This window comes from Bufo gargarizans, chromosome 6, assembly GCF_014858855.1.
Source record: "Bufo gargarizans isolate SCDJY-AF-19 chromosome 6, ASM1485885v1, whole genome shotgun sequence".
Classification (NCBI taxonomy): Eukaryota; Metazoa; Chordata; class Amphibia; order Anura; family Bufonidae; genus Bufo; species Bufo gargarizans.
The window spans coordinates 86,821,636-86,893,724 of NC_058085.1; the positions used below are offsets into that span (position 1 = coordinate 86,821,636).

Here is a 72,089-nt window from a genome sequence, read left to right on the forward strand (position 1 = left end):
ATTCCTTTACCCTGTATCCACGGGCACCCAGCCCCGCCATTCTGTCAGCCTGTACCCCTCCCCTTTACATCAGCCTCTCCTCGCCCCCTCCTCTCCTCTGTCATTCTACCAGTCACTGCCATTTCTCCCTCCTACATCCAGTACTTGTCGCACACGCCGCCGGCCCCTCCATACACGGGCGCCCGCATTGGGGTCCCCATGTCTCGCACCCTGTCTGGCTTGTTACTAGGTTACTGCATTTGCGATCTGTCCAAAAAGCCGGAAGGAAACCATGGCGACCATCAATCAAGCCCGTCTGCTGCCTCCGCGCATGCTCACTTTCGCAGACGTGCTCTTGGCGAGCCCAAAACAAAAATGGCGGCGCCCGTGGGACCGGTGCGCTTCTGGAAGCCGGGTAAGAGGGGTGATCGTGAAATAGGGCGCTAAAGGCTACCGCAGTGATGTGTCCTGGTGCTGGTATCTAACGGAGACGTGTTCTCTTCGGAACACCGTTGTTTTTAACCAACAGAGCAGATAACGGTGGCCTGGCAGGCTCAAAACGAAACAGGCGCGTAGTATATGGTGTATTACGTGGGCTGTTAGGTATCACTAGCGCACTGGACCTGTTGCCTAAAGCGACCAATCAGTATCCAGCTTTCATTTCTCCAGTGCAGGTTGCATAAAAAAAGAAACGTTGCGATTGGCCGCTGCTGCATTACCGTAGGGGGCCTGGGGAAAATGGGGTTAGTGTCTTGTACCCCAAGTCACAGGCTGTACTGTACTCTAGAGCTGCATTCACGGTTCAGCAGGCTTCAGAGTGAGCTAAGACATGGCATGCCTCCATAGAGCTTGCTCCATGGACTTCAGTTGAAAGGATTCTCCATTGCAATGTCCGGGAGTTTGTGACCAGGGGTAAGTTCAGCCATGTTCTGTCACTAGGTGAAGGCCCCAGAGGCAAGACCCTTAGGACCAAGCTCTGGGACCCCCTCAGAATAAAGGGGCACCTCTCTTCTCATGATAGATAAGTGTCTGACTGCGGGGGTCCCATGTGCCTTGTTTGGAGTGATGTGCACCAAGGCCTCATTTACACGGGCCTTGTTTGTGTCTGCATCGGCTCGGATGCGGACCCATTCACTTCAATGGGGCGGCAAAAGATGCGGACAGCACTCTGTGTGATCTCCGCATCCGTTGTTCCGTTCCGCGGCCCCGCAAAAAAAACAAAAAAAAAACAGGTCCTATACTTGTTCACGCTTTGCGGACAAGAATAGGTATTTATATTGAAGGCTGTCCGTGCCGTTCCGCAAATTGCGAAACACGCACAGACACAGATCCGCGATTTGCGGACCGCAAAACACACCACAGTCGTGTGCATGCGGCCTAACATACACATTCAATAAGTACTGACAATCATCTCTCCCCCATACACACCCATAATTGAGCGTATGTGTTGTCACCAGGGAGAGAATGGAAAGCTGAGAGCACGAAAGGATCCGATGAAAATAGTCCCTTTGCCCGATCTTTCTCTCCCCCCTATGTCATCTGCCGGGGTAGAATTAGGAGCTCCCCATACACAGACGGTTGGCTGATCTTGGGGGGGGATTATGCAGTGCAAAGATATTGATGACCTATCCTCAGCGTAGGTCATCAATATCAGATTGGTGGGGGTCCGACTCCAGGTGACAATCAGCGGTGTAGTGACACTTTGTATTTTTAGTTTTTTGTAAATGAGAATGTTTTGCCAGTAATAAAATAAGTTTCACGGAGTAGATTTCAGTTCTGGCGCACAAACAGTGGAGCATGAGACACATTTATTAAGAGGTGTGCATGAGCCCCCATGCATTCCAATAGGAAATCCAAAAATAGCCAAGTGGCACTCTTAGCTATTTTCAGAAGTCCCGTTGCAATGAATCAGAGGTGCACTGCACTTGCGCTCCATTCACTTCTATGGGGCTGACGGAAATAGCTGAGCCAGCGCTCGGCTATTTACGGCGCTCCCATAGGAATGAGTGGAGGGCGGCCGCGCATGCGCAGTGTACCCTCCGGGACTTTGCTGGCTTCATTCTAAGTATAGGTGCAGGTCCCAGAGGTGAGACATATCCTACTGATATACCCCGAATGTCTGAGATGGTACAACCCCTTTAATGTTGATTGATGGGAGTCCGCACCTCTGCTGATCAGCTGTTTGAAGAGGTTGCGGTTCTCCGTTGACCGCTGCGGCCTCTTCCTGGGCCTGCAGTACCAAGCACCGCCACTAGACAATGTACAGCGCTGTGCTTGGGATACTTTAAGGAGGCTGCAGCTCTTACCAGAGTGCCATGGCCTCTTTAAACAGCTGTCTAGCAGTTGGACCCCTACCTATCAGATATTGGTGACCCATCCTGAGGATAGAACACCCCCTTTAATTGTCTAAAGGGTTATTCCTATGTTATAAAGTAAGGGCATATGCAGGGGCTTACCAATCCTGAGAATGAAGGGTCTGCAGCCTCGGTGCACCTTTCCATCCCCTGCTCAGCAGAGCTCCTGACCATCTTGATGTGCTGAGGACTTCAGCCCACCACTTTCACATCAGTAGGCCGGGTGGCCAGGAGCAGTTCTTTTACAAAGACGTCTGTAATGATCTGTGCTTTGTGTGTTGTAGGTACTGAAGGCCCAGGAGCAAGCCTTGCGGAGGAGAGGCAGAGCAATGCCGAGGTGTCATCCGTCATCTATAACCCACATGCTTCGCTTTCCATTGAACAGCAGAGGCAGAAATTGCCTGTATTTAAGGTACCTTAGGGTCATGGGATGCTTCCTGGACCATTCATATGGTCCTAAGACGTCTCACACATGTCTTGTTGTCTTTACCTTCACAGCTCCGAAATCACATCCTTTACCTGGTGGAAAATTACCAAACTGTGGTGATTATTGGAGAAACTGGATGCGGGAAAAGCACACAAATACCACAGGTAATTCAGCATCTGGGGCACAAGGGTGAGACAGAATATTGACCCTGGATGGGATCCTTAAAGGGGAACCACCAAAAGCTTTATACGAAAGTTCCTTTACTGCATTTTAAAGGGGTTGTCCTTAAAATATAGATTATTTTACTCCCCACAAAATAGAACTATTTTTCGAGTGCAATAGTTGCATGCTGTTCTTTTGATTCCCTTTCAGAACTTCCACCAGACATGTAAGAGCTTGTGGTCACGCACATATGACTGCCAACAGTCCTAGATCCAGTGGAACAGTCCCAGATTTTAGACGCTGTTCTGGGAAGCCTGCCTCCCAATTTCAACTGTGTCTGCATTGTAAGGATGCAGATACAGGTGAATACAATGGTGACGCAGGGTGCTCTCTGCTCCCTGCTTCACTATTCGCCCTATAAACCCTTCGTTGGTGGCTTGGCACAAGCAGGCCCAGTGCACTGAAGTTATCACATCTGGCGCACCGAACCACCGTCGGCACAGACTGTAATAAGTGATGTGTTTTGTTCGAGAATGGGGCTAGGGGACTATTCATTAGAGGCACTAATGGGGCATCTGGGGAGACACTAAGGGGACATTGTACTGCATGGGTACACTACCAGGGCATCACTAGGCTACTAATTCTGTGTGGAGGATTTCTAAGGGGGCTTACTGGGTGGGGTGCACTGTCATTGTTTGTTTATTTTTAAGTGTAGGGACAGGGATGTTAAACATTTTTGTCATATACTTTATTAAGGAATTGTGTTTCTTTCTACTAGAAAATAGGATGTAAAAAGACTTCTTAGCATATCTCTGAGCACTGCTAAGGAGAGGCTGTCTTCAGTCTTCTGTGAAGACACCTGTGTGGGACATACAGAGGCTTCCAGCCTGACTCTTGTGACTATGTACATGAGCGCTAACAATCGCTGTCCATCACCCTGTCTATCTGACTTGTTACACAAACGCGTCTTCAGCGCTCAGTAGAACTGAAGACAGATTCTCCCTGGCAATGCTCAGGCAGTTTCTCTAAGAAGACTCTTTACACCCTGTTTCCTAGTGCAAAGAAACATCTTTCCCTGATAAAGTATATTAAAAAAATGTTTAAAGTGCACCTAAATCTTTCTATGTACTTTATTAAAACTTATTGTAAATGCGATAAAATAATTTTTCTAATACAATATATATATATATATATATATATATATATATATATATATATATATATATATATGAAACGAAAAAAGGACAGCACTCCAAGTAAAAGTGATGATGATTTAATCACCCATGTGCAGGCAACATTTCAGCTCATACAAGAGCCTTTGTCGAGGCTTGACAAAGGCTCTTGTATGAGCTGAAATGTTGCCTGCACATGGGTGATTAAATCATCATCACTTTTACTTGGAGTGCTGTCCTTTTTTCGTTTCCTATTGATGGGGTAAGCTGCTACATCCCTGGACATAGCACCCCTTTTTGCATTCCGGTGCCGCCATTGCTTTCCTTTATTTATATATATATATATTTTTTTTATGTTCTTCCAGCAAAATAGGCATAGGAGGTTCAGATGGCTGTAGCTCGTTGCAGTCGTACTGCCATACACTGCTGACATGTCAGTGGTATATGGAAGTACAGATTCCACTGTGGGGCGGGCACAGACAGGAGCAGCGATGTACCATGAGAGCTTCTGCCTGCGCTCGCTTCCCCTGCTAAAAACCTTACATACCACATGGGTACAGGCTTTTAGCAGTGTGGAGTGAGCACAAGCATAAGCTCGCATAGCACATGACTTAACACGCGGCACTCATTGTAAATCTGCAGCGTGTCAATATATGCTGCAAAATTTCCACCGCAAATGTAATCCTTTGCAATGCAGAGGGTCAAATTGGCAGCAGGACCACAGCCAAATATGTGGCAAAAGCCGCAGCTAAATAAGCCACGTGTGTCTTACAAATCTCTCCCATAAGTTTATAACAGGTAAATCCTCTTGTCGTTTCATGAATGTTTCTCCTGTGATGCAGTACCTGACAGAAGCTGGATGGACGGCAGAAGGGAGAGTCGTTGGCGTGACCCAGCCTCGCAGGGTGGCAGCAGTTTCGGTAAGCTCCACGACAATCATTGTGCAGATACAAATCATGCTTTGGTCACTGTGCTTAGTGCAGGAGACCGTCATATAGGTGAATACTGGATAGTAGTTTGCTCCAAAAACGGTATTATTTCTACAAACTGGCAACTTCTGACTCCGTGATGACTACTGCATGAGTGTGGTTATACTGCTGGAACAATTGTGAAGTGAATAGGAGCAGCTCCCTCCACTACACAGGGGACGGAGATGTGTAGTCCTCGCTCTGGAGAAACTCTAAAACAGCTGATCGATAAGCCATCGATATCTGAATGGCGGGGGTCCGACAGTCCGCACCCCGTCGATCAGCTGTTCTGTACTGGAAGTTGGCTCAGGACCTACACAGCTCTATCTGTAGTGAATCCCACTGATGGGAATGACAGCAGCAGTGCAGTAACCAGCCCCCTCCGTTTGCAGAAATGGGTGGAGCCATGTACCGTAGTTCCAGCGCCCGAGCTACTCTGAAATAGCTGATCGGTGTGGGTGCGGGATGCCGATCAGATATTGATAGCATTTTCTGAGCATAGGGCAGGCATGGCCAACCTGTGGCTCTCCAGCTGTTGTAAAACTACAATTCCCACCATGCCCTGCTGTAGGCTGATAGCTGTTGGCAGACCAGGCATGCTGGGAGTTGTAGTTTTGCAACATCTGGAGAGCCTCAGGTTGGCCATCCCTGGCATAGGGCATCAATGGTAAAACCCTGGACAGCCCACTTAACGGTGCAGCAATTTTTTTTATAGAAATATTTTTATACATTTTTATATATAAATATTTTAATACTTTTGCACTATAAAAAACATGTTTTAAACAAAATCTTTTATTATTTTGCTATATTTTATTTCTGGATTATATTTTATTTGGTACCATGTTGGGGTACACTACTATTTTGGGAGGTGTACTGTAGCTACAGTGTCACATCTGCTGCAGATGTTGAGAAGGAGATAACATGGGGCTGGTTTTGATTTCTGCAATTCAGAAGTACAGGAATGTGGAGAATAAATACAGCTGAGCGAAGCCACTGACTGCTTCCAGCTCCATCTCTCTCTCTGCAGAGGTGATCGCCGAGACAAGAGAGCTCTTAGTAGCTCCTGCTGCATCAGTCTCTTAGCCAGGCCAGTGCAGAAAGTCACATACAACAGCCAGCAGTATACATGGTCCTGAATTTCTAGGCAGTGATGCACTTTCGCTTGATGTGAATTGTTTGCGGCAAAGTAGGACCAAAGATCTTTTTGTGCAAATTTTAAAGTGGCACTGTGCTTTCTTTAAACTTTTGATATGTTATAGGGACATCTGTGGGGGTCTGAGCGCTGAGTACGTTCTGTCCCCTCACTGCAGGACTAGGATGTGAGACCGACTCGATAGAAAGTATACGGGCCCGTCTTGTGCAGCGAGGAGAGAGAGCGCACTCGGCACACACTTCTCTCCCCTTGTTCTAGAGATCGGTGGGGGTCTCAGAGCGCAGATCCACACCTAATCTAAAGATTTGAAATGTCCCTATAACATATGAAAAGTTTAATAAAAGTACAATGCCACTTCAAAGCAAAATGTGACTCTGATATCGGTCTAGGTGGCAGGGAGAGTGGCAGAAGAACGTGGAGCCCTGCTGGGACATGAAGTTGGCTACTGTATAAGATTTGACGATTGTACTGACCCTCAAACCACACGTATCAAGGTAAGATCACAAGAGCTCCTGCTTCCTTCTTATAACTAGGGGTCTGACTTCTAGAGCCCCTAGTAATCGTGTTTTATCTGCTAGCACAGCCACAGTAAGGCCCCTTTCAGACGAACTTGTCCGAGTCAGCAACGAGGCACTCGCCGGAACTCCCAGCACTGCCGGGGTCGCATAGCATTATATTGATTTATGATGCTATGTAACCCTTCCAGTTCTGGCATGTATTGGATAACACTGACAGCGTTAGGTCAGTGTTATCCAATACATGCCAGAACTGTAAGGGTTACATAGCATCATAAATCAATATAATGCTATGCGACCCCGGCAGCACTGAAAGTTCAGGACGAGTGATGAGCTGCGAGTCCACAGCGAGACACTCGCTTGTCTGAAAGGGGCCTAAATTTGACACTGAACCCTAAAACTAAGTAATCATGGAATACATAGTCCCGCTGATCCTCCAGCTAAAGACCCTCTCTGGCTAGTAGAGGGATGTATCCCAACCTCTCTCCGTGGCATTCATGAGACCTCTTAGGGCACACGGACAGCCCATAAATTTAGTGTTACTGTCACTTGCTGCTTTCTTATGACTTGCTTATGTCTCCTGATCAGCCTTCTGTATAACTGTGTCTGTTGTGTGCTTGGTCCAACAGTTTCTGACAGATGGCATGCTTGTCCGAGAAATGATGTCGGATCCACTTCTCACCAGATACAGGTAGGTTCTGCTGATGATATAAGGACAGCTTATCTATAATATTAAGTTCTGTTCACCGCGCTCTGGCAAGGGCAGAAATACACTGCATCTTACATAAAAGTATAAAACCTGTTTTATCTGTACTGGTTCCAGTTAGACTTTAGGCTTTCTTGTCTCAGCAGGAGCAGCATAACCCTGTCTTCTCTTGCAGTGTACTGATGTTGGATGAGGCCCATGAACGGACACTGTACACTGACATCGCTATTGGCCTTCTGAAAAAGGTGGGCAAACATCATAGTGTGATTTCTCCTGTATTTTACCTTGGCTTCTGATTTGTACACATCCGTAGTTGAATGACGGCAGCCCTCTATAGGACAGTATTAAAGGGGTTTCCCATCGCTAGGATATGCCCCATTGTCTAATAGGTGCGGGTCACCTACGCTGAGAACGTACCAGGGAGAATGGTGGCCGGCCACCGCCAAGTGCTCTCCCCATACAAGTGAATGGGAGCGCACTGCACTTGCACGGCCGCCGCTCCCATTCCTTTCTACGGGGCTGACGGCAGCCCCATAAAAATGAATAGAGGGCGGCTGCGCCCTCTGCCACTTTCCGTTCCTTCCGTTCTCAGTCCCAGAGGTGGGACCCGCACATATCAGACAATGGGGCCATATCCTATTGATATGCCCCCATTGTCTGTGATGGGAATACCCCTTTAAATGCCATTATTTTGGACCTCCATAGTTTTTTTGGTGCGAGGCAAAGTAGATTCCCATTTAGCATTAGAGTGCGATGCTTTTGTTGGGGTAACCCCATAAAACGTCTTCTGACATGTCATTGCGTCCTACCATATGGAGCATTGGTGGTGTTCTATGAGCCAAGACCTTCTTCGATCCGTGTCTGAGATCTCTCCCCCCCCCCCCCTAACCACCACTGAGTTATGTTGATAGCTCTGAAATAAATATGACTGTAATGCCCATTATCCTATAGTGATTGGTGGGAGTCTCAGTTTATAACTCCCATCATTGACATTAGGACTGTTTCCTATAGTATGTTCTAAATGTTGGTGTTCTTTCCCGGATTTGCAGATTCAAAAGAAACGAGGAGACCTGAGACTGATTGTGGCCTCGGCAACACTGGATGCAGAGGTAAATCATGAGACCAACTTGTCAAGAATATGTGATATATCTCCTATCTTGTTGGTTTCCACGTATATCACCGCTGGGTTTATCCACACAGAAATTCAAGGCTTTCTTCAACCAGAATGACACTAGTGACCCCAGCAGAGACACATGCGCTATCTTAACTGTGGAGGGAAGGACGTTCCCAGTTGACATTTTCTATACACAGAGGTGAGAGTCTCTACCCTTTTTCATAAAGACTGATCTATTTCCTTATTCTGTGTCATATTGTAACCTCTTCAGGCCAGCAGGCATAACTGTGTGCCTCAGGTGTGTATGGAGTGGGCTCTCGGGCTCACTCCATGCATGGCAAGTATCACTTGTATTATACAGATCCCTGCCTGCAGTGACTGGGGTAGGAAACAGATTCCATCAATTGTAACCCCTCAGATGCTACCTTCAATAGTGAAATCATCTGAGAGGTTGGCTAGAGGGACGGGGCTCCCTGAGTCCTTCATTCAGACGACAGTAGTGATCCGCAAAACACGGATGCCAGCTCGTGTGTGTTCTGCAGTTTGCGGACTGCACATTACCTGCACTATCATAGAAAATGCCTATTCTTGTTCGCAATTGTGGACAAGAATAGGACACGGTCTATCTTTTTTTTGCAGAGCCACAGATCGGATCGTTTTGGAGATAATAGCTGGTCCCAGACGTGGCACCTGCACCTATCTGACATTGGTGGCATATCCTAGCAATATGCCATCAAAGTCTGAGGTGAGACAATCTCTTTAACCGTCTCCTCTTCTATGTTTTTGGGTTATACTCTTTCTTCCAGCCCTGTTCCGGATTACATGAAGTCTACAGTGCAGACAGTCATGAAGATCCACCAGAGTGACTTGGAGGGTGACGTTCTTGCTTTCCTTACAGGCCAGGTACTGAGAAATACATAACAAAAAAAAAAAAAAGAATAATATCACTGTACAATAGGATATTTTTTTTTCTTTAGTTTCTCTTCGTTTTAGGTGCAGATGGTTTGTTTTATGTATTTAGAATCCTAAATGGAGCAATTGAACGGAAGATAGCAATATACTGTAGGCAGGACCTCGGAGGCCCGACATGCTTAAGAATATGTGCACCAGTTGGAGTACATTTCATTTACTGATGGCCTCCCAAGGATGTGCCAATATTATGAAGAGGTGTCTCTGAGTAATTTTGGCACATTGTATGCCAACGAGGTTGCTTTTTAAGACTGCTGTCAGAAACTCCAGTCTTAATAATTTCCCCTATGTTGCAAATATTGAGAGAGGTTTTCCCATCTTAGACATTTGTAGCATGACCATGGGACATCATCTGTGGGATCCCCACATTTCAGGAGAACGGATGTCCCCTAAATCCTTCCACCCAGGAGAGACAGTCTAAGGCGGCTGCATTCAGCCGGAGAATGGTTGAATACGTGGTAACGTATGTGCAACTCTTTCCATTTGTGACTTTGGAAGTTACAGAATGAGCTAACCACACAACATAAGCATGAATAGAGAGATCCGCACCTCTCGCTTCATTCAGTGCTTGATTGTGTTTGCAGTCTTCCCTGGTCGAAAGTGGGTCAGAGGGGAGACCCTATTTAGTATACATTTATTTGAGGTTATACCAAACTTCTACTTCTACTATAACTAAATGGGGGCATATGGTTATGGGGTCATCGGAAGCTGGTAACCCTTTTAAATGGGTTTTTGGGACTTTGAGTGAATGGGAGCAGTGCTGCAGTAACCAGGTTCAGCTACCACATCGTGTATGGAGCTTTCTACATGGTAATTGCCTTCCTGCGGTTGTAAAGCAGACACTGCAGACTGCCTCACCCCATAAAAAAAAAAAATGAAAGATACGAGGCAAGGTACAATTACATAATGGCCCCTCAAAAGCAATAAAATACATCGGCTGCACTGGGCAAATTCTCAGCACCTAAAACCAGAATGTGTAGCAGATCTTCATCTAATGCTCTTCATGTCCCATTACCAGGAAGAAGTGGAAAGTGTGGTGTCCATGTTGGTGGAGCAGGCCCGTAGTCTTGCTCGCTCAGGCATGAAGAAGCACCTACGCGTTCTCCCCATGTACGCTGGACTCCCTTCTTCAGAACAGATGAAGGTGTTTGAGAGAGCCCCCCATAGTGTTCGAAAGGTATGGCAGGTGGTGCTTGGTTTGAGGAAGGCTTGGCTTAGGTCTTCAAAAACCTACTTTATTTGACATATTATAATCTTTTCTCTTAGGTAGTTGTTGCCACGAACATTGCAGAGACCTCCATCACTATAAACAGGATCACCTTTGTTGTAGACTGCGGTTTTGTTAAGCTGCGAGCATATGACCCCAAGCGTGCGGTGGAATCGCTGGTTTTAGTTCCTGTTTCACAAGCATCAGCCAATCAAAGAGCTGGACGCAGCGGGAGGAACCGGTCTGGACAATGCTATAGGTTATATACAGGTAAAGATAATTTGTATCTGTCCATAGATAAGATCACCTGTGGTGCCTTTGCCGTCCATATCTTACTCATGTTTTTCCACTATTTGACATAATAGTGAAAGTTATGGCTGGGCGCCTCTGAATGTGGGTGATACACCCATAACAGAATTATTGATATGCTTAATCAGCCTGTATCGTTAAAAGGCGCTCTACCATGGACAATCCCTACTTGATGAAAGCAACTACTGAGCAATTTTCAAGTCCCCTACCGCTGGGAACCCCAGAAATCAACCAAGGGTTGTATTGCCTTGGAGCTAGCGGTCCCATTAGTTGTAACATATGCCCAATAATTTTTTTTTTAAAAACTCGCCTATATACAGCCCTGCTGTTCCTGGTCGCTTCCGGTCCCTGCCAGACCAGAAGTGACTTGGTCCTGTAATTGCCAATTAATGGCTGCAGAAGTAATGGGACCAAGTCACTCCCGGACAGGTGAGAGTTTTTTTTTTTTCAATTGGCCATAAGTTATGACCATTGGAATTGCCAACTCTGAACAACCCCTTCAAAGAGCTTATCCGAGTTATAAAAATGTATGCTAAGAGCTATTATATTATTACTATATTAAACTCTTTTCTGAATCACTTACTTTATTGATTTGGCGCTGTTTCGCCACTGCCGACGTCATCAACCCTGCTCAGGCGCTGACGTCTCGTTTCCAGGCTTCTCCCTGCTTGAGGGAGTGGCCCAGCTCTGTAAACGAGACGTCAGAGCCTTTGGTGCCCACCCCTCTCTCGCTCGCCTCACACAGCCTCGGCGATTGTAAGCGATCGTGCATGCGCGATCCTTACCAGAGCCGTGGTGATAGATTCATTCGGCAGCAGGGTATGTGTCTGGCTCCTTCCCTCACTTTCATGGGCCAGTTTACCCGTTTCCCTTCCGCGTCTGGGGATTGTTATTAGAGCCCTGGCCCCCTCAACAAGTCCATCCAAATTACAAAAATATTCATGAGGGAGCTCTCAGGCATTGTTGTTATACCCCCCCCCCCCCCCCATAACTCGGATAACCCCTTTAAGTGTTCGGTTTCCTTTCACTGCAAAATTTACCCCACATCAGCATTGATCACCTATCCACATGGCAGATGATAAATTAATGCTTACTGGGGGCGTGACCGCTAGGACCCCTGATCACAAGAATGGAGGTCACAATTTTCTTTGATCCGAGTAGAAGTGCACATGCGATCACCTTTCCATTCACTACTGCATGACTGCTAGTGACAGCCAAGCAGTGGTTAGTTCCAGGTAGTGAGTGAGGCGGTGGTCACATATGCACGCTACCCTTCCATTCCTATAGGGGGCTTGGTCCAACTCCTGTGAGCATTACCCAATGACCTGTCTGTGTAATGTAAAGGACAGAGATAGGTCGTCCATGGTCCTTTGTTGCTTCCAGTGCATCTAAATGTCACTGGAAAGGGCGATTCATAATGAATAATCTGTGCAACAATATGCCTCAGGTTCATACAGAGCTAATCTGATTCATACCGCCCTATCACAAATGCATTTCACATGTGCCATAGCTAGGCGACATTCAAGCCACGTACTGTACATTATAAGAATATTACATACAGTGTATTATTTCTCACAATACTTCAGCTGCTGCAGAACATCATTTTGAAGTGTAAGGGTACTTTCACACTTGCGTTAGAGGAATCCGGCAGTTCTGGACCCGGAAAAACGTGTTCAAACGGAAACCATTTGTTTCTGGATGCGGATCCGTTTGACAAATGCATTGAAATACCAGATCCTCTCTCCGGTGTCATCTGGAAAAACGGATCTAGTATTTATTTTTTTCCCATTTTTTTAATGCCGGATCCAGCACTAATACATTTCAATGGAAATTAATGCCGGAGTAAGTGTTCCGGAATTTTTGCCAGAGAAAATACTGCAGCATGCTGCGGTATTTTTTCCGTCCAAATACCGTAAGAGTGACTGAACTGAAGACATCCTGATACATACTGAACGGATTGCTTTCTATTCAGAATGCATTAGGATAAAACTGATCATTTTTTTTCGGATATTGAGCCCCTAGGACGGAACTCAATGCCGGAAAACTTTAACGCAAGTGTGAAAGTACTCTAAGGCAGAGATTGATTTGATATCAAATCCTTTTTTTTAGGGCTGCAACGATTAATCGATGTAATCGATTATATTCGATAACTGGATTCGTTGTCGACGAATCCAGTTATCGAATAATCGCCGATTCGTTGCTATTCGGGCGGGCGGGCGGGCGGTCGCTGCATCTTTATTTTACCTTTTTACAATGACGCTCCCGCTCCTGTAACAGCCAGGCAGAGCGGACGGCGGCGTAACGTCACTCGCTCACGTGACACGCCTGCTCCGCCTCCTTCATTCATGAAGTGGGCGGAGCAGGCGCGTCACGTGATTGAGTGACGTAACGCCGCCGTCCGCTCTGCCTGGCTGTTACAGGAGCGGGAGCGTCATTGTAAAAAGGTAAAATAAAGATATGCAAGCGCCGGGGCTGTTAGGGGGAAGGGGGGTCTGTCTATAGCACTGCTATGGGGAGGAGGGGGGGGTCTGTGTATGGCACCGCTATGGGAAGGGGGGTCTGTGCACTGTTATGAGGAAAGGGATCTGTGCACTGTTATGCCCATAACAGTGCACATATCCCCCTCTCCATAACTACGCCGTCCACAGATCCCCCATAATAGTGTCGTCCACAGATCCCCCATAAACGTCGTCCACAGATCCCCCATAAACGTCGTCCACAGATCCCCCATAAACGTCGTCCACAGATCCCCCATAAACGTCGTCCACAGATCCCCCATAAACGTCGTCCACAGATCCCCCATAAACGTCGTCCACAGATCCCCCATAAACGTCGTCCACAGATCCCCCATAAACGTCGTCCACAGATCCCCCATAAACGTCGTCCACAGATCCCCCATAAACGTCGTCCACAGATCCCCCATAAACGTCGTCCACAGATCCCCCATAAACGTCGTCCACAGATCCCCCATAAACGTCGTCCACAGATCCCCCATAAACGTCGTCCACAGATCCCCCATAAACGTCGTCCACAGATCCCCCATAAGCGTCGTCCACAGATCCCCCATAAGCGTCGTCCACAGATCCCCCATAAGCGTCGTCCACAGATCCCCCATAAGCGTCGTCCACAGATCCCCCATAAGCGTCGTCCACAGATCCCCCATAAGCGTCGTCCACAGATCCCCCATAAGCGTCGTCCACAGATCCCCCATAAGCGTCGTCCACAGATCCCCCATAAGCGTCGTCCACAGATCCCCCATAAGCGTCGTCCACAGATCCCCCATAAGCGTCGTCCACAGATCCCCCATAAGCGTCGTCCACAGATCCCCCATAAGCGTCGTCCACAGATCCCCCATAAGCGTCGTCCACAGATCCCCCATAAGCGTCGTCCACAGATCCCCCATAAGCGTCGTCCACAGATCCCCCATAAGCGTCGTCCACAGATCCCCCATAAGCGTCGTCCACAGATCCCCCATAAGCGTCGTCCACAGATCCCCCATAAGCGTCGTCCACAGATCCCCCATAAGTGTCGTCCACAATTTGTTTTAATATGGCCTTTGAACATAATTTTTCAAGTAAGATCATATAAACCTCTGTTTTGTAATTTTGTCGTTTTTCCCGATTAATCGATTAATCGTAGAAATTAATCGGCAACTAATCGATTATTCAAATAATCGTTAGCTGCAGCCCTTTTTTTAAATTAAACCTCTTGCATGGGGGGGTGTATTATGATGTTCTTCAGCAGCTGGGGCACAAATATGTATAATACACACTGCAGCTACTGTAGAACCTCTTTTTTGGGGGAATTAAAAAAGCAAGGATGCCCCACGTGTCAGGTAGTCAATGGTGGCAGAGGAGAAGCGTGTGCTTCATTTCATCATACGCCTAGACATTCAGTAAATCACACCATATTCTGCCCACCTTTTTGTTGTCTAATCCTCAGTGCTTCCATCACTCTCCCTCAGCCCTTCCCATAGAGCCTCAGGCCCAGATGCGTCGCACATGCCGGATCACGTCGTTCGCACCCCTCATACTTATAGGTGTGTCACTGTGGGCACTTTTCAAAAGTGAATACAATCAACCGTCTCTCCCGCCATAACAGCTGAATAATTCAAGTAATAACATCTCGACTCTGATGACTTTCTCTGTTTAGCTCTGGTGCTGGGAGTCTGTCGGGAATGATTATTACTAGAGGTGCTCCGTTCACGCCACCACACTTGTGTAATGTGTTTATTCAGGATTATCCTGCGTATGAAAGTATATTCTCCAGATGTGAGGGACTGCCGGGGGGCAGGGGGTTGTTCTGCTTGTCTGTAAATGCAGCGTACATCCATAGAGATCTGTTCATCATCATCTCAGGGCGTTGTAAAAGCAGGAATTGACAGCAATTTTTTTTTATATAAAAACTTTGAACCCTCTGCAATTCTTATACCACCCACATCCGCTGGTATAGTCGGAGTACCAAGCTGTAACACGAGGACCTGTCACCTCTCCTGAAATGTTTTAGTAACTATTGAGTAAAGAATAGGTAGGGGGGCACTCAAATATCCGTTCCTACATGGACTATTAGAACACCATTTCGTTCAAAATATGAGGTGGATTTATTATTCAAAAATATAGTTAAAAAATGTGGGGTGAATTTATTATTAAAAAATAAATAAAATAAAATACTAGGCGGGTACAATAGAAATGAATGGTGGTTTAACCAACCAGGATCTGATTGTATCACAGATACATACACCATAAAACTAAGACCTAAAACATACAGCATGGAATAGAATAAAAAGAAACTGTATAAAAATGCGCAATTCTAAATGTGGTGGGTAACAATCATAAAATATGATCAGAGAGGGACCTGTCCGATCTGGAGTATTAATCTTTTAGGTTTCATCCAGAAAAAAGGTAGCGTCTGTTAGTCAAACCTAACTTATTAGTAGTCCAAGCAATCAATAGTTCTTCGCATATGCAGATATTATTAGGTAACACACTTGAATGCGTTGGATAGATTCTTATTCATCACAGACAATTATATCCGATACGGGAGAAAACCAGAATAAGTGATTGCCAACAAAGGTGTCTCTTATGTATCATGCGATTGAGAAAGGCTCTACTGTTGAGCCGAAAGGTTGCCATTTTGCCACATGGGTGAATACAATTTCTGTTGTTTTTGGATTGCTGTCCCATCTTCGGCTGTGCCTTCTCCTGCAAAGGTCTGTGCCCGGGCCCCTGCTGGTGTTGGTGGCCCCGGCGAAGTTCCCTCCTGCAGCGGTCCAGGCGGGCTATATGCAGAGTGGTAGGGCGGCTGGAGCGATGCTAGAACACTCTTCCCTCCAGCCGCTGGGTGATGAAGTCAGCCGCCGAGGGGGCGTGGCTTAGCATCATAATTTCACGCCGGTGCTAGTCCCGGTGCATACCCAGTGGAATAAAAAGGACAAAATGCCCGCAGAAGATGGCGCCCAGCATTTTCACCCCTGCTTCTGCCTCTGGCGATTTTGGTGAACAGGACCTGCTGAACATGAGTGCCCCTACCACACCTGGCTCAGGATCGGAGCCTTCTTCTACCCAGGGTCCAGTGAGTAACCTGTGTCAGGCACCCTACTTTGTGATGTTGCCTGTGGTGGCTGACCCTTCTCTCCTTTATAAGGTACAGGGAGAAAAGGAGTCTTCCTCCTCTGGAAGGTGTGTTTTAAACGTCTGCCCTCTTCTGGTTCTAAACCGCTGTGCAAGGAATGTACTGCATCTGTTGTGAAGTCGGAGTCCTCTGGCCTGTTGGAAGACATCAAGGCCATGGTTAGAGAAGAGGTTCAATCTGCCCTGGCATCCCAAACAAGAGATGCGTCCTCCTCTCCCCCAGGCCCCCTTCTAGACCGAGAAGTGATTCCGATTCAGTAAATCCTGAGATCCTGGATATTCAGGAGGAGATATTCGGGGGTCTGGGGGAAAGGCATCTGTCTGTGTTTCCAGTGCCAGATAACGTACAGAAGCTAATGAAAGCCGAATGGGATAAACCTGAAAAAGGTTCCTTCATTCCCCGCGGCATTAAGAGGAGGTATCCACAGACTGGGAGTCCATCCCTAGAGTCGATGCTCCAGTGGCCAAAGTCACAAAACGTGCGTTTTTTCCCTTTTGAAGACGCCACACAATTGAAAGATCCCATGGACAGGAAGGCGGAAAGGGGTTGTCCCACGATATGTTGGAGCCCAGCCGCGCCCATCGATCCGGAGCCCAGCACCACCTACCACTTAATTGATTCACTTCACTATCCCTGACGTCAGTTCTTCTCAGTGCCGTAATCTCGCACAGAGGGAACCGGCGCATGCGCAGTTGACTCGTTGAAGCCAGTGCCAGTAGTCCGCACTACAGTGTCGCCTGCGCGAGATTACGGCACTGAGAAGAACTGTGGTGACAAGTTTAACTAATATTCCTCTCATTCTGGAATTTCTCCAGAATGGGTTGGATATGGATCTCTCCCCCAAGCACGCTTAAGAGTACAGGTGTCTGCCCTGGGTGCCCTCTATAATACTAGTCTTTATGAGGTTCCCTGGATTTCTAGATTCCTGAAAGCAGCCAGGTTGAAGCCTAGAATTAAGAATATGGTGGCTCCATGGAAACCTAGATACGGTTCTTTTAGGGTTGTCGTATTCCCCGTTTGAACCCCTTTATACCCTGTCTATCAAATGGCTTACTCTCAAAACCATTTTCTTAGTAGCAATAACCTCTGCTAGGAGAGTATGTGAGCTCCAGGCCCTGTCCACCCAGGAGCCCTTCCTTAGTGTCTTAGAAGATAAGCAAATTTTTAAACTAGACCCCAATTTCCTACCATTCTGTGCCAATCCTAGGAACGAGCAAGAAGAGAAATTTTATCATTTAGACGTGAGAAGGGCCATTCTTCATTATATTGAAGTTACTAAAGAATGGAGGATTGACAAGAACCTGTTTTATACAGTTTTTTGGCCCTAACAAAGGCAAAAAAGCAGATAAGAGCTCCTTTTCGCCTTGGATAAGGAGTGCAACTAAAGACAGCCGGCCGGCGCATGCGCAATATGAAAGGATGTTCCTCTGCCCATAATGGGCAGAGCAGTGCGCAGGTGCGGGCCAGTTCCCAGCCCGCCGTCCTCTGGTGCCGCTCGTGACGTCCGCCGGCTGGAGGTGTGTTTTTCTGGGCACATCGCCCAGTAACGCTGCCCCTGGGCACCTTCAGAAGGTAATTTGCATAAGTTTAAAAAGTGTTATTTTCATTATCTGGGCGAGGGACACATAAGACAAAGGTATAATCGTAATGAGGATTAAAGAGTCTATAACCTGATCTGAGCGGTCTAAAACGCTCAGATTAGGTGAAAGACTCCCTTTAAACTGACCCCTTTTGATTTTGCACATCAAGATGCATCCCTTCCATTAGGATGATGTTGTGTGAAATGAAAATGGAAATAAACTGATCCGTCGCTAAATGCACTGAAAGTCAATGGGTGACAGATAGTGTGTGTGTGTGTGTGTTTTTTTTTTTTTTTTTTTTTTTAAGGCTGATTCGTCACCATTGACTTACATTGTTTTTGGTGCCGGAGCCATATTTATTCCTTTATTATGACCGGACACAAAATCGCAGCTTGCAGCGATTTTATGTCCGGTCACAAAACTGAATGCTGCCGGAACGGAAGACATCTTGATGCACCCTGAACGGATCTCTTTCCATTCGGAATGCATGAGGACTAAACGGAAATGTTTTTTTCCGGTATTGTGATCCCCTGCCCGATCTCAATACCGGAAAACAACAAAGCAAGTGTGAAAATAACCTAATAAGTCAAGATGAAGGGGCTGGCTGAGGAAGCAGGAGCAGCAAGGGTGCACAAAGTGCCCTGGGCCTGCCCTCGGTGCACTTAACTGCTCATTTGCATATGGATTAAAAGTACCTTTTTTCATCTCCATTCTCCAGAATGAAGCGATGAATAGCTAAGTGAAAGGTATCATTACAAGACATTGTGCAGGGCTGAAATTACACATGCAGTTTTTTGGGCAAAAGGCAGGTGTGTATTCAAAGGGAATTGGAAATATAAAGGATGGATTATGCTTCTTTTTCCTGCTGAGTCCACCTCTGTCTTCTGCATCAAAAACTGTATAGCTAAGAGGTGGAATGGCACTGAAGCTTGTGAACAAGTATAGGCAAACAGAGTTTGCTGTTTCATAGCCTCTGATGAGACATTGATCACAGGGTGTCCTTCTGCTGGACCCTCCAGTAATTATCAATTACTCCCCAAGCAGGGTGGATTTGATTTAAATCACTGGTCAGTAAGGCTTGATTTAAATCATAGTTTTCTACATAAAGACTAATTCTTGCTGGTATAACTTATAATATGCAAGTAGATGAAGATTTTTAGAATAACAACTTTTCATATTAGGTTGATTCTGTATTCATAGGTTTGTAGAAGTTAAAGATTAAGGTATTTTTCTCAACTCTGGTCATGTTATAACATTTTTGCTGTGAAGAAGAGGCATGTGATCTCTGCTGAGTCAAATTCAGTTTTGAGAACTGCAAAAGTAAACCAAGCATCTGTGATAATATCTTGTAGGCAGAGAAACTGCCCGATAATCTTACAAAAACCTCTGGAAGAGCATGACATTGTGAATGGATTAATGGAATTTATTTATTTACCAAAATAATTAAACATATACAGTGGTCCCTCAAGTTACAATATTAATTGGTTCCAGGATGACCATTGTATGTTGAAACCATTGTAAGTTGAGTAATCGGTTCCAAAGCCCCAAAATGTCATCCAAGATAAGAGAAAATGAAGATTTAAGAAAAATAAGCAGATAACTAAGACAGATAAAACATGTCCTTCCATATAACAGTCAGGAATAGCTGCTAACTAGCAACTAATACAGACAAATTAAGCGAAAAGGAGCCGCACTGCTGTAAATACGTACAAGCGGCTGTGAAGGCGATCCCCCTTCAAGTAGTTAGTAGGAAAAATTCCACGGCACATCCAGGGCGTAAAATGAGATCAACTTTTATTCACCAGACAGCGACGTTTTCGATCCACCTCCTGGGATCTTTCTCAAGCAGTGATCTTATTTTACGCCCTGGATGTGCCGTGGAATTTTTCCTACTAGCAACTAATCCAGCTATTTACCAGAGAAGTGGACCAGATTTGTTGGGTCTGAGTCTGAGACATTGTATGTGGAGTCTGGTTTCAACTTACGATGGGTCAGAAAAGACCATTGTATGTTGAAAATATTGTATCCTGAGGCCATTGTATCTCGAGGGATCACTGTACAGCCTTATTCTACATAATTTTAAAACGAATCTTTATTTCATGATGGAATAACCTTTGGATGGTAATATATTTTCCTCAAAAAGCATTTTATATAAAAAAAAATCCAATTTAAATAAAAATAAATCAGATTAAAAAAAATCAATAAAAAAAATCATTGATTTTTATCCACCCTGTCCTCAAGTATTCATTACTCCTGCAGCGCTACTGCAGATACAGTGAAGTATTACAAAAAAAGTTCTGTTTGTGTAAAGCAAAGCCATGTTTAGTCCTCTAGAGCAACAGGAACCCTTTGTAGGTCCTCTCAGGTCTGACCACTGTAATAGGATATCTTAAAAGCGTTTCAGGGTTTGTAAGTATGGGCTCGTTCACACTTCTGTATTACAGATCTGTAATAATTAGTAAATGGTGACAATACATTAAAATGGTTTTAATGTTCCTTATTTTTTTTTCTTGCTTTTTTATATTTTTTTTATATCGTCTTAAGTACACAGCATGTTCTAATGCAGAGGTTCCCAACGTTCCGTACCTGGTGAGCCACAATTAAAGGGGTTGTCTCATCTTGCCTTAGTAACGGCGAGATGAGACACGGTCCTGGACACCAGCCGTCTGGAAACAGCCTAGCTTGCTATGCTTATTCAGTAGCTCCTGTGCACTGCAATGGGAGGTACTGCAACAGTGAGCACCTGCGTAGTCCCAGCCAGGTGGTGGTCGGGAACAGGCCACATATATTAAACATGGAAATCATGGATTTGCAGATATTGTGGTGTGTGAAACGTGTCCTACTGGTGTTCTACCTGTCCAGGGTTAGCATATGTCTGCGATATTGTCAGAACAGATGTATTGTAACCAGTGCGTATGGCCAAAACTGTCAGTTCCTATGGCGAGCCATCCATCTGGGGGTTGCAAACCATATCTGGCTCCCAAGCCACTGATTGGGGACCACTGTTCTGATGGCTATGTATTGCTACCGTTTTTGGCCCAGAGAAATCAATAAGTGAATTTATTCCATGTTTGCATGGGGCATGCGTCGATTTGTTTTGTCTTTCACGTCCTTATTTCATCAGTATGACAAAAATAACAAAAAATTGTTACATTTAAAAAAAAAAAATAGATTTAACACTGATGAAAAATGGACAAGTTATATCAAACTATGGAAAAAGAACACATACAATATAGGCTAAAACCGAACAAATCATTAAAGGGTATCTGTCAGCAGTTTTGTACCTATGAAACTACTGGATGACCTGTTACATGTGCACTTGGCCGCTGAAGACATCTGTGTTGCTGAGGTTTATGTATGAGGAAATGTGACTCTCCCAATTATACCTCCTGTTGTCGATGATCTGCTGATTACTGTACCCCGCTCGTGACAGCTGGATTTCAACCCATCATGACCTTGATGATGGCACAGGTTTTGCACCCTGTTACGACACTATTTGAGTGCATCTCAGGGGCGTATTCTTTGTGACTCAGCTTTTTACTGTTAAATTCAGGAAGTTGTTATAATGTAAGTCGAGGAATATGCTGAGAAAAAGGGAGCGCTAATTCAAATTATCTACATTAATGCAGTAGTCATAATCCCTAGGGCTGCTAAACTGTGCAAGTGGAGATTTCTACACAGCTCCACGACTTGGGTTCTGTTGCTCTTTCTTACTGATCATCCTATCATCAGTATTTGATAGGCAGGGGTCCGACACCTGGGTCCCCAGCCGATCAGCTGTTTAAGAAGACAGTTGCACTGGCAGTAGAGCCGCGGCCTTCTCGCTTTTTCCTGCAGGCCCAGTGATGTCACGACTAGTATCACTGGCCCGGGCGTGACTAAGCCCCATGGAAGTGAATGAGGCTTAGCTGCACCCAGGGTAGTAATAGTAGTCATGACTTCACTGGGCCTGCGGGAAAAAGCGAGAAGGCCTTCTTAAACAGCTGATCAGATGCTGATGATCTATCCAGAAAAATCTACACAACCCCTTTAGGCATCAGTCCGAGATCACATGTAATTAAAAGGGATGCTTCCGTCAGAAAGGGGTAATTTTTTTTTTTTATTTTTTTTTTAATTTTTTTTTAATTTGTATTTTATTGGTTTTTCCAACAATAATAACAGGGGGTAACAGGGTACCAAGGTAAGGCACGCAGGCCTGGTTCAAATCAATAGAGAGTACATTGCATTTTATCTAGCGGCACAACATAGATTCATGTCACGCAATCTTATCTTGAACCTAGAGCATAACATAGTCAGGTAAAGTCAGGTGAAATGTGATATGAGGAGAGAAAGGTATATGAGCAGGCTTGAACTACATATCATAAAATATATCTTAGGGTGGAGGGCAATACACTTCCTGGCATTAGGAAAGGCATAACCCTAGACCAGGCATGTCCAAACTGCGGCCCTCCAGCTGTTGCAAAACTACAACTCCCAGCATGCCCTAATAGCTGTTAGCTATCCAGGCATGCTGGGAGTTGTAGTTTTGGAACAGCTGGAGGGCCGCAGTTTGGACATGCCTGCCCTAGACCGAGTACCGTATCGAAGAGGGAAAAGGTCTTAGTTTTATGGAAGGCCGAATGGTTCTCAGGGCAAGATCCCATCCCCAAGAGCCACCAGGGTGGGAGGCTATCCAAAGAGTGGACAATTAAAGTAGGGGTTGTTCCCTTGAAACAAGGGGCTTAGTGTCATTGGCTAGGTACATGGTTTACTTCTGGGGGTTTCTGAATACCGACCAAGGAAGCCACTTCTTGAGAAAGGTGGTATGGGATCGCATTTCCCATGAGGAAAGTTCTTCGAACCTGTGTATTTGATCCATTTTTTGGATCCAGTCTTCCAAGGATGGTATATGAGAGTGTAGCCAGTGCTTGGGAAGCAAAAGGCGCGCGGCTATTAGCATTTGGATAAATACATATGGCGGTTTAGCAGTATGAACCGACGAAGGGAGGGACAGGAGAGCCAGCTGTGGAGAGATCAAGAAGGAGGTCTCACAGATCCTATTTGCGTAAGAAAAGATCTCCTTCCACCATTTATAAATGGGAGGGCAGGACCACCATATGTGGAAAAAAGTACCTTTTTCTCCCCATGGCACCTCCAGCAAACGTCAGACGCTGATTCAGAGTAAAGAGATGTCTTATCAGGCGTGTTGTACCATCTAGTGAGGATCTTGTAATTATTTTCCTGAATTCGTACGCAGCGGGAAGCCCCATGGGGAGAACACAGGAGACCAGGTAGACAGTCGAACGGGATTACTATATTAAGATCCCTTTCCCAACTACTTACAAATGATGGCTTGGCCAGCATGGGGGGTGAGCGAAGTTTACTATAAATCAGTGATATAAGTTTCCTAGGGGTAGAATGGATGGAGATAATCGACTCGAACCAAACCAAGGGGCGGCACAGGTCTCCTATATTTATGTGCTGTTTCAAATATGCTCTAAGATATACAATAGTAAAGATGTCGCATGGATGAGGGTTTAGGAGAGTGTTCGTCGTTTGGTGGTCCATCCACACTCCCGAGGAGAGTGCCAAAACGTTTATGGGTAGTAATGAGGACCTAAGCCCTTGCGAGGTCGCGGATCTTATGGGAGGAGGGGCCGTATCGACAACATCTGTAACCGTCAAGAGGGGGGAGGGAAAGGGGATAGAGCAGTGTGAGGACGAAAGCCATTTCCAGGCTTCTAGTGTGGCTTTTATTATTGGATAATCCGAGAATTGTCCCGGAAAAACCATTTGGGAGCCTAGCAGGAGAGCCCTGGGGGATGTCTTAAGGATATCCACTTCAATGTCCACTATGGGTGACTTCGAGGAGGGTCGCAACCAGGCAACCGCTCGGGTAAGGAGGATAGCCCTACCATAGATTTCAGGGTTTGGCAATCCAATCCCACCTGCCTGTCTAGGCCTAGTTAACAGAGAGAACGACAGTCTCGCCTTTTTATTACTCCAGATAAATTATCTACATTTTTTGGAAATTTGCTCGTAGTATTGTTTGGGAACCGGTATAGGTAATACCTGTTGTAGATAGGTAAGTCGTGGAAGGATTAGCGACGTAAGGAGATTCTTACGACCGAACCAAGAAAGGGTTGGGTTGGATTGCGCTAGTTTGTCTATGGCCTCAAAAATGGATTCCCTAAGGGGGATATAGTTTAGAGCAAAGAGGTCCTGTATGTTGGGACTAAGTTTGACCCCTAAGTATGTGAGAGTAGGCGTAGACCAGTTAAAGGGTGAATCCACCATCAACTAATTCTTTGTAGATTGGGGTATTCCCCTGCAGAGGACCAGAGATTTACCTGCGTTAATTTTAAAGTCTGAAGCTAGGCTGAAACTGTTTAGGTGAGTTTGGATGCGTGGTAAGGAGGTTCGGGGGTTAATTGTCATCACAAGGACATTGTCCGCGAAAGCTGCCACTTTCTGTTCCCTGCCTCCCAAACATAGACCTGAAATCTCCTCATCGCACCTTATAGTTGCAAGAAGGGGTTCTAGTGCCAAGATAAATAGGAGAGGTGATAAGGGGCATCCCTGTCTCGTCCCATTGCTTATCGGGAAGGGGGCGGATAGACTTCCATTGACTTGTACCCTGGCTGACGCCTGCCCATACATGGAAAAAGTCGCCTTTACAAAAGGATCAGGAAGGCCGAACTTCAGCATAGTCTGCTCTAGGTAATGCCAATTACCCTATCAAAAGCTTTCTCCGCGTCGGTACTAAGGAGAAGCAAAGGGGAAGAGAGCTTTTTGGCATGGCAAAGGACATTGATCACTCTAGAAGTGTTGTCCTTACCTTCCCTGGCTCGGACGAAGCCAACCTGATCTCCATGTATGAGGAGGGGAAGAAGAACAGCCAGCCTGTTGGCTAACATCTTTGCCAGGAGTTTGAGGTCTATGTTTAGGAGGGATATGGGCCTATAGTTGGAGCATTGTTTATGGTCTTTTCCCTCCTTTGGTATTAGGGAAATGTGCGCTATAGTCATATCTCTGGAAAGAGGACAACCCATCAGGGACTGGTTACAAACCTTCAAAAGATGGGGGAGGAGTTCCTGAAATGTTTTATAATATGAGAGTGGGAAGCCATCAGGGACAGGGCTCTTCCCTGACGGCATTTGAAGCATAGCATTCCTGAGTTCCGAAATGGAGAACGGAGCCTCCAGTTGTAGCTTCTGGTCCGGGGAGAGATGTGGCACTTTGGATGAGTCTAAGAAATCCCTTATGGCTGACATTCTCTCATCAGTAGACCCAGGGGAGGTAAGGTTATAAAGGTTATTATAGAAGTCTCGGAAATGTGCAGCGATCTGCGAGATAGAGAAGATCGGTTTACCACCAGTTGAGGATAGCTGGTGAATATAATTAGAGGCCCTCCTTCCCCTGACTCTACTCATCAAGAATTTAGAAGCCTTATCGCCATGAGCAAAGAACTTGTGTTGCATGCTCATGAAGTATTTGGCTGCTTTAGAAGAAAGCAAAGATTTGAGTTTCGCCCTATATTCAGAAAGTTCCTTTAACTGGGAATCAGTGGAGAATGATTTATGGCAAGATTCAAGATCCTGTATTTTTTTGAGGACTTCGTCTATGGCTTTCTCTTGCAATTTCTTTTTATAGGACCCAATCTTGATAAATTGACCCCTAATAACCGGTTTATGGGCGTCCCAAAGTGTGTTAGAAGAGATGTCCGTACTTTCATTCAGAGAGAAATAATCTGTTAGATGTTTGGAGATTTGATCTACCGAGTCTTGGGAGCCTAATAAGGTCTCGTTTAAACGCCAGTTAAAACAAGTAGGGTTTTTTGCAGGGGCTAGCAACTTGACAAATATGGGAGAGTGGTCTGACAAATGAATGGAACCAATCGATGCCGAACTACATAGGTGGAGATGTTCCTTAGAAATAAAAAGGTAGTCCAGCCGGTGATACGTACCATGGACTGACGAATAAAAGGTGTAGTCAAGGGTATCGGGGTGAAAGGAACGCCAGGAGTCAACCAAGTGGAGATCCCAGAGTTTTTTTTCTGATGAATTTCAGGGATTTGCCTGAGTGGGACGACTTATGTGAGGAGCTGTGGGACTAGGGCAATGTTTAAGTCTCCTCCCATTATCACTATTCCTTCTTTAAAGGGGCTGACAATTGAGACTATGTTGGCTATCCACTGTGACTGGTTGGAATTGGGGCCATATATGTTAATAAATGTGTATACTTGTTAGCCAATGGAGCCCTTGATTAGCATATACCTTCCCTCTGGGTCAAGAATTTGGTCAATTAGTTTAAATGGGATCTTTTTATGAAACCCTATGCTAACCCCACATGAAGCAGACGAATTACCCCCACAATGATACCAATCAGAGTAAAAAGAAAATTGCATGTTGGGGTAACGGTTAAAGCGATAATGTGTCTCTTGGAGGAACACCACCTCAGCCTTGGCTTTCCTTAGAATGGCAAAGACCTGACTCCTTTTGGAAGGGAAGTGGAAGCCCTTGACATTATAGGAAGCAATGTGTAGGTCAGCCATAAGGTGGAGTGAGAATAGAGTTACCTTTAAGCCGATGGTGTCTCCTCCAAGAAAGCAGGGGGATACCGTGTATGCTCATCTCCAGGTGTACAAATAGGTCCCAGATGCAGCAAGGATTGCGTGTAACAAACAGGAGTGACTTATACCTTGGGGAAAGAATGGGATGAGAATAGAGAACAGAACATAAAACAATGAACAAAGAAGAACAAAGCATATGTGTATATGCTACATACATGAGGGGGAAGTGTGGTCTTTAGACCATGAGAGAGGTTGTATAACGCCTCAAGTAGAGCCAATGTATTATCAGGGAGAAAGGATCAATCTGAACAAAGAAGCAGGAATATACATTTCCACGTCATAACAAGCAACAACATATTAGCAGACAAGGGGGACGATAACCTGCTCAGAGAAAAAGAAGAAAACGGCAAGACAATAGAACCAATCATGTAGATGGAAATTACTGAAGATTGGGCTGATGGTCTCGTGATTGGCTTCTAGGGGTGAACTGCAGGCCTCTTTTCCTCGATCTGGAGGTCTTCGGGGTCCGCAAGACCTCAAAAGGAAGTATTTTAGGAAGTTCTGGAAGGTCACTCAGGTCTTGATAAAGCTCCCAGTTCTCAATTGGCAAGGGGTCAATATTCAAAGTGTCGTAGGTAGCATGTAGATCCGTGAAGGATGAGATGAATATTCTTTTCCCCGCAAAGGCAAACGAGAGTCCAAACGGGTAAGACCAGCGGTACAGGACTTTATTGGACCTAAGCCAGTCGGTCAGAGGCTTCAGTGCCCTGCGTTTCTTCAAAGTATCAGGGGCCAGGTCTTGGTAGATTTCAAGCTTGCAGTCCTCATAGGAAAGGTTTTTATTGTTGCGAGCTGCTTCTAAGATGGCTGCCTTGATCTGAAAATTCAGGAACTTACAAATGACGTCCCTGGGCGGATCAGAAGGTTTGGGTTTCGGACGGAGGGCCCTGTGAGCCCGCTCAATAATTACTTCTTGTGGGAATTCAGGGCCCAGCAGTGAACCGCAGATTGCTATGACCGTTGCTGGTATGTCTCCCGGCAGTACTGTTTCGGGGATCCCGCGAAACCTCAAGTTATTGCGGCGCCCTCTATTTTCCTGGTCTTCGACCGCATTGTGAAGCCCATTCAGGTAGGTAGAACATCGGCGTAAGGCGTCTGACACTGCGGTATGATGGTTTAGGGACGCTGTCTGGCGCGACTCCAAGGCCTCAACCCGGTCACCTATGTGTCTCACCTCCTGTCTGAATGCCGAGATCTCTGTGAGTATGGGTTCCATAACCCTGCTCAGGGCTCGATCCAGATACTTTCTGGTGAGGGGAAGGTCAGAGCAGGCTTCCAGAGAGTCCTCCGCCTCGCTTTCCCCCTCCGAGAGGACCTGGGCGCGCTTCTGTGCTTTAGATGATAGTGTCGGCGCCATCTTTGTTTCCTTCAGCGCGACCGTTGCGGCTGCCTTTTTAAGGAATTTCTCCATTTCTCCAGGCGGAACTTGGCCTTTAGAGGAAGTAGAGTGGTCACCCTGTTTCGGGTTGCCGATCTTGACCATTCTCGCCCGAAAGTGCTGATGTAAGCTAGCGTTATAACGATCCTCTTAGGAGAGCAGTGAACTAAGCTGCCCTCTCCGTCCGGCGCTAGCTCCGCCCCCCGGGGTAATTGTTTTTAAATCGATATTCATGGAAGACCATTTATTTTTTTTTAGGATTTTTTTTTTTTTTTTTCTGTTTTCATTTTGGCAGTACTATATGAAATGCAAAGCATTGTCCTTCTGTAGCCGTCAACACAGAGATAAAACTCCTATATAGATAATCCATTTTCAATTTATTTTTGCTGCGATGGAAAGATGATTTCTGCCAGTGTAATAGTAGATGTAGAATTGGAATGACAGCTCTGTTTTTCTCTTGATAGCCCTTCATAAAGATGTCAACCGAACAGCATTGCATTGATCAGTGTAATGTGTGACGCTATAATTGAGTCACTCATCCCCCTTTCCCTCTCTGGTCAGAGTGAATAGTTTGACAGAGAGTCAAGTGAAGCTGTTTGCTGTGCTTAGTCGGGACAGGAAGTAGAATGCACTGAGTGACTTAAAAAAAATATTCAATAAAAAAAATACATATCTGAGAAAGGAGCAACTACAGATGCAGTAAGTGCATGGTAAAGCTGTTACATTTGATTAGTTAGAAACATACAAAGAATAAAAAAATAACTGACAACCCCTTTAACATCATGGATACACGTGAGATCATTCTTTTAGGTCTGATGGCTTACCTGCAGCACTCCAGCTGTGGTAAAACTACAACTCCCAAGATGCATTGGCTGTTCTAAGATCTCCATAGAAATGAATGGAGCATGCTAGGAGTCCTAGTTTCACCAGAGCTAGAGTGGCGGAGGTTAGCTGTCACTGTTTTAGGGCATGTTCATACAGTAGAAACACATCTTGCTGTGGAACCCCCAGCAGCAATCCGAGGCACTGCCGTGAAATCCATCTGCAGGCTAATAGGAGCCTAATATTGAGGGATTTTTAAGCTCATTTCAATGTGGAAATCGAGCCAATATCCTAGTAAAACATCCACTGTGTGACCATGTCCTTCAAGGGATTATTCGATTATTAATTTAAAAAAATGAAATCGTACATAGTTTAGTACATAACAGCCTCGTTTGAACAAAGCTGAAACCAGCGGTGTACCCTTCATTGCTCCAATTGCTCTCTTATATTTCAAGCTGGCAGCTTAGGGAGTGTGTCCTTTCTCAGAGGAAGTGTCCTGTATTCTGCAGCTAGTGGCAGTTGAAGGATAGAACTGAGCATGTGCTTTCATCTCAGTGAGCAGGACAAAGAAATTAGAAAAAGAGCAAACAGCAGGTGGCGCTATACAGATACATTTTAGTGAATAACTCAGTAGCTATACTACATTTTTAATTACGTGCAATTACAAAATTGTTCATATTCAGGTGCTGGTTTGAAAAACATAGAATATCAGTGGGACAACCGCTTTAAGATGGATTAGTAACACCTTCATCTGTACGAGCCAAAACACTGCATGGGATTACACTTATGCCTCTCTCTTTCTTATTCCTAGAGGAGGATTTCCAAAAGCTTCCTCCTTCCACGGTCCCAGAGATGCAGAGAAGTAACCTGGCGCCGGTCATCCTTCAGCTGAAGGCCCTAGGGATTGACAATGTCCTGCGCTTCCACTTCTTGTCGGTGAGTGACGAGACAGTTAAATGATTTCTTATTATAAAAGATGACTAATTTGATCAGCCTATGATAATGCCAAATTAACAGACTGCCACGGTTCTTCCTTCTCGGACACCGTGGCAGCACCGTCGAGAGGGGAGCTGCTGACGGACACGTTTTTTTCACAGACCTCTTCTCATTTTTAAAAGTGGTGTACCACCCTTACCATTCTTTGGTCTGGGGGTGTATACAGTGGGCACCCTGGTCACATAATGCTTCTCATGCTTTTACTTTAAAGGGGTGATCCACTTTTGAGGGCCTTTAAGTCAGACCCTACAATGTCATAGGACCTGCAGAGCAAAGCATTTATCTGCTGCAGGGTTCTCGCTTCTTTGGTCCTCAGCTGTCACGCACTTGGTGCTGCTTGTCAACATGCAGTCAATGACTGACTGCAGCGGTGACACATTCTCCGTGCATCATATGACCCATTAAAGTGACGCATAGTGGACACGTCACTTCTGCAGTCATTAATTGGCTGCAGCTTCACACATGAATCCTGCAAACCTGAGCCCCGCAGTTGGGAACAGGTAAGTATGCTTCTCTCTGCAGGTCTGAGGATGTGAGGGGGTCAGGCCAAAAGGCCTCTGAAGGGAGTCATCCCCTTCAAAGAGTAACTATCATTTAAAGGGAACCTGTCAGCAAGATATTTGACATTTTAACTATGGACGTTACCTTACTTTTACAAGATTGTTGTCCTCGATGGTGCTGTTGTCAAGGAAGCCTGCGTTTGTATTCTCAGAGTCAAACTTGCCGTGCCCAAATCCTAGCTCCTGCCCCTTAATTTATGTTTCAGAGCAGTGCCAACCTCATCCGCTCATCACCCTCCACATCTCGTGCTGGCACAGTCTGCTTCTTCCAGGGCACCTGCACAGTGAAGGTGAATGTACGTCTTCAGTGCTTCACTGCGCATGTGCCAGGTAGTGGGGACAATGCGTGCCTGGTAGGTTTGCTTCACTGCGCAGGTACCCTGGAGGAGACAGACTGTGTCTGCACATGACGTGGAGATGTGGGGGGATGATGTTGCCATTGTTCTGAAATATCAATCAAGGGGAAGGAGGAAGGATTTTGGTGCAGTGACTTGACTTGAAAGCGGTCATTAGCATAGAGTGAAGCAGGGAATAAAGATGCAAGTATGAAACACACGACCAGGTAAATGGTACCATCAGGGACAACATGCCTGGAATGATAAGGTAATAGGCATAGTTAGATGTTAATTATCTTGATGGTATTTAAGTTTTTCCCATCAATCAATAGTATAAGCAAAGATTAGAAACTTTATAATATATCTTATTACAGAGAGATGCCTCTTTCTCCTACTTATCTGGCTCATCTCCCAAACCTTGTATCCCACATTCTGTATACATGCTGCCCAATCAAAGAGGAGCAGTGAGAGATCTATGATTGACGGGGCCAGTCAAAACGGCAAGGAAAGAGCTGGCCACAGAAATGAACAGAGCTTAGGTGCAACAAGAGCAATGGTGACACCCGCATTGCACCAATGCCCAAATTTCCATATTAGGAAACATTATCATAACTCAAGAACAGAGCCTCAGATCAACCAAAGAAAAACAGGGTTTTAATCAGGAGAACCACAGCTACGTGACTAAGCTAACAGATAGAGAGGTCGCTGGTGAGAGATCCCCTTTAACCCCTTAAGGAACCCTCAGGTCCACATGACCTAACCCCTCTGGTGAACACCGTCCAAAAAATTTAATAAAAACTGCTAAAAAAAACATTTTTTAGTCACCTTACATCACTAAAAGTGCAACACCAAGCAATCAAAAAGGTGTATGCCCCCCAAAATAGTACCAATCTAACCGTCACCTCTTCCCACAAAAAAATCAGCCCCTACCTAAGAAAATCGCTAAAAAAATAAATAAATATGGCTCTCAGACTATGGAGACACTAAAACATGTTTTTTTTTTTTTTTTTTTTTTTCAAAAATGCTTTTAGTGTAAAATGTAAAAAAGTAGACATATTGAGTATATCCACGTCTGTAACAACTTGCTCTAAAAAAAAATACTACATGATCTAACCCCTCAGGTGAATACCATAAAAAATATAAACGGTGTCAAAAAAGTGTGTAAACACACTAAAACATGATTTATTTATTTTTGTTTCAAAAATGATATTGTGTAAAACTTAAATTAAAAAAAAGTATACATATTAGGTATCGCCGCATCCGTAAGAACCTTATATAGCATCTTTTGCTATGTGTCATCCACAGATTCCCCATCCATCATGTAGCACTTACTTAACTCCCGTAGCAGGCAGGAGGCCGGGCAGCGTAACGTCACTCACTACGTCACGCGCTGCTTGCTTCATTCATAAAGTGGGAGGAGCAGGCGCGTGACGTATTGAGTTACTCTGCCGCCGCCCGGCCTCCTACCTGCTACGGGAGTTTAGTAAGTGCTACATGCTGGATTTGAGGATTTCTATACTTTAACGTGTAGGCAATGTTAGATATGATTACTACAGTGAACGGGGCCCGGTGTAATAGAATACAGTGACTGCACTGGGCCCCGCTGCCATTACAGCACCAGATGCCTGCCCCCAGCCCCTTGTTTTGGGAGTCATTCACTACACAGGGACACTGTTATGGGGGGGGGGGAGAATCTGTGGATGACACATAGCAAAAGATGCTATATATGTGTCATCCACAGATTCCCCCCCCCCCCCCCCCCCATAGCAGTGTCATGTCATCCACAGATGCCCCCGTAACAGTGCCATCCACAGATGCCCCCGTAACAGTGCCATCCACAGACCACCATTAGTTAAAAAAAAAGCCTTTTGTTTCAAAATATTTTTTTTCTTATTTTCCTCCTCAAAAACCTAGGTGCGTCTTATGGGCGAAAAATACAGTCTTTTTTTTGTTACCTTGCCTCACATAAAGTGTAATATAGAGAAACCAAAAATCATATGTACCCTAAACAAAACTGCTACCTGTAATTTTTTTGTAGTTTCTACTCTAGGGGTGCACCAGAGTAGACATGGTGACATGGTGTCAAAAAACCAGTCCAGCAAAATCTGCCTTCCAAAAACCGTATGGCAATCCTTTCCTTCTGCGCCCTGCCCTGTGCCCGTACAGAAGTTTACAACCACATATGGGGTGTTTCTGTAAACTACAGAATCGGGGTAATAAATATTGAGTTTTGTTTGGCTGTTAACCCTTGCTTTGTCACTGGAAAAAAATGGATTAAAATGGAAAATCTGCCAATAAAGTGAAATTCTGAATCTACATTTTCCTTTTAATTCTTGTGGAACAACGTTTGTAAAAATCAGTTTTGAATACCTTGAGGGGTGTAGTTTCTAAAATGGGGCACAAAGTGACTTCAGACCTGAACTGGTCCTTAAAAAGTGGCTTTTGGAAATTTTCTGAAAAATTTCAAGATTTGCTTCTAAGCCTTCTAACGTCCCCAAAAAATAAAATGGCATTCCCAAAATGATCCAAACATGAAGTAGACATATGGGAAATGTAAAGTAATTAAAGTAATGACTATTATATGATGTATCACTATCTGAAATTTGGAAAGTTGCAAATTTTTCAAATTTTTTTTTGTTAATCTGGTATTTTTTTTTTTATTTTTTATTTTTTTTATAAAAATGAAAAATATAGACTGACATTTACAACTATCATGAAGTACAATGTGTCTCAGAATGGCCTGGATAAGTAAAAGCGTTTCAAAGTTATTACCACATAAAGTGACACATTTCAAATTTCCAAAAAACGGCCTGATCCGTAAGGTGTCGGGGTCCTGAAGGGGTTAAATATCACAAGCCATGGGAGCCGCTAAAGCCACACCTCTAACAACATTTTATCTATATTGTACTGTAACTTTCTATCTAATGCCAAAAGCTTGTGATTAGGTAGATGTTGTGTTCATTACCTCTGCTTTTACTTTTTCCAGCCGCCCCCAGCACAGTCCATGGTTCAGGCCTTGGAGCTGCTGTATGCGCTCGGAGGTGAGGATCGTCTTGTCTCGTCTGACTGTCATACTGAACACGTGTCCTGCGTATTGTTGTCAGTAATGGCTACAGTTTGACTTGGTCTGTAATTATTTCTTGCCATAGACTGAGTTATTTTCCCTGATCCAACCAGTGTTCTGATGGTTCTCACTTTTGCTATGCTGGTTGGTTTTCTGCTATTATATTAAAGGGGTTGTCTCATCACAGTCATGATGGGGATATCGCTAGGATATGCCCCCATCGTCTTATAAGTGCAGGTGCCACCACTGGGACCCGCACCTATATAGAGAAAGGAGCGCCGCAAGGTGGTGGCTGGAGGACTCCGGTCCGGCCACCACCAAGCGCGCTCCCCAGAGAAATGAATGACCGGCCACTGCTCCCATTCACTTCTATGGGCCTGACAGAAATAGCCAAGCCAGCTCTCAGCTATTTTCGGTGACCCCCATAGAAAATGAATGGAGGATGGCTGCACATGCACAGTGCGCCTTCCAAAACTTTCAGGGCTCCGTTCTCGATATAGGTGCACCATATCCTAGCGATATGCCCCCATTGTCTGTGATGGGACAACCCCTTTAACTAGTGCTCAAGTTGGTCCCTGTACAACCCGATTAAATGCTTATGTAATCAGTAGAAACAAAAAACATGAAGCCAAAATAATTTTATTGACCAGATGAGCTTAGCTTCATTGTGTTTTATGAGGCGCTGGGGTAAGACCATATCTTGAGAGATTTCATGCAACTCGGGAGATGCATCCAGGGAGTGAGGAATGCTCTGGTGGGGAGGTAATCTACGTAATTGTCATGTATTACAAAGGATACCATTATTACTAAAACATGCTTCCTGGTTAAAGTCTGCTCAGTTTTGTGAGTTATTCATTGCTGTATATGGTATATCGCCTGATAGAGCCCATTCAAGGGATTACTCTGCCTTTTAGGCTGCTTTCACTTGGCCACTGTGGTCCGTGACATGTGGTCCGTGTGACGTCTACATTCCCCGGGCCGACCACTGCTCACATGAGACGAACTGACTGCACCTTAGTGATCTGTGATGCTGTGAGTTCCATCCCGACTGCCAGTCTATGTCCTGCATTCTGGGACATAAGTCCCGCACTTGGTCTTGAAGATCACTATGATGCAGTGAGTTCAGCTCACATAAGCCATTGGTGTCACACGGACCGCATTATGTAGGACCGCACGCGGCCATGGGAAAGCAGCTGTAGATAAAGGAAGAGCAGATGCCATCAGGCGAATGCGGGGAAACCGTGTACGGTGTCCAATAATCTAGCACCTCTATGGCCCTGATATTGCCGGAGTATTGGCGTTGCTCTGTAGATTACCCAATGTTTCAAATCTCCGGAAAGGATTGAACTTTCCCTCTTTTGTAGGCTTGGACAAGCACTGTCGTTTGACTGAGCCACTTGGCGTAAGAATGGCAGAGTTTCCACTTAACCCAATGTTCGCCAAGATGCTGCTGGAGTCTGGTAAGTTTTAGGTGGCTATTTGACTGAATATGGATTGTCTAGGCAGTTGGCTTTTCACATGAGATGGCACAGGACCATTGCACATCCAGTATCCAGACAAATATTTCTTATATCCCTACATTACTGGTTAGGGTGCCGGCTTGGAGAAGTAGGTGCCAGAATAATGTGCCTTTCCTTTAGGCATCCTTCCAGTAGGCTCCCAGTCTTGCATGATTTGTGTAGACTTGTGTCCACATATCTTACTTGTGTACGTGGCAGGTTGCTCGAGTTATCAGTCTAAAGTTGGATGCGTTGTCTTCTCATCACGCAGGTAATTTTGGATGTTCGGCTGAAATTTTAAGCATTGCAGCAATGATGCAGATTCAGAATGTCTTTGTTGTTCCTCCAAACCAGAAAGCTCAAGCGGTAAGTGCACCGAAGGTGTAAGAGCAAACTACGTGGATGGGGATTAGGGTACATTCGTAAGACTGTATGTATTTTACAATTCTCAAAATGTGGATCTGCAAAATATGGATAATGCACATGTTGCATCGTTATTTTTTTGCGTGTGCTTTCTGCATGTCCATTTTGCAGAAAGATAGAACGTGCTCTTATTCTCGGTGTACAATACGGTTCATTGAAATCAATGGTTTCACAAAAAAAAAAAATAGATGCAGTGTGGATATCTCGCACACGTCATCGAATTTTGCGGATCTGTGTTTTGCTGGCCGCATGTGAATGTACCCTTAAACAAATCTTGTCATATGATGCATCAAAAAATTAGTGGAATCCATTTTTGCTGGGGATTTCACCCTGTTGTGAGACCTGTGGCTAATCTGCGACAAATTTGCATGTCATTCTTAGGACCCATTCACACTGTGTCTTTTGACGCTGGAATTTTGCCACAGATTCTGCATCAAAATGTGGTGACCATGTGTAATCTGACTCCCATTGCTTTAAGCGGGAGGCTGAACTGCCATTTTGGGTGGCCGCAGGTTTAAAGCTGAGACTGCACCAAGAAGGTCTATCAACCTATCCAAATGGAAGCTGTGGCGGGTGTCCCATTTGCTCCACTTAATGGTGCTAAACCGCGAGATGGTCCATGGCATTAAATTTGAAAAATGTGACAGAAACCAGGACGGTGTCAAAATCCACAGTGTGAACATAGCCTTACGGGATTTGTTGCTGATCTTTTTCCCCTGCATTTGCATCTGAACTTCTTCTAAACTTCTGTTCCCAGACAAGAGAACTTCGAAAGTTTGCGGTGGAAGAGGGAGACCACCTGACGATGTTAAATGTGTTTGAGGCTTTTATCAAGGTAAGAGCGGTTTCCTTCATTGAGACCATTTTCTTTCTTAAAGGGGTTTTACAGGATTTTGATACTGATGACCGTCATCAGTATCTGATCAGTGGGGGTCCAACACCCGGGACCCACAACGATCAGCGGAATGAGAAGGCACTGGTGCTGCTGTGAGTGAATGGGTCTGAGCTGGATACCAAGCACAGCTATACAATGTGCAGCGCTGTGCTTTGTAAGCTGAGAGAAGGCCACGGCACTCACAGCAGCACCAGTGTCTTCTCATTTCACTGATCAGTGGGGGTCCCGGGTGTCGGATCCCAACTGATCAGATACTGATGACCTATCCCGAGGTAAGGTCATCAGTATCAGAATCTCGGAAAACCCCTTTAATTGACGAGGTACAATGTATATTTCAACATCACGTGAGTATCCAGAACGTTTAGCGCTGACACGTGCACCCACCTTTTACTCACATGAAGATGTCGGTACAGTATAATAGACTGACGGTCAGAAACTGACTGTATCATAAGTCACCACCGTTGGTCCATGAGATGCAGCTGACACACAGGCCGTGTTTCCTTAACTGCATATGGTTGGGTAAATTAGCCTTAATTTGTGGGTTAACCCTCATTTCCTATATAATTAAAGGTGATAATACATAATAGACCAATGTCAGCTGATGCTGTCAATTTTGGCGGGACCAGACAACCATCCCGTGTGCATTTGATATCCTGACAGCAGATGTTGAAGGATGAAAGGATCAGGCTGTTGGATTTCTTTTATTCTCAGGTTCCAGAAATGTCTGGCAGAAGCTGAACTGCTGTTGGCTGCCTTAAGTGTATGACCAGCTTAAAGAGGTTGTGTACCTTTTTGGAGGGGGTTTGGCAAACCACCCTTCCTGGGCAGACCTGCGAAGGGAAGCATACTTATCTGTTTCCTGGTGCTGGCTCCCAGCTCCTTTGCTCCATGGCCTAGGCTGCTCCGCTAGGCTCCCTGGATCTAAACTTCTTGTTTGCCCCCCAACAGCCAATTGCTGGGCACAGCGGTGACCTGCTCCCCTTGCGTCATAAGAAATAGTCACGTGACACAAGAGGAGCAGGGGCTCCGCTGTCACCAGCGATTGGCAAGAGCGGAATCGGACAGGAAGTTTACATCCAGCAGAGCAGAAACTGGAGATGGCTGGAGCCAGCTCCTCTGGGAAGGAGGTAAGCATGCATTGCTTTACAGGTCGGCCCAGGAAGGAGGGTTTGCACCCATTTACAGTACATGAATGATCACCATTGGGCTGCATCCAGCAAAGTGTTGTTACAACTCTACTTCCCAACTTAACATTATTCCTCAATCCGTTTCATTACTTTTTGTTGCTAGTGCTGAATACAAAATTCCATTTCCCCTCCATGACTTGTGTTCAATGTGAGGACTAGGGACTCAGTAATTATATATTTTGTCTTCTATATTGTATATTTCAACATTTATTGTATTTTTACAAAAAATCTCTTCTGTTTCTTGCAGTTTAACAAGAGCTCACAGTGGTGTCAGCAGCACTTTCTCAACTACAAGGGGCTTATGAGAGCGGTCACTGTGCGGGAACAACTGAAGAAGCTTCTCAGCAAGTTTAAAGTACCCAAGATATCTAGTGAAGGTGAGCGGGCAGGAGTCACAGGACCATTGCACCTCTGTTGTCTTCATTATGACTGTACTTCATAACACATTATTGCCATCCTCTTGTAGGAGATCCAGATCCCATTTTACGTTGTATAGTCGCTGGTTTCTTTGCCAATGCTGCCAAGCTTCATTCCACAGGCGCCTACAGGTAATTAGAGGGGAATTGACCAAGCGAAGCAGCTCCAGTATTGACTTTGCCACGTTGTGTATTAACCCATTTTGTGACCGCTGCATGGTTGTATAAATAGCTGCCGTTTAAAACGTATTACGCATAGACTGCCTCACCCCTAGTCCTTGAAGGGGTTTCAGCATTTAAAGGAGATAATTCAATATCTCGGAAGGCCCTGAACAGCCTGAAGTAAATAATGGGAAAAAGCTGTTGGAGCTAGAGCGCATGCGCCAAGTGCACAGTGGCATTGTACAAAATAAAGGGGTAGTGGAGCATAACTATGGGAAACTGGTAAAGCATAGCGGCATGCATCAAGTGTAAGACGCTAGTGTGGTGAAAAAAGGCCCCTCAGCTCCAGGTAGAAAATGAAACTGAAACATGGGCAAAATTTGAGCCTGGGGGTAGGAACATAAATACAATGGGGAGCTGTAGGGAATAGGGGTATAACTTAAGGAAGGGGTTAACCCACCCATAAAATGCTGAATCTAGGAGAAAAAAAGAAAACGGAAGGGAATACTAAAACAAGAGGGAAAATACTCAAAAATAAAATCTACACATAAACCACACGGATGAAGGGTCAACTTACCCCTGTCTCAAAAGTGCATGGTGACCTAATAACAAATGTACGTCAAGGGTACCAGTAGGTGATCATAGAGAAATATTAGAAATCACTTAGCGACATTGATTTGTTCATGCTGTTTCCGTGGCATCAGAATAATTAGAGGCTGTTAATGGGCATCTGTCAGCAGTTTTGTACCTATGACACTGGTTGACCTGTTATATGTGCACTTGGCAGCTGAAGACATCTGTGTTGGTCCCATGTTCATATGTGTCCATATTGTATGAGAAAAATTTAGTTTTATTACATGCAAATGAGCCTCTAGGAGCAACGGGGGCGTTGTCATTACACTTAGAAGCTCAGCTCTCTGTAACTGCTGCGCCTCCTGCACTTTTATTGACAGGACCTGGCAGTGAGAACATTTGGCTCTGTCTATCAAAGTGCAGAGGGCACACTTGTTGCAGAGAGAGCAGAGCCTCTAGGTGTAATGGCAACGCCCCCATTGCTCCTAGAGGCTCATTTGCATATATTAAAACACCATGTTTCTCAGCAATGTGGACACATATGAACATGGGACCAACACAGATGCCTTCAGCTGCCAAGTGCACATGTAACAGGTCAGCCGGTGTCATAGGTACAACTCTGCTGACAGATGCCTGTTTTTTCTTCATCTAAAACCTTGATGTTTATTATAGTGTAAGTTCTAGGGTTCCACCAGGATGAGTTGTCACCCAGCTTTTCCAGACTCCAGTTATGTAGTGCTACAGGCTAGGCCACCGCCTCTGTGGGAGCTGTAACGGCAGCCATATTGATTGTCGTCCAGCTTCAAATAAACAATGGCAATTGTCAAACAGTCGAAAAGCTTTGACAAGAGAGGACAATTCAAGCTCTAATGTTTTTTGGTGATCTTTGACAGAGTAATCTGCAGCACTTTTCTTGCCCTCAAAAATACTGGCAAGGAAAGCTGTTAGACTTTATTATAAGGCAGGGTTCCCAGGAAAATGCTTAATTGCTCCATTCGAACCGGGTTTCATGACACTAGTGTGAACAGGGCCTTAGGAGCATACATATGACGAAAGTGAGGTCTAGTACTTAGAAGTTCATCTCTTGGATGTCCTGAATGTTGTGCCACCTTGTTTTTCTAGGGGTATTTCTTTCCCAAATAGCCCCCTGTTGTTCCTCAGCCCCCACTGTTATGCAGGTTGCCTTGTAGAAATACATTACGGTATATGTTCCCTTGGACATTTTTCTTATTTCTCTCCCCTAAGGACATTAAGAGACGGTCATGAATTACATATACATCCAACATCAGTTCTATATGCCGAGAAGCCTCCAAACTGGTGAGTTTGACCATGTACGGTATACCGTATTCACCACATTTCAGCCAAGGTTACCGCTACTTATTACTCTGTGCGGCTTATCACTAGAGATGAGCGAAGTATTAAAAAGTTTAATTCGGCTTCTTTGACGAATTTTACACTTTAAGGCTACTTTCACACTGGCTTTTTGGCTTTCCGTTTGTGATATCCGTTCAGGGCTCTCACAAGCGGTCCAAAATGGATCAGTTTTGCCCTAATGCATTCTGAATGGAAAAGAATCCGCTCAGAATGCATCAGTTTGCCTCCATTCCGCCTTGGAGACAAGCGTTTTGGTGTCCGTCTGATAAAACGGAGCCAAACGGATCCGTTTTGGCACACAGTGTAAGTCAATGGGGACGGATCAGTTTTCACTGAAACAATCTGGCACAATAGAAAACTGATCCGTCCCCTATTGACTTTCAATGGTGTTCAAGACGGATCCCTCTTGGCTATGTTACAGATAAACACCAATAATAAATGACTCGCGAACGTGAGTACCCATGCTAAGCCTTCACGCAAAGTCCAACACCAAAAGAAAGAGGCTAGCACAAATGGCAATGAATATAAACTTTATTATAGTCTCAGAAAGAGACAAAATATCCAATAAAATACAATGAGAGACAATACAATGGTGAATAGAGAACAACCAGGATAAAAATGGGACACCACTAGGCACTCAACATATCAATACTGGCAGGGTCATAGAAGTCCAGCATATTATATAAGTAACCCAAACTAGGTATATGGTATATAGATCCAGCCAGGGTCATCAGAACAGTATTCAAATCAAATACAATACATAAATGTATAAAGTGCAGTGTGCAAGATGCAAAGTACATGGATAATATATATTGAACTGTTACTGAAGAGCCATAGAATAGTTACCCGAGTGGTGAACCAGAGAGCCCCGACGCACGTTTCGCGTAAGCTTCTTCAGGGGGGAAGAAGCTTACGCGAAACGTGTGTCGGGGCTCTCTGGTTCACCACTCGGGTAACTATTCTATGGCTCTTCATTTATGTATTGTATTTGATTTGAATACTGTTCTGATGACCCTGGCTGGATCTATATACCATATACCTAGTTTGGGTTACTTATATAATATGCTGGACTTCTATGACCCTGCCAGTATTGATATGTTGAGTGCCTAGTGGTGTCCCATTTTTATCCTGGTTGTTCTCTATTCACCATTTTATTGGATTTTTTGTCTCTTTCTGAGACTATAATAAAGTTTATATTCATTGCTATTTGTGCTAGCCTCTTTCTTTTGGTGTTGGGGTATGTTACAGATAATACAAACGGATCAGTTCTGAACGGATCTGTCTGTGCAGATCCATGGCAGATCTGTACCAAACGCGAGTTTGAAAGTAGCCTAAAATTATTATCTGTACGATAAGACAACCATAGAAACGTTATAATGACAGAAAACATTGAAGTTGAGTATATTCTGGTGCCACGTGAGAGCGGTGTGCCAGTCTCTCCCTCACCAGACTCCTCAATAAGGGGGCTCAACCTCTTTTTATGCATTTATTATTTTTTATTTTTTAGTACAGCCCTTGGCTGTTTTCGGCAGTCTCATAGACATTGAATGCGTATACGTGACCAGCGCATTATCATACATTTATCACCTATCTTTGTGAATCTTGAAGATAAGGGGTAACTATTAGGCCGGTAGGGGGACCTACCACTTGGACTCCCACCGATCACAAGAACGAAGGCCCAATAACATGTGGAGCCCCCCTGAAATGAATGGAGCAGCTGGTTGCAAATGTGTTCGGCCACTCTATTTCTATGGGAGTTGCGGAGATAGCGAAGTGCTGTTCTGCTGAAAACCTGCAGGCGGCCGCGTCCTTTCTGCCTTCCATACATCTCAATGTAGGCATCGCTCAGGACTGTGGAGCAGGGGGGCTTATAGGCACGGCCACTGCTTTAAGATGCTGCTCCTCAATCCTCAGCGCTACTTCCCATTGAGATGATTAGGAGGCAGAAAGGACGCGGCCGCTGGCGGATTTTCAGTGACATTTTTGCTACTGTCCACATCAAAATTCTGTCATGTGAATGTTTCCTCAGGCTAGGTTCACACACAGTATTTTCAGCACTGAAAAAAATCTGGTGCTGTTATGGCGAGGATTTTCATTCCTGGCCATTGTCAATGGAATTCTGGATGTGGATTTTGCGTCAAGAATGGACAAGGCACTTCTTTTCTCCGGGGTCCGGTTTCTAAAACCGCATGCAGAGAAAAAAACTGAAAATCATCCCCCAAAATACTTAGTGTGAACTTAGCCTTATTCACTTGGCCGATTTCCTGCTGTTCCGGAAGCCCAAGGGAGCAGGATTAAAAAAACCTCTTTCCAAGTGGTTTTTATTTTATTTTTGTAAGCTGTGGCGCCTGAACATTAGAATGTGAAAGAATCCATGGTCCTGTTTTTACCTTTGTAGGGTGCTATTCAGTGAGGTGATCCAGACCAACAAGTACTACATGCGGGATGTGACTGCAGTCGAGTCAGCATGGCTGCTGGAGCTGGCCCCACACTTTTATCAGCAGGGAACGGTATGACCTACGGCACTCGCATCAAATTACTTTTTTGTTTTATCTATAGAACGCACTGTTGCCATGAGGAATCATGGAGATCATGGCTTGGACTAAACAGTCAGTAGAATCATTCTCCCAGTTCTGGAAAGGAGGATCCCATCAATGAGCACCAATAGCACTAAAGATGCTGATTCTTCTTGCTAATATCCACCAAGTTGAATCGGCTAAGGTGCCAGAAATTGACTTAAAGACTATGGGCACTTTTGCATCATTATTTTCAAATGAATTGCATCTTTTATGTGATAGAAATATTTTTGGAAATTGGCTTCTATTAAAAATTCTCAACCATTTGTCTTCTGCAGCCTCGATGTGTTCATATACATTGCAAGCTGCTCAGTCCCGTTCAGAGTGAAATTCCTCAGACAAGCTGTGTGATGGCTCACTGTGTAGCCTGAATGATCTTCTAAGCTATGTAAAGTGAAATGGCCGGCACTGCTCTGTGAAGTTGCTCGGCGGTGCACGTGTCAACGGGCAGGCATCCCAATCAGGGCCGGCCTTTGGGGTGTGCGAGCTGTGCGGCCGCACAGGGCGCCATGGCAACAGGGGCGCCCGGCGGCCGACACAGCTTGCAGTCGGTCTCTACAAGATACAGCAGCCGGCCGGCCCGACCTGAGCCGAGATTGGGTGCAAAATTGCAGGGGGCGCCAGGCAGCAAACACTAAAATGAGGATCATGGGAGCCTATGGCTCCCGTCCCCTCTGTTCTTCCAGTAGAGCGAGCGTAGTGTGTAGAATGTAGTTGATCCTAGGAGGTATAAGGTCAGGGGAAGAGGCAGAGTCTCGTCGTACAGGGGGCGTGGCCTAACGATGTGCGGGAGATTCTACAGAGCAGGAGCAGAGTCTGCAGGTAAGTATGTGGAGCAGAATAGTGACTGTTATTTTTACTTGGGGGGCTTTTTGCAGGGGCTGAAGGGAGAAGGAATCATCTTTGTACTGGAGACTGTATGTTAGAGGGATCTGAAGAGAGGGTAGTTGGGGTGATATTATTTACATGGGACTGTATGCTGGAGGGGCTAAGGCAGGGAAGTGATGTGTCTTACATGGAACTGTATGCTGGAAAAGCTGAAGGCAGGGGGAGTGATATATTTTACATTGGACTGTATGCTGGAGGGGCTGAAGGCAGGATGAGTGATGCATTTTACATGGGACTGTGCAAGGACTGGAAGGCAGGAGTGTGATGTATCTTACATGGGACTGTATGCTGGAGGGGCTGAAGGCAGACAGCAAAGAGAGGGAGTGTGATATTATTTACATAGGACTGTATGTTGGAGGGGCTGAAGGCGGAGAATGATGTATTTTACACGAGACTGTATGCTGGAGGGGCTGAAGGCAGGAGAGTGATGTACCTTACTTGGGACTGTATGCTGGAGGGGCTGAAGGCAGGGGGAAGGTTGTATCTTACATGGGACTGTATGCTGGAGGGGCTGAAGTGGGGGCATAATTATTACTATAATACTACAGAGGGGGCCATTATAATATTAATAATAATAATAATAATACAGAGGAGGAAATAATAATAATAATAGAGGGGCCAGTATATATTATAATTATACAGAGGGCATTATAGTTATGGGCACTACGGGGGAGGTCTGTTATCTGAGGATGACGTCACTGGATGTGACAGGTATGTGCGGTACTCTGATTTTTTTTTTTAACCAAATATCTTTCTTTAAATGGGGCCTGGGGGCAGGGGACTGGATAAGGATAAGGGTGACAGACACTGGGTATGATTAAGGGGGCAGGGGACTGGATAAGGTGGGTGACACCGTGACAGTCACTGGGTATGATTAAGGGGGCCAACGGACTGGGTAAGGGTGACACTGGGTGTGATTAAGAAGGGCAGGGGACTGTGTAAAGGTGACAGGGTATGATTAAGGGGGGCCGGGGACTGGCTATGGGTGACACTGGGTATGATTAAGGCCCTTAATCATACCCAGTGTCACCCATAGCCAGTCCCCTGCCCCCCTTAATCTTACCCTGTCAACTTTACCCAGTCTCCTGCCCCCTCAATTAGACCCTGCCCCCCTTAATCATACCCAGTGTCAACTAAAGCCAGTCCCCTGCCCCTTTATCATACCCAGTGTCTGTCACCCTTAATTTAAGGGGGGCAGGGTCTAATTAAGGGGGCAGGGGATCGGGTAAGGGTGACACTGGGTATGATTAAGAAGGGCAGGGGACTGGGTAAAGGTGACAGGGTATGATTAAGGGGGGCAGGAGACTGGCTATGGGTGACACTGGGTATGATTGTACTTGTTTGCACTTGCACTTAAATTATCTGTAATTAAAGAAAACTGTTTGTTACAAAGATTGTTTTCCTCTTTGTGTATGTTTAGGTGAACCGGGGGGTGGGGGGGGGGGGGGGGGCGCCACGAGATTAGCTTGCACAGGGCGCCTGAACACCTAAGGCCAGCCCTGATCCCAATGTTACAGCTGTAAAGGAAGGACCGGCACTCGCACTGGTTTCTTTATGCAGAATTTAATTTCAGTCACTTATTCATTCATAGTGACGCGGCGTTTCAGCACTAACATGTGCTTTCATCAGACTATACAAACTAATCCTCAGGACACATCTTAAATAACAGAAAAAAGAAAAAAATCTTTTTTCTGTTATTTAAGATGTGTCCTGAGGATTAGTTTGTATAGTCTGATGAAAGCACATGTTAGTGCTGAAACGCCGCGTCACTATGAATGAATAAGTGACTGAAATTAAATTCTGCATAAAGAAACCAGTGCGAGTGCCGGTCCTTCCTTTACAGCTGATCTTCTAAGCTGACATCTTTTTTTGCTGAAAGTAAATTTTTTTTGTTTGTAAAAATATTGGCTTAAGAGATCTAGGTTCAGGAGACCGGAGGCAAGCGCCACAGAGTGAGTCGTCATAGCTAATCTGGCAGAGGGGAGTGAGCAGCCTGTAATGGTTATGAACACATGCAGGCTGCAGAAGACAAAGTGTTGAGAATCTTTGATTGAAACCAATACCAAATAGATGAAATTCAGTCAAAATAAAATGTATGCAAAGGTGTCCATAACTTTAAGGCCTGAATACTTGTAGGTGGAATTATAAGCATGACCGTCTTGCCTTCTGGAGGCTGGGGATTGCAATGCTCAACGCTGACAGTAAGGCATCATGCACATGACAGTACATATTTTTTACGGATCTTCAAAATGCGGATTTTCTTTGGGCGCCATGGTCGAAATGCCTATCCTTTTCCCCCAAAACGAACTTTTTTTTTTTTTTTTTTATTTACGGGATGGTCATGCGGAAAGTACAAATGCGGTTAGCACACGGTGTGCTGTCCGCATTTTTTGCAGCTCCATTGCAATGAATGGGCCCGCAACCAAAAATAGAGTTGTGTGCATGAAGCCTAGGTGAGCTATCCATATATTCTTACTATCCGCACTAAGCTCTAGTGTTCTGCACGTTCTAAGCTTCATTCTGTTTCTTTCATTCCCACAGCATCTATCTCGAACCAGGAAAAGGGCCAAGCTGGACAATTTGTAAACCCCCGGCATTTATACATAACCACAAGAGAGAAAATCAACTCCGCTCTCGCCAACATCTCTGTCTGACCTCAACTCCCATGGAGATCTGCCTGCCTTCCTCCGAGGATGGAGTTCAGAGCCTCTCACCGTTTCGTGGGGCGGCTTCTTAGCACCGAGCATATTCATGTACATGTACTCTGAGCTCCAAATTGTGTTTGGCTGTGCCATTCCACACAACGTCTTCCTTTAGGCACATAGTATATGTATTTCTAAGTATATATATGTATGTATAACAGAAAGCCGTTTTATTTTTTTAAGTTGTAAATGACAGAAAGGAAGTGAATAGGGTCAGATGCCAGGATAGCAAATCCTCACAAGGTGAGAGTAGCACCGGTGCCGTTTTTTTCAATTGCTACCATCTTTGTTACATAGGTTTTATTTTTATCAATGTGCATCTACTCATCAGGTTTTGCAAAGGAGGACACCTGTCAGCAGATTTGTACCTATGACACTGGCTGACCTGTTCTATGTGCGCTTGGCAGCCGAAGGCGTCTGTGTTGGTCCCATGTTCACATTTGGAATTGTTGTGTCACCCAAGTACACTCCCAAAAGGGAATAAAAAAATGCCTACACTAATGTGGAGGGGGAGTGTATAATAAAACGTAACTTTTACTAGATATACAATAAAAATGCAAAAAATATCAATACGAGGCAAGTCCAGAGTTAATCTGTGAGATACACCCTCATGCTGGTAATATTTATGTCACCCAATGATGAATAGGTGTCAGTAATTCACAATGTATAGTAGAACAGTCTTACTGGGTCCTTAAAAAAATTGTAATATGGGTCCGGTACTGAATAGGGGACCATTTGGTTCTGTAGGGGTCCTGGTGTCCGTGCAGTGGTGGTATAGTTTGTACTGGGAGGATTCTATCCTTAGTGTCACCCTAACAAATAGGGGAGGGAAACAACTGTTACACCTTACCTATCTACACAGAGCACCCGGCCCAAAAAGGGTGACCCAGTCTGGAGACCTGCCCCTATGCACGGCCAAATCCCTAAGCCTAGGTCTACACAACGACATGTGTCGCACGACAGATAGGGCATAACTACACTGCAACATTTGTCGCGCGACAATTTTTATAATGGTAGTCTATGGTGTCGCACTGTGACATGCTGCGACAGTCGCAAAAAATCAATTCGAGATGGATTTTTCTGCGACTGTGGTGTCGCAGCATGTCGCATTGCAATACCATAGACTACCATTATAAAAATTGTCGCGTGACAAATGTTGCAGTGTAGTTGTGCCCTATTTGTCGCGCGACAATTTTTTATATAAAATTATATAATTTTAAAATTATATAATTTTTATAATGGTAGTCTATGGTGTTGCAATGCGACATGCTGCGACGCCACAGTCGCAGAAAAATCCATCTCGAATGGATTTTTTGCGACTGTCGCAGTGCAACACCATAAACTACCAATTTAAAAATTGTTGCGCGACAAATGTTGTCGTGTAGACCTAGCCTAAATGTAGTCCCTGATGTTCGCTCCCGACGTGGCACGTTTCTGTCCCATTGACTCATCAGGGGATGAAGATCAGAGATTAAAACCAGACTACATAAATAAGAACTAAGACATTTTTTGCCAGCTCCTCAAAAGAGGGAGAGGAGCGTGCCCTTAATTAATGCAGATACCAGTCATTGGGATCGGGTGTGGCATCGGCATGCCCCTAAGCTGTGCACTACACTGGGGTGTATCTCACAGAATAACCCCGCACTTGTCTCATCTTCATATTTGTTGGTGTTTTGCATTTTTATTGTATAATGTAGTAAAAGTTAGGTTTTATTATACTTTCCCCCTCCACATTAGTGTAGGCATTTTTTTGATTCCATGTTCATATTTGCCCACGTTGCTGAGAAAAATGATGTTTTAATATATGCAAATAGGTGCCGTTACACCTAGGGAATCTGCTCTCTCTGCAACTGCAGAGCCTTCTCCACTTGACAGGGCTAGACAGTGAAAAAGTCATAACCCCTGGCCCTGTCAATCACAGTGGTCAGGGGGCACCGGTTGCAGAGAGAGCAGAGCCTTTAGGTGTAACAGCTATGCCCCCATTGCTCCCAGTGGCTCATTAGAATATATAACATTTTCATTCTCAGCAATGTGGGCACATATGAACACAGGACCAACACAGATGCCTTCAGCTGCCAGGCGCACATACAACCGGTCAGCCAGTTTCACAGGTACAAACCTGCTGACAGATGCCCTTTAAAATCTCAAGGCTAGCAGATTCCCAGGTGTTTTAACTCCTTAATGACCAGATAACACCACTGCTGTGCTGGGCAAAGATCTGTATGTCATAATGCCAAGACCATCATCCAGGCACAGATGACAAAAAAAAAAGCCATGCCTGTGCAAGGAGTAGCTGAAGATGTGAATCGGGCAGCACGAGGGGCATGATCATGGACCAATACTCGTCCCAATGACATACGAACTGTAGATCTCGGTTGCATGTGATGTGTCAGTTTGTGTGTACAGGGGACATTTAATATGTTACAACAAACCGAAAGCAACCACCAAATTGTGCCAGATATATCGAAATGAAACAGAAAACAAGGAGGTAGGGGTTTGGATCGGGGAACCAGCGCCTGTCACTTCCAATGAGATGGTGTGTACATGGGTGCCTCTATAATGTAAATGTGTATGAGCCGGTAACACCATGATGAAAGCCCAGAACACGGGATGTGCTCCATTAAGTCATATGTTCAAGGAGTTTTCTGGGAGTTAAATATGTATGACCTAGCCTTAGGAAAAGTTATCAATATCAGATTGGCGGGGGGCTGATTCCTGACACCCACCATAATTAGCTGTGCGCCGGAGCCAGGCACTGGAACCCCACAGTACTGTACACGTTGTAGTCGCTGGGCCTGGTTACTGCGCGTTGTCCGGAGCTGTAGTATTCTAGCCTGGTTCCAGCACACAGCAGCTCCAGAAAACTGCTGGGCAGAGGGCCCGCCGAGACCCCGGCTCACCTGCTGCTGATGACCTCTCCTAAAGATGCTAACTAGTGCAGGGATCAGCAATCTTCGTCACCTCCAGCTGTTGTGAAACTACAACTCCCAACATGCTCCTTTCACTTCTGTGGGAGTTTAGAGAATAGCCAAGCAAGTGTGCATGATGGGAGATGTAGTTTCACAGCCCCTGGAGTGCTGGAGCTTGCTGATCCTGGAACTAGATAATCATCTCTCAGAAGTCTGCCTTGTGCCGTTCCTTTTTACATCACATTCCCATTTCGAGAAGGTTGTCTGACATTGCACCCTGTCGACAAAAGAATAGTAAATCTCCGTTTCCAGGAGGAATAACGGAGGAAAGACACAGGGCTGAGTTCTAAGAATGGATGCTCCAGAACTGTTGTAAAAATTAAAGCCTCACTATGATTAAGTGCTATGGGCAACAATTAATGATGCCGAATTAGTAAGATGCTAAAAAAAAATCCTGAAAAACATTAGCGCCTCTACTTCACGTATAAAGATAATAACATCTGCTTTTATCCCCCCCCCCCACTATCATCATCAGGTCTTTATCACAGGTTTGCTTTAGGCTCGGTTTTGTTCAACAAGGGGTTAAAGGGAGTCTGTCACCACAATTTGCCCTTATAGACCACTTACATAGCACTGTAGCATCACTATAGATCAGTCACATGGTACCTTTGTCTTTTTGTTTGGATGTTCACCAGGGGCAAAAACTGGGATTTTTTCATATGTAAATGAGGGCTCGCACTTACAGCCCGAACGCCGCCCCTGGGCACTTACAGCCCGAACGCCGCCCCTGGGCACTTACAGACCCAATGCCACCCCCTGGGCACTTACAGCCCAAACGCCGCCCCTGGGCACTTGCGAACCCTCATTTACATATGAATAAATCTCAGTTTTTGCCCCTGGTGAACATTCAAAACTAAATACAAAGGTACCATGTGACTGATCTATAGTGATGCTAGAGTGCTATGTAAGTGGTCTATAAGGGCAAATTGTGGTGACAGACTCCCTTTAATGAGCATTTACCGTGTATATTTGCATATTGGTACAACGTGGTCACCAACCTCGTCCTCCACATGGAGGGGCACATCATATAGTACGAGGTCTCTGTATGTGTCCTTGATCCGCCGCAGCCTTTTGCCTGTAAATATCTGGACATCATCACAATAAACCAGAAGGTACCTCAGCGTGTGACGTGATTACTGTCCCCCGGCCGCAGCATGGCTGACGCCTGCCCGCGGCATTGAATTGACATTGCTCCTCTGTGTTGGTAAGGGCTAATGCACACTGCTGTATTATGGATCTGTATTGTATGCGTCCTTAGTACGACTCTCGGCGCCCACCAGATTTCTTAACCCCCTTAGTGACCACGCACTTTTTTTTCATGTTTTGATTGCCGCATTCCAAGAGCCGTAACTTTTTTATTTTTTTCATATTATAGTTGTATGAGGGCTTGTGTTTTTTTTTTTTGTTTTTTTTTCAGGATGAGGCTACATGCACACGACCGTATGTGTTTTGCAGTCTGCAAATTGCACATCTTCAAAAAAAACAAAACGGATGACATCCGTATGCCATCCGTGTTTTTTTTTTATTAGTTTTTTTGCAAATCCATTGTAACAATGCCTAAAACGGACAAGAATAGGACATGTTCTATTTTTTTTTTTTTTTGCTGGGCTACGGAATGGACATACTGATGCAGACAGCATGATGCGGAACAGACACGGAAACAAACAATGTTCATGTGCATGTAGCTTAAGTTGCAGATTTTAATGGCACCAGTTTAGGGTAAATATAACTCATTGATTGTCTCTCAATAACTTTTTATTTTGCGTCATTCACAATGCAGCCTGAGGGCTCATGCACATGGCTGTTGCCGTTTTGCGTTCTGCAAAACACAGATACAGGCCATGCATATTCAGTTTTACAGAACTGAATGTCCTGCCATCTATAGAACAATCCTATCCTTGTCCATAAAACGGAAGAATAGGACATGTTCTATATTTGTACGGGGCCACGTAATGGACATACGGATGCGGACAGCACACAGTGTCCTGTTCCTATCTTTTGCGGCCCCATGGAAGTGAATGCAATGTGGATTGGATGCGGACAAAAACCACGGTTATGTGCATGAGCCCTAAATAACATGATAACTTTACCCTTTGGGTCAGTATGATTAGAGATGCCAAATACATAGGGGCACATTTATTAATAAACCCCTGTGCTGGCGGTGGATCACCAAAAGTTATGTAGAGACGCCGGCCTCTACGTAACTTTGGCGCATCCACTGCCGATATTAAATGTAAGACAGCTTTCCTTGCATAGCATTCTATTGATTTATGATGCTATGTGACCCATACAAATCTGAAATGTAGTGGATAACACTGACATAAGGCTGTCAGTGTTATCCTATACATTTCAGACCTCTAATAAATTGCTGTGCTGCAAGCCCGGAGTGTGACACTCGCTTGTCTGAAAGGGGCCTAATGGGTTAAATGGCCGAGATTGCCGATTCTGCTGATACTGGACATTAGAGCAGGACCCCGGTTATTAAGCGGTTAGACTGGGTCGCAGTAAAAAGGCGGTGACCTAGCCTAAGGCTCCTTAGTGACCACTGTAAAAAGGCATATAGGTAGTCACATAAGGGTTAAAATAATATCTGCTCCTTCTCAAAATAGATATAGATTTTTGGCCGAATACAAAATCATTCTTAAAAGCAATATAAAAAAATATAGTGTAGTGACAACTTTTCACCATTAGGTGGCACAATAACACCACAAGTTGTTTCAAACCCCGATGTCTGTGCCACTTCAAACCCTGATGTGTGCGCCATTTCAAACCCTCTGCCTTTTTGTCATGTTCATTTTGGAATAATTATCTGTATTAAACGGGGAAAAAAAATTTAACTTTTAAGAATAAAATACATATATTTTCCTCTTTACAGCAAGCTCACTCTATTTTGTAGGTTGCTGTTTTTTATGTTGGTATTTTTGTTGATTTTATTTTATTTTTCTCTAACAAATAGTGTTTGAGAACATGCTTTTTTATGGCGTTACTTTTGCAAGCCATGTGTTTTGTTACAGGAAAGTATGCACCGTCTCATGTCACTTCCTATGCAGATCAGTATGAAAAAAAAGCCATTAAATAACCCTATACACATTACTTTTTTTTTTTTTTTTCCCCAAACAGACCAAAAACAATGAATGTCTGAGACCAAATCACCAGAAAGGGATGCACCAGAAAGTAAAAAAATTAAAATAATTCCATAGACTCATCATTCAGGCGCTAGAATTTTTTGCAGGGGGGAAAAAAAGCACCAAAAATGCAAAAAAACTAACAAAACACACTTTTTTTTTTTTTTTTGTCTCTGCAAAATAAAACCACAAACGGGTAACATGTAGTCGTTATGATCCACGATACGGACATTGGTGAACCATTACCGATTATTTCCATATAACGCCAATTAAAATTGGCCACACTGTATATTAGTAAATCTGGTCTCCACTGAAGACACACTTCTAGAAGCTAGAACGGAGAGACGTTCTGAAAGACTGGAGCCATGTAATACTACATCTCTCCTGTAGTTGGTGCTGCAGGGACAATGTCTGCTGAACCTCTCAGATCAGCTGATTGCCACCGAAGTTGGGTTCATATATGAAAAATGTGATCTCTGTTAAGACGATCTCTTTACAGGGAAGGTGTTACTTATCGATCTGTGAGCAGGAGGAGCTGATTAGATTCAGCTCATTCTGGGCTTAGTGCAGTGGGCAGTCCCAATGGTGTACACACAGTTATAGCGGTCAGGAGTCAGACCGCCCACTGGACTCCTGAACCCAGAGGGAGCAGAGATGAGATTAAATTATTCAAGTTATACTAAATCTTTTCTCACAGAACTATATATCACAGGGTCCGTTCTGTGTTTGCAGGCACTGGGTGCATGCAAATTTGCACATAATTCATATGAATCTCTATTTTGGTGGAAATAATTTTAAAAAAAAGTTTTTTTCGATTAACAAAAATTAAGGCCGGTGTTACATTAAAGGGAGTCTGTCACAATGAAATAAATATATAAAAATTGCCATAGTAGCTGGTCAGCTCAAAAGGCACAGATTTAGAATGTGTAATTTGGTATATCCACACGTGGTCAGCACAGTGGCCCAGTGGTTAACACTGGTGCCTTGCAGGGCTGGGCTTCTCGGTTTGAGTTGGTATGTTCTCCCTGTGTTTGTGTGGGGTTCCTCCAGGTTCTCCAGTTTCCTCCCACACTACAAAGACATCTTGATAGGGACCTTAGATTGTGAGCCCCATTGGGGACAGAAAGAGATGATGTCTGTAAAGCGCTGCAAAATATGTCAGCGCTATATAAGTGGATAAAATAAATAATGTGGATAAGCTGCAGTATTAGCCACATCCACCTATACAGATACGCTGCAGTACCAGGTACATCCACCGGCAGCGCACAGTGAGAGGCCGCCGGACTAAAAAGTCGGACATGCAGTACTTTTAGTCCGGTGGCCTCTCGCTGTGCTGCGCCGGAGCTCCACCACCCGTCCCCATTATAGTCAATGGGGACGGAGTGGCGGTACAGCGAAATAGCGGCAGGACGGATCCGACAGTGTGAACAGCCTGTCGGATCCGTCCTGCCGCTAGTGTGAAAGTACCCTAAACGGGCGAGTTTCAACACTGAGAGGCGTCGACAATTTGGAAAAGAGTTTGCTGCTCACTGAACAGGCACTCTATGGGGTAGATGTGGGGGAGGGTGGTAGCAATGAGGCTGCGAAAGTGAGGTAGGTAGCTGGATAACAGAAAGCGGGGTAGAGGGATGAGTGCCAGGGAGCCTAGCCCTGATCTGACATACCCCAACAAGTTTGCACGGTTAGCAGATAAGGGGGATGTCAGTTCAGGGAGAGCACTGCTGCAGCCGGACACTTCCTCTGCCAGTCAGGGGAATGTCTGCTCCAGTAAGCAGGGTACCAGGAAAGCAGGGCAGGCCAGACAGGTGCTGGTAGTGGGAGACTCAATTATTAGGGGTACAGATAGAGCAATCTGTCACAAAGACTGAGATCATCGAACGGTGTGTTGTCTACCTGGCACTCGAGTTCGACACATTGCGGATCGGGTTGACAGGTTACTGGGAGGGGCTGGAGAAGATCTAGCGGTCATGGTCCATATCGGAACCAATGACAAAGTTAGAGGTAGGTGGAGCGTCCTTAAAAATGATTTTAGGGATTTAGGTCAAAAGCTTAGGGCAAGGACCTCAAATGTAGTATTTTCCAAAATAAGGCCTATACCACGGGCCACACAAGAAAGGCAGCGGGAGATTAGGCAGGTTAACAAGTGGCTCAAGAACTGGTGGAGGAAAGAGGGGTTTGGGTTCCTGGAGAACTGGGCCGACTTCTCTGTCAGCTATAGGCTTTATCGTAGGGATGGGCTGCAGCTCAATGGGGAAGGGGCAGCTGTGTTGGGGAGAAGATGACTAGAAGGTTGGAGGAGTGCTTAGACTGGGGGGGAGGGTAATTACATTATAGGAGGGGAAGATAGTGCAGATAGAGACCGGGGGCAAGGTAATGGAACTGGGGGAGGAATGGAAGGAGGGACTAGAACAGTTCAGAAGGAAAGGTGTAGGGTAAAAAATATAGATAAACCTCTTAAATGTATGTATACTAATGCCAGAAGCCTGACTAATAAAACTGGTGAACTGGAATTAGTAATGTGTGAGGAGGACTATGACATAGTGGGAATAACTGAGACATGGCTGGATAATATCTATGACTGGGCTGTACAAGGTTACAGTTTGTTTAGAAAGGATCGCCAAAACCGGAGAGGTTCAACTACCCACATATAGACTGGGAATCTGAAACCTGTATATCTAACCAAAGACAATTACCTTTCCCAACTGGTTCAGGACCCGACTAGAGGGACAGCTGTAGTGGATTGCATTTTGCTACTATACACCATCCTTAATTTTGGCTGTCCATAACGTTTATTGTTGCAATATTATGTTCAATTCCCTATGGTTCATTACTTGTAAGACAAAAAGTAATCAGTGACCTGCTGAGCATTCGTATGGTTGTTCGGTAGAAACACAATGGCTACAATGTATGTTTCAACTGTACCGTTGATTGGATTACTTCTCAGGCTGAGGGGAGGGGATGTGTGGGCTGTAACCAGTTTGTAATGGAAGAATGTATAATTTTCTGTGGGTGTCTCCCTTGCATGGGAGAGTTGATAAAAGCAGGGTATGTGGCATTAAACAGCGTTCAGCTCCTGATTGTCACCGCCAGACATCTGAGAAGCTCTGACAGACGTTCTTCAGAACCTCCTGCTTGAGGTTCTTTTGTTTTGCTTTCGTTTTGTCATCTCGTTTCCCTCTCTCAGCTGTCATCTAGTTGCACTGATTGCATCCCTTTAAATCCCCTCCCATACTGCATCACTTTGCCGTTTATACAACTTCCTGGAGTGTGTACATGCTGGATGCCACAACTGATGCTTCTTCAGATAAGTCTGTTCATTTATTTGTGTTTTCCTGTTTGCTTGATCCTAGGTGACCCTGACTTCCTCCGTATTAAGTGTAGGGAGCCGGTGGTCGTGTCCCCTCACTATTATAGGGTGTTCAGGTGTCATACAGTCGAGGCACGAGGGCATGCAATTTTCTATCCTAGAGATCTTTGCATGGGCTGAGAAGACAGGGAGAGTTTCAGGGCTTAAATAGGGGTCACCCTTTTGTTCCTTAGTTTCGGATCAAGCCAGTCGGATCCTTATTTGTAACTTCTTGTTTTTTGTTACACCATCCGTGACATTATAAACCGCCAAAACCATCTCAAGCATGGATCCGGTTTCACTTTTGACTGAACACATGCAGGGTCTTTCATTGGAGGTAGCAGATCTCCGTAAAACTATATCTCAGTTTCAGGTGACCGGTTTAGCTTGTGTTCATGGAGTTTTTTCTGAGCCTAAGATCTCGCTCCCGGATACGTTTTCCGGGGGTAGTGAGAATTTTGTTCGTTTTAGAGAAGCTTGCAAACTCCATTTTCGCCTACTCCCCCATTCCTCTGGTGATGATTAGCAGAGGGTGGGGATCATCATCTCGCTGCTCAGGGATAACGCTCAGTCTTGGGCCTTTTTTTTTTTTTTTTTTATTTAAATTAGTCTTTATTTCAATTTCATAGAAAAAAAAAACATCCGAAAAATACATCAATCCAATATCAAAAAGACATAGATATTAACCATTCATAATAATAATTTTAATTTTATTTATTCCCTCCCACTACCCATAGGGAGAGGAAGGGGGGGGGGGACGTGAAAGAAAAAAAAAAAAAAAAAAACACAACATCCAGCCCTAAAGTAACCAATTTTTCCATACTTCATCCGAATTTTGCAATTTTTTACTATAACTCTCCATCACACGTTCTTCTATAATTAAATTATCTATTGCTTTTTTCCACTGTCCCACTGTCGGTGGATCGGCCGTTATCCATTTCCTAAGTATAGCAAGTCTGGCTTGAAATAATACTTTATTCATAACCGATCGTATTTTTTTATCTAACTTCAAATGTTCAGTTGCCCCCAAAATACAAATGACTGGGTCATAGGGCAGCCGAACTTTCAGACGCAAAAATATGATTTCTAGTATTTCTATCCAGTATCTGAAGAGTTTGGGGCATCTCCAAAAACAATGTATTAAATCGGCTTTTTCATCCCGACATTTTAAACACTTATCTGACTCCCTCACACCCATTGTTTTCAACATCCATGGAGACCTATGTAATCTATGCAATATGAAGAATTGTGAAATCTTATGTGAGCCCCTATCAGAGACCCTCGCATAATTTCTAAGGGCATCTCTCCATTTCTCCTCCGTAAAAGATTCTAGTTCTTTCTCCCATTTTCTTACGGCCGGCATTATAATCCTTTTTTTCCTTCCCTCCATCAGAATCCCATATCTCCTTGCGGTTGTTCCTCCTCCTTCCCCTCTAATAAATTTGTCCAGCATATCCGATTTTTCCCTTCTATACCTATCCTCTTGATCCACTGTCCGCAGCGCATTCCTAAGCTGAAAGTATTTATACATATCTCTATGGGGAATCCCAAATTCCGTTACCATTGTATTAAAGTCTTTCAAGTTGTCTTCCTTGAAAATCTGATCTATATATTTCATTCCTTTTTTTTCCCAATCTATATAAACCCTAATCGTTTCTAATTCCTTTAAATTAAAATTTTTCCAAATCGGTGTATAGTGCAAAAAACCTTTAATCTCTAATATTTTTTTAATTTCCCCCCATACGTAATCCATTAAATTTAATATTCTATTACCAGTGTTTTTTTTCCCAAAAAACCTGATTCCAGCACCTCTAAGTGATTCCACTCCTCTTTCCAACCCCATCTATTTGTTTCTTGACTAACCGCCAAACTTTCTAAACTACCCTTTATATTCCCATATTGTGTTATTAGATAATAGAAAAACAGATTGGGAACCGCTAATCCTCCATCCCGTACTGGAAGCTGAAGAACTTCTTTCTTTATCCGAGGGATAGCTCCCTTCCAAATAAATTCCCCCATTAGGATATCAAATAGCTTAAAAATACTCTGTGGTATTCTCACTGGAGCATTTTGCAAGACATAGAGTATTTTTGGGAGAAAGACCATTTTTATTAAATTTACCCGACCTTGTATTGACATTGGTAATCTTTTCCATATGTGTATTTTAGTTCTTAATTCTTTTATTAAGGGGAGAACATTTAATTTCTCATACTCTTCTATATTTCCAGAAATTTGTATACCGAGATATTTGAATTTCTCATTTTTTTTTTAGAACGTGAACCCGTAAGTCTCCCTGTGATTGACCATCTCCTAATATTAACATGTGTGATTTCCCCCAATTAATATTTAAACCAGAAAACAAACCAAACGTATCTATTATTTCTATCACTCTATTAAACTGATCCCCAGTATTCTGCAAAAAAAGTAAAATATCATCCGCATACATTAACATTTTTTCCTCTCCACCCAGATATTGAAACCCTTTAATCTCCCTATCATTTCTTATTATATTTGCCAAAGGCTCAATTGCTATAGCAAATAACAGTGGGGAGAGAGGGCATCCCTGCCTAGTGCCCCGGTATAGGGCAAACGGCAGGGACAAGCTCCCATCCACCACTACTCTGGCCCTTGGGTTAAGATATATTAACTGGATCCATCTTATAAATCCCTCCCCTATTCCAACCCTTTTTAATACTGTCCATAAATACTCCCATTCAATACAGTAGAATGCCTTTTGGGCATCCAATGAAAGTATCGCTTTCTCCCCTACGTCTGATGTATTAGCTTCAATATTAAGGAACAGCCTTCTTATATTTGAATCTATTGTTCTACCCGGAATAAAGCCTGTCTGATCTTTATTTATTATTCCTGTAATAACCTTTGACAGCCTATCCGCCAAGACCTTTGCCAAAATTTTTACATCGGTATTAAGAAGAGATATTGGCCTGTATGACCTGGGATCTAGTTGTTCTTTTCCCTTTTTTGGAATTAATGTAATAATTGCTTCCTTCATGGAGTCCGGTAGATCACCCAGTTTCCGGGATTCATCCAGTGTTATTTTTAACTCAGGTACTAAAACCTGGGAGAAGGTTTTATATATTTCAAAAGGGAGCCCATCACCCCCTGGTGCTTTTTCGGCTTTTACCTTCCCCAACACTGAATTTATTTCTGCCACCGATATTTCTTTTTCTAAATATTCTTTTTGGGCCTGGGATATCTTACTAAAAGGAATCTTATCTAGGTATAAATCTAATTCTTGTTTTGAATATTGTACCCTAGACTTGTAAAGCTCTAGGAAGTACTCCACGAACACTTTTTTAATACCTTCCGGTGTACTAACCAATTTACTCGTATTATCCTTAATTGCCCCGTTCCATGATTTCCCTTTTTGATTTCTCACTATATTTGCTAAAAGTCTTGGGCCTTTTCGCTGCCGGTGGGAGCACGGGCCCTCCGTTCAGTGGATGAATTTTTTTTATATATGATGATCCGGATCGTATTGCTCTGGCTGAGTCTAGACTACGTCTTTTATGCCAGGGTAAACAGTCCGCAGAGATATACTGTTCAGAATTTCGAGATGGGCAGCTGATACTGGTTGGAATGATGCTGCACTCCAAAGTCAATTTTGCCATGGTCTTTCAGAGGGATTGAAAGATGCATTTGCCTTTCATGAGAGACCTACCTCCTTGGACTTTGCCATGTCTTGGGCCGTTCGTATTGACAGGCGTCTTAGAGAGAGAGGAGAGATCACTCCTTCCTGTCATACTCAGTCCAAGGACAGTGCGGCGGTCTCATTCAGTGTGCAGGGGTCTCAGTCGCTGTCAGCCCCTTCTGAGCAGGAGCCCATGCAGCTGGGTTTGCTTTCCTCTGACAATAGAAGATTCAGCTCTCAGAGGAGGGTTTGTTTCTGTTGTGGAGGTATAAATCATTTGGCAAATGTTTGTCCCTCTAGGAGATTCAGGCAGTTTTTTTTAGAGTAATAAAGACACAAAAAGGAAAAAAATCCTCTAAAAACGTTCCATCTGTTACTATTGGCAAGGTTGATGCGGAAATTGAAGGTTTTCCGTTTGCTTGTAGTTCCCGTTTTGTCCTACCTGCCAGGGTGGCGCTAGAGAGCAAGAACATTTTTTGTGAGATTTTTGTAGATAGGGGAGCAGCTGTCAATCTCATTGATAATCAATTTGCTATAACACATGGTTTCCAGGTAGGCACTTTGGGAAAGGATATACCTGTTTTTGCTATTGATTCCGTTCAACTTTCTCAGAAATCATTAAAGGGCATAGTTCACAATATCCGTTTGATTGTGAGTGATACTCATGTTGAGGATGTCATGTTTCGTCCTAAGCGGGTTGCCTACTCCTCTAGTGTTGGGGCTACCCTGGCTCACTAAACATAACCCCACCATTGATTGGCAAGCGAGGCAAATAAATGGTTGGAGTGACTTTTGCAGAGAGAATTGCCTCACGACATCTGTTTCAGAGGTTTCTACTAAGACTGTACCATCTTTTCTCTCTGAATTTTCGGATGTGTTTTCTGAGAGTGGAGTTCAGGATTTGCCCCCGCACAGGGAGTACGATTGCCCTATTAATCTCATCCCAGGCGCCAAGCTGCCTAAATCTCGTTTATACAATCTCTCCGAACCTGAAAGGGTCGCTATGCATGCTTATATCTCTGAGAGCCTGAGAAAGGGACACATACGACCCTCAAAGTCACCTGTTGCCGCTGGTTTTTTCTTTGTTAAGAAAAAAAAGATGGTTCTTTAAAACCATGTCTGGATTTTTTGTTTTTTTAACAATTCTTTATTTATTTTAGACAGCGTAATTGGCATTTACACTGTATCATTGATAATTATGCATGGAAAGGTTAATATCCAAATACAATGACATCAATCTCATGACAATATTTTACACTTGGAGATTTTTCTTGTAAACAAAATCCAATGCAAATGCATACTTACATACAGCGCATCTATATACATATAACACTTTAAAGTGCACAAGAACAATGAGTTACAACATAAAACAAACATACACCCTAACTCGGCGAATTTCTAAGCGGACAGTTCAAGGGATCAGCTGTTCAATTAGTAGACTATGTTGAGAGGGACAATGCGAACTCTCACTATAATGGGCAGGCTAATTAGCAACAGGGGGCAGGCAAACAGCACTACCAAAGGTCAGATCGTGACCCTTCTATCAGAAGCTGGCTAAATGCGAGTTCTCATGGGTTCGTGGTTTGAATTCTCTTTGCGTGGAAGTTTAGCCAAGGATTCCAGACTTTGAGGAATGCTCCCCTATTTCCTGAACACCACCCCACCTGCTCTTCCATTAGGCAAATATGATGGACTTCCTCCAACCATTCTTCCACTCCCGGAGGTTCCCTATCCCTCCATCTCCTTGGTATCAGAATTTTTGCGGCAGCAATCAGGTGTGTGGGTAGACTATTAGATGAGGGCACGAAATTCGACTGAGGCTTCCACAACAACACCAACTCTGGAGTAAGTGTAATAGTCTTATTGCATATTGTGTTTATTCGTTTCCCAATCTCTCCCCAGAAATAGTTTAAGGAGGAACAGGACCACCATATGTGGGAAATCGTACCCCTATCCACTAGACATCTCCAACACTTGTCATCGGGGAGTAAATTTATCTTGTGCAAAAAGTCTGGCGTCCTATACCATCTCGTGAGAATTTTAAAAGAATTCTCTTGTAAGCGAATGCTTCTTGAGAAGCCATGCGAGTGAGCCAGGATAGATTTGACTTCTAAGTCTGGTATGATTATACCTCATTTTCCCATGCCCTTAAATAAGAAGTCTTCTCACAAGGTGGTGCGAGGATCAACCGGGAGTACAAATAGGACAAGAATTTCGGTGGGGGTTTTTTGGAGGACAACGATAAGTTTTCTAACCATGTTGGATCCAAAGCTCCACTAGCATACTTCCTTTTGTATTCCCCACATGTAATAGTCAGGTCTCTTATTGCTAAAGAGTTTCTCAGGGGTCTCGGGAGTGTCTCTGATACACCTTCAATAAAGGAGTCCAGGTCAACAGCTTTCCGCAAGTTCGAGAGTCTCATTTCTGTGAGATTGTACCAGCACTGCTGATTTACACTTCCCCTTCCTCTCATGAAATAAGGTAGTACCGGGAGCGGGGCGAGTGGGGAAAGCTGGTTATGATGCATCTGGAGTCCTGCTGTTTTCTGGCAATAGGACAGCATAGTATTAGTCATGTCCGAAAGAAACAAAGGCCTTTTCCTATCTTTGTATGCCACCCACATATATCTTGTGGCATTGGTGCCCATGAGACTACGCTCAATGTCTACATGTAGTTTGCTATTGGACGTATCTGCCAGTTCAGTCCATCTTTCTAAATGTAAAGCATGGTGGTAAGTTCTTAAATCAGGGAAAGAAAGACCTCCTGCCCCTCTCTTCCGGATGAGAAGAGTGTAGGATAGACGTGGTTTCCCACTGGCCCACAAGAATTTAGTAAACAGCTTCCTGAAATCTGCAAAGAGTTTATCTGGGATCTTTATAGGTAAACATCTCAAAACGTATAGGATCTGAGGGAGGGCATACGTTGTCAGAACATTTTTCCTACCTAGCCAAGATAAGAAGGGGATTTTTATGGAGTCAAGGTAGGACTTGATTTTGGCTAGCAAGGGAGGGTAGTTTAGGCTATAGAATTGCTGGGGATCTGAAGGAACTTGAATTCCCAGGAATTTTATGGCCCGATTTGGCCATTGGAATGGCGAGAGTGAAACTAAGGTTTTTACTTTTTCCTTCTCTATGGAGACGTTAAGTATTTCGGACTTCTCAAAGTTAATCCTGAAATTCGAAACTTCTCCATAGTCTCTCAGTAATTTCATAATTTCTGGCAGGGCTTCCTCCGGATTGGTTACCAACAATAAGAGGTCGTCGGCGAAAGCCGCTACTGTATGTGTGTAATTTCCTATCCGTAGCCCTTTTATTTTGTCAGATGCCCTTATTTTATTTAGGAAAATTTCCAAAGCTAACACAAAAAGAGTAGGAGACAAGGGGCAGCCCTGACGCGTCCCGTTGGTGATTCCGAAGGAGGCAGAGAGGAATCCATTCGCCAAGACCTTTGCTGAAGGATTTCCATAAAGGGAAAAAATTGCAGTAACGAACGCGGGAGGAAAGCCAAAATGCAAAAGTGCACTTCTCATAAATGACCAGCTGACTCTATCAAAGGCCTTCTCCGCGTCCGTCCCTACAAGTATTAAAGGAATCCTCTCTCTTCTGGCATAATGGATGGCATGGAAAATCCTGCTAACATTGTGTCTACCCTCTCTGCCCCCCACGAATCCCACCTGCTCCTCCTTGAGGAGTTGGGGAAGATATTTGGCTATCCTAAGGCTAAGTATCTTGGCCCATAGTTTCACGTCGGTGTTCAAGAGCGAAATGGGCCTATAACTTCCGCATCTGTTTGGATCTTTCCCTTCTTTATGCAAAACTACGATATGCGCCATCAGGGACTGTGTGGGCAGAGAAGATCCTTCTAATAATGAATTGCAGAGTAATGTAAGTTGTGGAAGCAATGTCTTCTGAAGTTTTTTATAGTACGATATAGGTAGACCGTCTGGTCCCGGGCTTTTCCCAGAGGGGATGCTTAAAAGACATGCGCTCACTTCTTCCTCCGTGACAGGGGCTAACAGCTTATCTGCCTCTTCTATGCTAAGTTTGGGTACGGCTACTGAGTGAATAAAGGAGGCGTCCTTCTCTTGTTTGTCCTTAGGATCTATTTGTTGTAGGTTATACAAGGAAGAATAGAAAGATGCAAATTCATTTGCTATAGCTGGAGTAGAGGTCAGGGATTCACCTTTATCGTTTTGGATGCGTGCAATATGTGTCTTTTCTCTCTGGCCTTTTATTAATCTCGTTAGTAGCTTCGAACCTCTATTACCATGGACATAGGTCTGGAACTTCGCCATTTTAAGCATTTTAGCAGTTCTAATATTTAGAAGGTCTTTAAGTTGCATGCGTAATTTGATTATATCATCATGGGTTACCCTGGAGGGCTGTTTCTTATTAAGATTTTCTAATATCGCTATCTGGGATATTACTAAATCAACCTCCTTCATCCTTTGTTTGCGGACCCATGAACCCAAGGCCATTAGTTCCCCTCTTACAAAGGCCTTGTGTGCCTCCCATATGATAGGTTTGGCCATTTGTGGGTTTTCATTTATTTCAAAAAACATTTTTAATTTCTCCTCTATCTGGGACTTGTGTCTGACATCCTCTAGGAGGGTCTCATTAAGCCTCCAGGTCCAGGATCTAGGAGGGGCTCCCTGAAAATGGATTCTCACCAACACGGGCGCATGATCTGTCACCGTAATTGGACCGATGCTCACAGACTCCACTCTCTCCAGGAGGTGATTAGATAAATATATATATTCCAGTCTCCTATAAGTACCGTGCATAGCTGAGAAAAAGGTATAGTCTTTCCCCTGAGGGCGAAGCACTCTCCATGCATCAGAGACTTGATGTGCATCTAAAGCTCTCTTCAGCTTTCTCACTTGTGATGCAGGATGTCTCGGGAGAAGAGAAGTGGAGTCCAGAGGATGGTCCATGGCAATGTTAAAATCACCTCCCAAGATGAGAGCCCCTTCTTTAAATGTGTGCAGGATTTGTAGAGTATCACCTAACCATCTGACCTGGTTGATATTGGGGGCATATACATTGGCTAAAGTAACCCTATTTCCAAAGAGTGACCCTTTCACGAATACAAACCGTCCTAGGGGGTCTATCAACTGTGCCTGAACCTGGAAGGGAAGACCTTGCCTAATTCCTATTGAGACACCCTTGGAAGCTGACATATGCGTACTATGTACCCATGTGGAGAACATCTTCGTGTAAAGCGCAGGTACCCTATTGTGTCTGAAGTGGGTTTCCTGTAAGAGCAATAGATCTACCTTCTCTTTCTTTATCATCTGGAAAACCCTACTTCTTTTTTGCGGCCCATTAAGCCCATTCACGTTGAGCGATATTACTTTTAAGGGATCCATAGTCCTATCTGACATAGCACTATTAGTCTCAGTAGCTTTCCCTCTGTTCCTAATCTATGATGTGTACATCGCCGAGTGTAACTGTTAACAACATAAACAGCATAAGAAACATAACATAAATCTGTGAAAAGAAGGAGTATAGCTCCGCACATTCCACTTAACCAAGAGTGAAAATGCGCGGGCTGCCCTCCCATCCATAAGGATGAAAAACACATCTTCCACAAAGAAGACAGTGTTAGTTGTAGTGGGCGGGGGAAGCCGACTAACAGACTAACGACAAAGATCGGGCAACTAAATTGTCATGAGCAAGTATTTACTTTTAGATCATACAAGGTATATCATAGGAAAGCACATTAATAAGGAGCTTCCATATATATATTCAAACTCCGACTAGTCACTATTCACCATAACATTACTCATCAATAATGAGGGTTCAGCCTATGCGACCGTGGAGAGAAGAATTCTTGTCCCCTCCACAGACACATAGGTGCATCTCTAGTGGAGTGAGGAAAAATAAGCATCAGAAAGACCTTTCAATGAGCTTAAAACCAGGAATAAGTACAGTGTACTCACTAGTATAATATCGGGTGAGAGGAGGGAGGGGGAGGGGGGGGGGGTTGGGAGAAGACATCCTGTGAAAATTATGGGGATTATACAATTAGGCGACAAACTACCTATAAACTCTCACCACCTCTCCTCCAAAACATTCAAGTCCTGGGGTATTACACCTAGGAAGCGTTAGCGTCTCAGGTTTCTCCTTCCGATTCCTTCCTTGAGGCCCCGTTCCCGCTTCTCTTTCTCTGCCTCTGCCTCTGGGGTTTTGCTTGTCGACCTGGTATCCACGACGTAGGAAGCGGCAAAGGTGGAATGTCGGTGATCTCCTGTGCTAGGTTCCAGTCCTGGATGTCTTGATCACCAATGCCCAGGTATTCATATATTCGCCGTAGGTCACTATGGGACCTGAGAACCAATTTCTTATCAGGCGCATTTATAAGAAGCCCGAACGGGAACAACCAGCGATAAAGAAGCTTCTTTTCTCTCAGTACGTCCAGCAAAGCTTTCAGCGCTTTTCTCTTGCGCAACGTAACAGGGGAAAGATCTTGAAAGATGGCCACCGACGCCCCCTCGAACTTCAGAGGAGCTTTGCCGCGAGCGGCTTTCAATATACCCTCCTTAGCTTGATAACTCGCCAGCTTACAGATTATATCTCTGGGAGGGTCTGTAGGTCCTGGTGGCGGCCTCAACGCCCGGTGGGCCCTCTCCAGGGTAAAGTCCAGGGTTGTTGCTGGTCCCACGAGGTGAGTGAAGAAAGTTTCTAATGCGGATGCAATGGCGTCCGGCATGATGCTTTCCGGGAAGCCCTTAAGACGCAGATTGTTCCTGCGACCCCGGTTATCTTGATCTTCCAGCTGTGTGTACAGCGTGTTAATATGTGCTTGAGTGTAGTCCAGAGAATGTGTCACTGCTGAACCAAATTCAATAATGGCAGTCTGGGCCGTTTCTACCGCTTCCATTCTTTCTCCCATGTGCTGGAGATCCTTTTTATAATCTTTCAGCTCCTGCACTATCGGATCCAGAGCCTCTGCCAGGAGTTTCCTCATGAAAGGTCTCGAGACCGGGAGGTGCTCCTTCAGTGATGGGACAGTCACTGCACTGCCTCCACCTTCGTCAGAGTCCGAAGCGTCGGTCTGCAGTTCAGGATCTTCTGGCGGCGCCATTTTTTCAGGTTTCTTAGGCTGCAACGCCGATGTCTTTTTGACAAATTTGTCCAGGTCTCCTTGCCCAGAAGCGTGCTTGGCATGAGCCGGGGCCTCCCTGGATTTATCTCTCAGAGGCTTGCCCATGTTGGCTGATGATAACTGCTAATAATGCCCTTCTCTTTGTCGGTCCTCAGCAGAGCGATCTAACTTGCGGCCATTCCGCTTTGCTGCCAGGCTCCGCCCCAACCATGTCTGGATTTCAGGGAGCTGAACGGTATCACAATTCGTGACCCTTATCCGCTTCCTCTGATCCCGGACCTGTTTCACCAGGTTGTTGGGGCTAAAGTTTTTTTCCAAGTTGGATCTAAGAGGGGCATACAACCTGATCAGGGTCAAAAAAGGAGACGAATGGAAGACAGCCTTCAATAACCCTGAGGGCCATTTTGAGAATTTGGTTATGCCTTTTGGTTTTCAGCATTTTGTGAACAGCATTTTTTTTTATCATTTAATGGGGAAATTTGTATTAGTGTATCTAGATGACATTTTTATTTTTTCTCCTGATTTCAAAACTCATAAGGACCACCTACGCCAGTTCTTGCTCATCCTGCGGGAGAAGAAATTGTACGCTAAACTGGAAAAATGTGTGTTTGCGGCTCCAGAAATTCAATTTCTGGGGTTTCTTCTCTCTGCTTCTGGTTTTCGCATGGACCCCGAGAAGGTCCGCGCTGTGCTTGAGTGGGAGCTTCCTGAGAATCAGAAGGCGCTGATGCGTTTTTGGGGTTTTGCCAATTATTACAGGAAGTTTATTTTGAATTATTCCTCTGTTGTTAAACCACTCACTGATATGACTAGAAAGGGGGTAGATTTTTCCTCCTGGTCGGTAGAGGCGCGTAAGGACTTTTCTAGTATCAAGGAGAGTTTTGCTTCTGCTCCCATCTTGGTACAACCTGATATCTCTCTGCCCTTCATAGTTGAGGTGGACGCTTCTGAGGTGGGTGTGGGTGCGGTCTTGTCTCGGGGTCCCTCTCCTGCCAAATGGCGACCGTGTGCCTTTTTCTCGAAGAAACTCTCCTCCGCAGAGAGAAATTACGATGTGGGAGATAGGGAGTTGTTGGCCATCAAGTTAGCTTTTGAGGAATGGCGCCATTGGCTAGAGGGAGCCAGACACCCTATTACCGTGTTTACCGACCATAAAAATCTGGCCTACTTGGAGTCAGCCAAGCGTCCGAACCCGAGACAGGCCAGGTGGTCTTTGTTCTTTTCAAGGTTTTTAATTTTGTTGTCACGTTCCGCCCTGGGGTTAAGAATGTGAAGGCGGATGCCCTGTCACGTTGTTTTCCGGGAGGTGGGAATTTTGAAGACCCGGGTCCCATTTTGGCTGAAGGTGTGGTGGTCTCTGCTCTTTATCCTGAATTGGAGGCAGAGGTTCAGGCAGCCCAGGCAGAGGCTCTGGATCTTTGTCCTCCTTGGAGGTTATTTTTGCCTCTCGCTTTAAGACACAAGGTTTTTAAGGAGCACCATGATACTGCCCTTGCTGGGCACCCGGGGGTAGAGCCACAGTTGATCTCATCGCTCGGAGATTCTGGTGGCCGGCGCTTCGTAAGTCGGTTGAGGGTTTTGTGGCAGCCTGCGAGACCTGCGCTCGTGCCAAAGTCCCTCATTCACGGCCATCAGGTCCTCTTCTTCTGTTACCCATTCCTTCCCGTCCTTGGACACATCTGTCCATGGACTTCATTACGGACCTGCCTCGTTCCTCGGGGAAGACTATGATTCTGGTGGTGGTCGTTTTAGCAAAATGGCGCATTTCATTCCTTTTCCTGGGTTGGCCAATGCTAAGACGCTGGCGCAGGCATTTATTCATCACATTGTCAAATTGCATGGCATTCCTTCAGACATAGTCTCTGATAATGGCACGCAGTTTGTTTCCAGATTCTGGAAGGCTTTCTGTTCTCGCTTGGGGGTTCGGTTGTCATTCTCTTCTGCTTTCCACCCGCAGTCGAATGGCCAGACAGAGCGCGTCAATCAGAATCTGGAGACATATCTGTGCTGTTCTGTGGCGGAGAATCAGGAGGATTGGTGTTCTTTTTTTTTGTCCCTTGCTGAGTTTGCTTTAAATAACAAGAAGATAGCATTTAGGAATTATAAAAAAATAAAATAAACGAGGATGACAGACAAATTTATAAGATTAGGCATAGAGGCCAAACAAGTTATAAGAGCTTCTAAAGCACAGGCAGAAGAGAAATTAGCTCAGTCAGGGAAAAAAGGCGATAAGGCATTCTTAAGATACATAAATGAAAAAAGAAAACTAAAACAAGGAATTACCAAATTAAAAACTAAAAAAGGAAGGTATATGGAAGAAGATAAAGAACTAGCTGACTGCCTCAATGAATACTTCTGTTCAGTTTTTACAAAGGAAAATGAAGGAGAAGGACCTCAGTTAGGAAAGAAGACTAATGAATCTTTTGACGCATGTGTCTTTACAGAGGAAGAGGTTCTAAGTCAACTGTCTAACATTAATACAAATAAGTCACAGGGGCCTGATGGGATACACCCAAAGCTATTAAAAGAGCTCAGCGGTGAACTAGCAAAACCATTAACAGATTTATTTAACCAATCACTGGCAACAGGAGTCGTCCCAGAAGATTGGAAATTAGCAAATGTTGTGCCCATTCACAAGAAAGGTAGTAGGGAGGAATTGGGCAACTATAGGCCAGTAAGCCTGACATTAATAGTGGGGAAATTCATGGAAACCATACTTAAGGAGAGGATTGTGGATTGTGGACCATCTAAAATCCCATGGATTGAAAGATGAAAAACAGCATGGGTTTACTTCAGGGAGATCATGTTAAACTAATCTTATTGATTTTTTTGATTGGGTGACTAAAATAATAGATGGAGGAGATGCAGTAGACATCGCTTATCTAGACTTTAGTAACGCTTTTGATACTGTCTCACATAGAAGGCTTATCAATAAATTGCAGTCTTTGGGCTTGGACTCCCATATTGTTGAATGGATTAGGCAGTGGCTGAGGGACAGGCAACAGAGGGTTGTAGTCAATGGAGTATATTCAGACCAAGGTCTTGTTACCAGTGGGGTACCTCAGGGATCTGTTCTGGGACCCATATTGTTTAATATCTTTATCAGCGAAATTGCAGAAGGCCTCAATGGTAAGGTGTGTCTTTTTGCTGATGACACAAAGATTTGTAACAGGTTTGATGTTCCTGGAGGAATACACCAAATGGAAAAGGACTTAGGAAAACTAGAGGAATGGTCAAAAATCTGGCAACTAAAATGTAATGTTGATAAGTGCAAGATAATGCACCTGGGACATAAAAACCCAAGAGCAGAATATAAAATCAGTGATACAGTCCTAACCTCAGTATCTGAGGAAAGGGATTTATGGATCATTATTTCAGAAGACTTAAAGGTAGGCAGACAATGTCATAGAGCAGCAGGAAATGCTAGCAGAATGCTTGGGTGTATAGCAAGAGGAATTACCAGTAAAAAGAGGGAGGTGCTCATGCGCTCTACAGAGCACTAGTGAGACCTCATTTGGAGTATTGTGCTCAGTACTGGAGACCATATCTCCAGAAGGATATTGATACTTTGGAGAGAGTTCAGAGAAGAGCTACTAAACTGGTACATGGATTGCAAGATAAAACTTACCAGGAAAGATTAAAGGACCTTAACATGTATAGCTTGGAAGAAAGACGAGACAGAGGGGATATGATAGAAACTTTTAAATACATAAAGGGAATCAACAAGGTAAAAGAGGAAAGAATATTTAAAAGAAGAAAAACTGCTACAAGAGGACATAGTTTTAAATTAGAGGGGCAAAGGTTTAAAAGTAATATCAGGAAGTATTACTTTACTGAGTAGTGGATGCATGGAATAGCCTTCCTGCAGAAGTGGTAGCTGCAAATATAGTGGAGGAGTTTAAGCATGCATGGGATAGGCATAAGGCCATCCTTCATATAAGATAGGGCCAGGGGCTATCCATAGTATTTAGTATATTGGGCAGACTAGATGGGCCAAATGGTTCTCATCTGCCGACACATTCTATGTTTCTATAACCGTCGTCAGGAGTCCTCTGATAAGTCACCAATTTTTGGTGCATATGGGTTTAATCCGCAGTTTGGGACATTCTCTGGAGAGGGGTCTTCTGGTTTACCTGATGAGGAGAGATTCTCCTCATCTTTGTCATCTATTTGGCAAAAGATTCAGGATAATCTAAAGAGCATGAGTGAGAGATATAAGTGTGTGGCGGATAAGAGATGTGTGCCTGGTCCGGACCTGAATGTTGGTGATCTGGTGTGGTTTTCTACTAAGAATATCAAATTGAAGGTTCCATTCTGGAAGTTGGGTCCTAAGTTTATTGGGCCTTACAAAATCTTGTCTGTCATCAATCCTGTTGCCTACCGTCTTGATCTTCCTCAGACTTGGAAGATCCATAATGTTTTTCATAAGTCCCTATTAAAACCTTATGTCCAACCCATTGTACCCTCCTCTTTGCCTCCTCCTCCTATTCTGGTTGATGGTAATCTTGAATTTCAGGTCTTTATGATTGTGGATTCTCGTGTTGTCCGCGGTTCTCTCCAGTACCTCGTTCATTGGGAGGGTTATGGTCCTGAGGAGAGGATGTGGGTCCCAGTGACGGACATTAAGGCCACTCGTCTCATCAGGGCTTTCCATAGGTCCCATCCTGAGAAGGTGGACTCTGAGTGTCCGGAGTCCACTCGTAGAAGGAGGGGTACTGTCACCGCCAGACATGTGAGAAGCTCTGACAGACGTTCTTCAGAACCTCCTGCTTGAGGTTCTTTTGTTTTGCTTTTGTTTTGTCATCTCGTTTCCCTCTCTCAGCTGTCATCTAGTTGCACTGATTGCATCCCTTTAAATCCCCTCCCATACTGCATCACTTTGCCGTTTATACAACTTCCTGGAGTGTGTACATGCTGGATGCCACAACTGATGCTTCTTCAGATAAGTCTGTTCATTTATTTGTGTTTTCCTGTTTGCTTGATCCTAGGTGACCCTGACTCCCTCCGTATTAAGTGTAGGGAGCCGGTGGTCGTGTCCCCTCACTATTATAGGGTGTTCAGGTGTCATACAGTCGAGGCACGAGGGCATGCAATTTTCTATCCTAGAGATCTTTGCATGGGCTGAGAAGACAGGGAGAGTTTCAGGGCTTAAATAGGGGTCACCCTTTTGTTCCTTAGTTTCG

General features: G+C 44.5%; 1 protein-coding gene across 2 annotated transcripts; it reads left to right on the forward strand.

Annotated features, from left to right (window-relative positions):
• The first annotated feature begins 303 nt into the window (after positions 1-303).
• DHX35 (DEAH-box helicase 35) lies at positions 304-47,739 on the forward strand. 2 transcript variants are annotated; one of them, XM_044297830.1, is made up of 22 exons: positions 304-394; positions 2,618-2,745; positions 2,832-2,924; positions 4,937-5,014; positions 6,605-6,709; positions 7,360-7,421; positions 7,612-7,681; positions 8,486-8,545; positions 8,637-8,749; positions 9,357-9,453; positions 10,538-10,696; positions 10,786-10,996; positions 29,869-29,993; positions 33,935-33,989; positions 35,377-35,472; positions 35,783-35,877; positions 36,692-36,769; positions 38,264-38,393; positions 38,483-38,564; positions 40,413-40,484; positions 42,940-43,051; positions 46,547-47,739. In XM_044297830.1, the coding sequence occupies exons 1-22, from the start codon at positions 355-357 to the stop codon at positions 46,589-46,591; spliced, it is 2,106 nt and encodes a 701-aa protein (XP_044153765.1). In that variant the 5' UTR covers positions 304-354; the 3' UTR covers positions 46,592-47,739. The 2 variants fall into 2 exon arrangements, with proteins under 2 accessions (XP_044153765.1, XP_044153766.1); XM_044297831.1 differs by lacking the exon at positions 40,413-40,484.
• The last annotated feature ends 24,350 nt before the right edge of the window (positions 47,740-72,089 follow it).

What these genes read in the sequence shown, in the direction of transcription:
- DHX35 (XM_044297830.1), top strand. Translation starts at nt 355, where the DNA reads ATGGCGGCGCCCGTGGGACCGGTGCGCTTCTGGAAGCCGG. An exon ending in GACATTTTCTATACACAGAG is followed by an intron (nt 8,750 to 9,356) that starts GTGAGAGTCTCT and finishes TCTTTCTTCCAG; the next exon opens with CCCTGTTCCGGATTACATGA. An exon ending in GCTGCTGTATGCGCTCGGAG is followed by an intron (nt 33,990 to 35,376) that starts GTGAGGATCGTC and finishes CCTCTTTTGTAG; the next exon opens with GCTTGGACAAGCACTGTCGT.